Consider the following 72,089-nt stretch of genomic DNA (forward strand, 5'->3'; position numbering starts at 1 on the left):
CAAGAATTTAAGCCTCCTTAAACCTGGGCCTATCCTAGCAACTTGGGAGGAAAGAGGTGTCTGGAAGTTCTCATGTCCAGACTTTTCCAAAAGTTAAAATACCAGACCTTTTTGCTTTTCCAACACTCTTCAAAGAAGAGTACTCCCTAACAGTTCTACACAATTACCTTAGCCAACTGGTAGGGACACATCTTTAGTGGAAGCATGACTGATAGAGGAATGTCTCCCACTTTTGTTAGGTGGGATCTGATGGGTATGAAGAAAGTCTCCCCAGGGGAGATGGTATCTATGCTCTAATTCTTTAAAAATGCATGGGTGTTAGCTCAGTGAGATGCAGGAAAAATAGTGAAAGGAACTGCCTCACTGAGGCCCAGAGCATGAGACAGGACCGTGTGTTTGGAGTTCTACGAGACATCACTGAAGGCTGGCTGGTTTAAGACTTTTCTGTATTAGGCCAAAGACCTAGGATGCTATTCTCTAGGATAATGGCAGTCAAAATCTTAGCATTAAAACAAACTTCTAAGATTAGGAGTAATTTTTGAAGATATCCATAGAAGAGTAGTGGTAATGTTATTATCTGTTAATTTAAAATATTTGAAATGAGAAACTAATAGAAAGTCAGGAATCTTTTAAAGTAAAATTTGTATTTTGCTTTTCAGACTTGACCACTGGAATTAATACACGGAAATTTGAGGTGTTAATCAATGGATAGTGAAGGGACAATTTAGTCTTTACAAACTTTCTTCCTTCTGGAGCCTCTGGAAGGCTGAAGAGCATGAAAAGCCACTGAAAGAAAGATTTTGAGCAGGAATCACATGATCAGATAAATCGGAAGAGGAGTGATATGATCAGATAAGCTGTGTTCTCCCAGGTCATTAATGCTGTTAAAGATTTTCTGTGTTATTCCTCTTAGGAAAATTTGCATTTGAGGGAGAACACTTAAATGCAGACAATGCTTAACAAAATGGGATAAATAGCAAATAGTAGTTGAGAAATTTAGCATGATGACATTGCTAGTTCTTCGAATCCCAGTAAAGAGTAAAACAATGCATAACAGTTGCCAGAATATCATAGTCTAAGACCATTCTGTGTCCATCAATCTTTACTTATTACCTGGTGTGTCAGGGAATGGGGCCATGCAGACCATAGAGGAATGACCAGATTTCAGAAAATAAGATTATAAAAGATGGACCTCTCTTCCTCAACCAAAACTGTCTTCCCCTCAATCAAAATACCCTTTCCCTCCGGCTGTCTTCAGGAAGGTTTTGAGAAATAAGGGATGTGTATCATCCTATTGGATTTACTCACATTAGCATAGGGTAACTGATAACTTTCTAACAGGATATTTTACTTTTAAAGGAGCGCTTTGTTAGCCCAAAAGGACATTTGATTGAGGAAATTCTTATAGAGATAGAGGAGAGACATATATTTTTGGGAAGCACAGCTTTTCTGGGCCAGAAAAGCCCCACCATTTCTCTGGCATCTTACAGTTCGTTGATATCAGCTTTGAGAACACTCAGGGTTGTAGATCTGTGAGAAAGGCATACCATGACCTTTGTTCCATAGGAAAAATACCCCAGATTGGAAATCAGTTCATCAGTGAGTCATGCTATTTATCCAGATGTGTAGTTTCGGAAAAACCATTTCACATCTATGGGTCGCAGTTTCCTCATCTTTAAAATGAAGATTGGGAAGAATAATTTCTTAGGATGGCAGGGTGGTTTTTTGTGTGTGACAGCTGGACTGATGCCCCAGGGCAACCTGGTTCACCTCCCCGGCCGGACAAGAGTGCCCCCTCTGCTTTTAAGGGTTGACCCCAATTGCTGGCATCTCTGCTGAAGAAAATTTTCATGGACAGAGGAAGACCGCACTCTCATCCTGCGTGCGGGACATTTGTCATGTCTGTTCCAGAGCTGACATTTTCTGAATCTGGATTCTTCCTGTATCACTTCTCTGCTCCTTGTCAGTACAATTGTTGGAGAAACTCAAGAAGACATAAAAGTTATGTTTTTAGGGGCACCTGGGTGGGTCAGTTGGTTAAGCGTTTGCCTTCGGCTCGGGTCATGATCCCAGGGTCCTGGGATTGAGTACCCTGTCATTGAGCTCCCTGCTCAGTGGGGAGCCTGCTTCTCCCTCTCCCTTAACCCCTCCCCCACTGCTTGTGCACTCTCTCTCGCAGATAAATAAAATATTTAGAAAAATGAAAGTTATGGCTTTAATTACTAAACGAAAAACAGTGAAAATATTAAAAAAATAAAAAGCAGCCAAAATAAATATTCAGTTAAAGGAAATAAAGGGACATCAAGGTCCATTTACCCTTATTCACTAAAGCCTCTGGGCTCCAAGTCTTCCTTAAGTCTTCTGTTTCCCAAGAACTCTGCTTGGAAGCACAGAGGTCTTGGGCATTTGGCAGGACAGTGCAAGGCAGGGATCTCCAGGCCACATGTCCCAGACAGTTTCTTCTAGTGGTGGTTACAAGGCACCAGATCTTCAAGACGTAGCTAAGACTTCCAAATTCCCCTGTAGGAAGGCATGCCCATCCTCGTCTGCCTGCCTCAAGCTCAGTCTTCTTCCATGTGAAAGTCATTTGGAAATAGAAAGAGACCTGGCAGTCTGGCCGTGAACCCTTTGCTGCCAAAGACTGAGCAATGATTGCTTCCTCATAGGCTTTGCTTTCTAATCAAATTTTCATTCACTTTAACAAGTGAAAACATGGAGAGGGTAGAATTTGACCCAAAAGTAGAAAAGCATGGAAACTGGACCAGGAATTTTCCAGATGAGACTAATTCAAATGAAAAATGCACCGAGGCACTGGGAAGCCATCTGAAAAGTTAAGGTATGTGGAAAGTGTTTTATGAGCAAATTAATTTTTCCAGATACTGTTGATTTAGAAAATGCAAAATTAGCAAAATGTGCCTTGGAGATCATATGGCTTGGAACTTGGCTTACATCATTGACAGATGATAGCATGGACCCCCGCTTGGGCGGTGTTGGTGTAGCCTGTTTTACTCAAGTTAGAAGGAGTAATCTTAATGCTTTGAGGAATCACGTGTGGCTCCTTTGGTCTAGTGGAACAAACATGTGTCTGAGAGGGCACTCTGTTCTGCCACCAATTTGTAGTGATCTTGAGAACATCAATTCTCCATGGGGAAGACAAAAGTACCAATGATCTTCGATCTAGTAATACTTCTGATAAGGAAAATCTGTGTTCTGAGGTGGCCAGCCAATCTAGCTGGGGAATCCCAGTCCTGGTCCTAGGGCCATTCCAGGTTTTCTCCTAGCCCCACCCGCCACAGCTTCAAGAGTGACACAGATACAGACGTAAAAGTGTATAAACTACCCCCTTTGTTTGCGTTCAGAGCTCAGACCTTGAGAGATCACTCTCCTCTGAGCCTGTCAGTGTAAAATAAATCTCCAATCCTGCAAGGTCTCCAGGTGCCACTTGGCTCTTTGGCCAGGATCCAGTGCGTTCCATGTACTTCTTGAATGGAAACTCTCAGAAACTCATCCAAGATATAGATATAGATATAGATATAGATATAGATATAGATATAGATATAGATATATAGGGTTTTTGTTTTGTTTTGTTTTTCAGTAGGCATGGAGCCCGTCGTGGACCTTGAACTCTTAACCTTGATATCAAGACCTGAGCTGAGATCAAGAGTTGGATGCTCAACCGACTGAGCCACTAGGCACCCCTCATCCAAGATATGGAGGAGAATAGAGGTGAATAGGTAGCAATGAAATGATTTAGGACGACTGTATCTACATCAAATATAGTTAGGCTTCATAGTGACTTGGAATGAGATCTAATGAACTGTCAGAGACCAGGACAGACATTATCTTCAATTTCTCTCTTCCACGCGTTTCTCGTTATTGTTTCTCCCTGCAAATCTGCTCCCATTTAGGCTCCTTTTTGTACACAAAGTTTCCCTAACCCCCAGTCCCAGCCCTAGTTAGATAATTTCAGCCCATCACCTAAACTCTCTGAGCATCAAATCTAAGGTCATAGACGTGAGCTGCTTGAAAAAGCACCAGGATTTCAGCTCTTTCACCAGTGCAAGGGGAGAAAGGAATGACTATACTCACTATTGCAGGATCCAAATGATACAATGTGTTTAGCTCTAACAGCAAACAGTGAGGTCAGTAAGTTGCCATTCGAATCCAAGAGGAAGTAGTCAACAGAGTGTGAGAGTCTGGGGCACTCTGTGTCTCCCTTTCTGAGTTTTGCTGTCGGGGGATATTGTAATTGATGCTTATTAGGATAAGGATCATCCCAATTGATCCAGGGCTCATGTGGTGTAAGGAGCACAGTGAGCAAAAAAGCCTATCTTAGGCATAGTTTCATATCAAGCACGTTCAGGAGTGAAGAAGGACTCACAGAGATTGTTAGACAGATATATATTTAATACAATATATGTGATCATGGTTACAGATACATGTTTGGTGCTTTATTTACCAAGAAGTATGAGTCACACAGTACACAACATATTGACTACAAAATCAGAAGATAAATACAATTGTTTGTAAATGAAAAACTTACAGGATAAATGCTGATAGATGGATTTTCAACCTTTCATTACTACTCCTGTCTCTGGTATGTGTCTCCTGAAGATGTGGGTTCCAGCATTTAGAAAAAAAGAAATTAGTTTTCCCAAATCCTGATACTATATAACACAAAAAGAACTTTTAGCAAAAAATGATCCAGATTACTTCTCTCCGTTGGAAAATTTCTCAGCATTTCCCGCTGTTTTGCCTATGCCTTAGCCTATACATTTTCCTAGACAGGAAGTTAAATGCTTTTAATATCTCCATTATGACGTGACTATGCGTAGACTCTGCTATTTTAAATGTTTCCTCTTGCAGGGGGAAGAGAGAAAGGGGAGTATAGGGGTGAGGTGGGGAGGGAAAATACCTCAAGTGAGAAAACAAGTAACTTGCAAGAGGCTTCTTAAACTGGATTTGAATAAGCTTGATGTGTAGCTTCTCTACTAGAAAAATAAGATAAGAAAACTATTATTAAACTGTGAGGTGAGGATAATATTCCCAAGACATTTTTTTTCCCCTTCACTCTCTGCTCTGAGTTTCCAAAGCTGCAAATTTCTCCTCAGTTGGAAGAGCTGATCTTTTCAGTTGTACCATCGTTCACTGATACTGAGGGAGGACTGTCCTTGGCTATCAATTGCTCTGGACTGCCACATGCCCTGTTTGGGGAAAAGTATGTTGAACCAAGCAACAGCTGCAAATTGCTACCTGAAGAGGCTCCTCCCAAGTGTCATGTACATGTTTATCCAATAGAATGGAGACCGGAAACCAGAGAGGTCTAATGACAAGTCAGTCAGGATATACTGAGATGCATGAGGACCTCACGTCCAGAACCTACACAGAGTTCCCTGGCTCTTGGGTTTAGACGGTTGGAAACTCAGTTCTCCACTCTCTGTTCCCCCGGCTCAGGTGACCTAAGTGGGGAAAGCCGATCCTCTACGTCTATTTTTCCTTCTAATCAAGACTCTCTAGGATTTGAAAATGAAATTTCCTCATCTAGCTGCATTGTGACTCAAGAATGCCTTGTTTGTAAATCCTAGTGATGACAGCAAAAAGTGGTTTGATTTTCAGTCAAAGGGAGCTATTCTTAAATGTTTCCTAGTAAATGGATTAACTTCTTAGGTGTGGGCACTCCCCTCTTCACCACTATCCTTCTGTCCTCTCTTCCCTTTCTTCCCCGGAGCCTTTACCTCCCAAAGTTGCTAAGTCCCAGCAAACAGGGAGAATGGGCTGCTAAAATACAGATAGTCTTTTAAATAATTTTCATGATCAAACCTGTGATGGGACAGATAAATTCGACAAAGCCCTGGCAGGGGATGCTTCTGAGGGTATCCGTTGATTTGGTGATGGTCGAGTTTTTACTGAAACTTCCAAACAGCTATTACTCTTTGGGAGAGAACTAATAACCCCATCCTGCTGAAACAGAGTCTAGAGAGAGAACCCATCAACCAAGAAAATCCACAGATTTATAGAGTGTAAAAATAAAAGCAATTTCTTTCACCAAGTTTTTCTCATTATGCACGAAACATTGAACTAACTCTACTGATAGTATAATTTATACGATAATTAGAGTTTGCAGGGCATGGGGAGCAAAATGTTTCCATCTATTTGATGTTACTGATGTGAAAGCAAAGGAACTGAAAGGCCTCAGTTCTCCATCTCAGAAGGTCTGTCTGGGAGAACGTGTGTGTGTGTGTGTGTGTGTGTGTGTGTGTGTATGTTGTTCACGTGAGCCAGCCCTGCTTTAGTAGATAAACACAGCCTCTTAATTTCCATTAGAATCAATAGTCTAACTCTTTCCTCCGGTCCGATTTGGACCCTAAACTGACGTCAACCCCAAACTGTATCAAACCCAGGCGGAAAACCTTAGGTTGTGGGCCACTCCCCGGCCTCATCTTGGGTTTCCTTCAAGAGTGAGAAGCGTGTACTCCTCTTCCCATTGACCACAGTTTGGCTCCACTACCTCTCTACACCCCAGATCACTTACGACTGTAGTTCCATTTCCACGAGGGAGGAAAACAAGGGCACCAAGCACAACAGGACTCTTGCATACAGTTTCTTGCTTTCCCAGCAATTTACTCAAGAGAAAGTGGGGAGGGAAGTGGGGAGGGAGAGGGAGTGATACAGAGATGTTACACATTTCTTTTTCTTCCTGGAAAGACCATCCCAGTTTCTCTAATTTCCCAGAACTAAAAGAATGTTATTTTCTTTGTGTTACCACGGAAACTTCCAGTAAGACAGTTTCCTCCACCCCCCATCTTTTTCCTAAGTTTAACAGCACCTTAAAAAGATTAGAAAGAACTTTTTTGGGGCAATTTTGATATGATTGCTGTCTTGTTTTAGGCTGTCATACTTGTATTTCTTTCAATTTTATCACTTCATGTGTTAGAATAGTTTCTAATGTGTGTGTAAACTATAAATGTAAAATCACATATACCAATACATATATTACATGCCATCGTTTGACTGGAAAGCATTCATTCTTCTTTTTCCTTCCCTGTCTGTCCTTGTGGTGGTGCTTTTCCTGCCCTTTGCCTCCTGAGTTCAGCCTATGAAAAGGGGAAGGCCCTCCTTACCCTCCACTCACAAGTCCTACCCACTGACATAGGGTGTGTAGTCAGTTGGTGAATACAGTTGATCTGGGTCTGTGTAACGTCAACCAGCTGGGTGAGTTTTGTAATATCTAGTACATTTTCTGGGTATTTTCAAACATGTGCCTCTTTGAAATCATGTGAATAAAAAGTTTTTGAATTTTCAATTCAATTAACATTCTGCTTAAAAATGCTTTGGCATCCAAGAACAATAATTCACCTAGATCCTTGGGTTCTTAACATTTCTAGCTGCATGAGAAAATAAAGGGCTGGAGATTTGATACCAATTTGGACAGTGTAGACAGATGCTGAGCAAGGTGGTGCCAGGAAGTTCTGCCCTGAGTTGTGTGTCACTTCTACTCAAACGTAGGCAGGGATGCTCACAGTGTTGATCTGGACTAGCTGTTGACTGCTTGGTGACAAGTATCTCTGAAGTGAGCAATGTTTCCAACTATGAATGGACTCTTACCACACTGGCAACTGTTGGCAGTGGACCCACTCACTCCAACCCACTCTCAGAATGTGAAATGGCAAATACTGAGAAGGGCATGCTATCCTTCCAAAGAGCAAACACAGAGAAGAGCCAGCCAACACAACCATAGTTCACCTGGAGACTACAGTAACATGATTGCTTCGCTTTCAGTATTCTTAGGAAACAATTGAATAAATGGGCCATAAACATGGAAAATCATGAGTGTGTGGAGAAGAAAAGAATGTGAAAGGAGGAAATACAAGACTAAACAATGTGATCTTCTCCTTCAAAATTTCAGAACTTTATTCATCCTTTCACGGCTACTTTCTTTCAAAATTAACTCAACGTCCTCATCTTGGTTAGCCTCGTACACGGTTAGCTTGCTTCTCTTTATTACTAAATGATGCAAATCACTACTTAATCAAATCTACTAAAGATAATAAAAAAGATCTAGCAAGCCTTAACAATAATGAAAGACAGAATTAAAAGGTAAAAACTACTAAAAAAATACCACGGCCTATCAGTCAGCTGCGTGCAAGGTACATTGGGGCATAACTGTGCACTTTCAGGATAAATACGATCTGCTAATGGAGGGAACAGAGTAGGGAGGCAAGATGGGATGCTAAAAAAAAAAAAAAGTTACATTATTTCACAAAATGCAGGGTCCTTTGAAACTCTGTCTTACTTAGAAAGCCTTCATATATAGTCAAATTATAAAGATAATTTGGTATTTTGAAGAAAATCATCATTTTCTAAACAAACAGATGGCATCATAGGGTAATAACCATTTTAGGCTTGACAGAATTTTTCCATCTTAGCGTATAGCTCTCCTGATATTGAGGTAAGGGACACTGTGCTGGACAGCATCTGTTTTATTTGACATGACTGGAGTTGAAAATTTTGGAATTTTATACTCACATGGATTTAAAATAATTTGAAAGTTGAAACACTGGTCCTAAATACTAAAGGCATATATACATTTATTAAATATTCTGCTGCCAGGTCATTGATTTAATACAGAATATGGTAACCGGGTGGCGGGGGAGTATGAGAGAGATATAAGGAAAGAATCAATATGGATTGTGTTCAGATTGATTTTGAATCATTCATGGTTATATCTCTTGTTAGTGACCTCCAGCCAACACAAAGACCCTCTAAAGGGAAAATTGATATTTTACATAATGTATTTGCTTAAAAAAATCAAATAATGGCTGCTTCATAAAATTCATTTCACCTTTTACTAACTGAAATCAGAAATACAGGAGTGGTTGCCCCTGGGTCAGAATTAAAACAACAAATGAGATCAATTAATCTCACTTGAAATTGGTCCTTCTACATCCACATTCTTCTCAGACCAGTTTAGATGGAGAATTCGTTACCCAAAACAAATGGACCTACATTCAACGATATCATATTCTTGTCTTATATTTGCATGCCTTTAGCAAAACGTTTCTGCAATTCTGATTAGCTTTGACAAGAACACACTGAGTAGAACTTAATTAAGAACGAGACAGGAAGAAGACCCCAAGAAAGGAAGGCATTCAGAGGACAGATAAACATCCAAAGCAAAGTGCACAGAAAGAGTAGGCAGCGCTCCCTGGGGTTTTCCCTGTTTGGGTATCTTTGAATGAAGCCGCTGTGGGAAGGTATGCAGGCCGCCGAAAACGCAGGGTATTAAGGAGGAAGTAACTCACGGGGTGAGTCTCACAGCCCGACTGAATTACTACTTGATTAATTCCTGGTAAAACTCAGAGCGCACAAAGCGAGGCAGTGAATCCTTTTCCATCAGGGCATAGATTCTCTTCTGGGCCACATCAAAGCTGCTCAGGGAAGGTTCCACCAGGTTCTTCATGGTGATGTCCTTTGTGAAGTGATCAATATTCACCTGTGGGCCAGGAAACAGGGTCACGAGTCCACTCAGGTTGCAGGATTCGATGACAGGTGGGGAGGGAAGTGGAATTTGTCACCCGTAAAACCCATGAAGGGCAGAGGGTCACAAAAAGTGAGAAAGGTCATTTCTGTTTTAGAGGCAATGGGGTAAGGAAAGTGATGCTCCCATACATGCAGGAATCAGATGGAGACCCAAGCAGTGTTAGACACCCGCCGGGTGTCAGACCCTCCACCAGCAGCGAGTATGTGCACACTGCATCGAATCCTCATGAGAATCCTACAAATGGAGATATATATATATACACACAAATACATATATACATATATATGTACACACACACACACACACACACACACACACGGCTTCAGTGACTTTCTCAAGGTCACCGAGCTAAGAGGTGTAAATTGCATCCAAGACTCAGAATTCAAATCCAGATGTCCTAACGCCTAGTCCCCCAACCTTCCTTCCTTCCCACCAGGTTTCACGCCTGGTGGAGAGAGCGAAGAGGAGAAAAGAGTGCTGGCCAGGACCTGGGACCTTGGCACGGCTCTGGAGGAGCAAGGATTGGTCTTTCCTGAAACAAACCAGGAAACGCTGCTTTTGACAGAATAACAGCAAGAATAGCAGCTAATGTTTATTGAGCGCTTCGTCGGTGCAGGCTCCTTGCTGGGAACGTTATTTTAACAGGCTCTGTGCCCGTGAACCCATTTAACCTCTCAGCTCGGAGGCGGATCCTGACATTTCCATCTTACAAGTGAGGAGCAGAATGTTAAGCTATTTTCTCAAGGTCGGCAGTGGTAGAGAGAGGACTCAAAAGCTTAGCAATGTGGCTTTTAACCAGTAGACTGCAGTGTTGGAAGGCGCTGTGGCTTCTATGTCCTGAGTGCAGTGTCAACACATCACACAAGTCCTGGGGACACCGTTCATATTAGGGTCCCTGTAAATGGTCCCCTGGAGTTGTGCAGTGTACAGCCTGCATGGGTGTGCCTGACTGTGATTTGAGAGAATCACTGTTTATCATTTCATGTACTTTAAGGACCCTTAAGCTATCTGGCTGTAGAAGACAAAGCCACCGACCAAGCCGGCCCGTGGTTCTGAATCGGAACACTGGAGAACATTCTGGGTCTCTCCTGGGCTGCTAGAGGTCCTTCATGCTGAGAAAAACCATCTGGACTCAGAGGATGTTGGTGAGGCAGAGTCAGGGACAGAAGCCCGATGGGGGAGTGCCAGGCCAGAATGGGCATGAGCCGTGCTCCAAGGTCTAGGATGGAGGAGTTGCGAGTGTGGTGAGACTCTCCATGGTGAGAGGGACTGGAGTGCTCCCTGTAGGGACGGAGCAAGATGATACAGAGCAGCCTCAGGGCTGACATCTGGGGCCTGCCTCTGCACGTGAAGACTCCAAGCCCCATGAGGTCAAGCTGCACGCTCACTCATGCTCAGGAAGGACAGGCCGTGATGTACATCTCTCTGTTCCCACTCTGTTATTCTTCCTGCCACACTAAAGCAATGCTTCTTCCTTCTCTTACACCGAGTATAGACTGAGCTAGGTAGGCAATACAACTCAGAATGATTGAATATCAAAGAAGTATAAAGCTCTTTCCTAATCTTAATGTTTAAAAGAAGGGATGTCTTGGGGCACTTGGGTGGCTCAGCTGGTTCATCAACCAACTCTTGGTTTTGGCTCAGGTCGTGATGTCAGGGTCATGAGGTGGAGCCCAAGGTCAGGCTCCACACTCAGTGGGGAGTCTGCTTAAGGTCCTCTCTCCCTCTCCCTCTGCCTCTCTCTCTCTCTATGTCTCTCAAATAAATAAATAAGTCTTAAAGAAAAAAAGAAGGGATGTTTTTAAAACTCCAACACATTGTATCCAGCAGCTAATAACTGCGATTTATCTGTTGCTTTTACGCACAGAGGCCTCCTCTAATGAATCATTCCGATAAACATGTCTCTGTTCACTGAGCCAGGAACATATTCTTGCATTACTTTTAGATATGATCAAGTGACAATTTGCAACGTACGAATCATCTGCATATTGAACCATGTGTGGCCGTTTCTCTTTTCAAAATCTTAGTTCTGGTTCTTGCCACTGTGCTTCTCCACCAGTTCCTGCTGTGAAAAGCCCGAGGTGAATATTCAGAGAGAGGAAATCAAGATTGCTACTTGCCTGTGCCTGTGTATTATATGGGTCCATCTGTGACTCATCAACATGAACTGGTAAATCTTTCAGTCAAAATACAAGACTTGGAGAATTTTTAAAGTCATGACAGCTCCATTTTAAACATGCTCTAGGTACACAAACATGCATGTATGTGAGATGTTTCCAGCAAAGGAGACTGAGGATGGGAGGACTTTAATTAGGGACCCGTCTGAAGTCACACATGGAGGGAGACCTGGGATCGGGGTCCATTCCCCTCACAGGTGTTTACTGACTGCTCACGACGCGCCAGAAGCATGGTTTCCGTCCTCTCTGCTGCCCAGCTCAGAGAACAGTGGCTGCACTCGCCCACCTACCCATCAAGACCTACCTCTTTAGGAGCCTCAGTTTGGATGAATTCTTCATAAATTTTCTTTGCCTTCTCAGCCATCTTGGCAGGGGACTTGATCTTCTTGTAGTCCTCGCAGGCAAGCCAGAACTCAAGGTTCTCCTCACTGAATTCAGACTTCAGGAAACTTTTGAAGCTGGCAAGTCCATCTAGCGAGGGGAAAGGTTGGTTGGACGGATAAATGCATACGTACTACATATATAATACATGTATTATAAATTTATCTAAAACACATTATACATTTATTACACATTTGTTGCTTGTTTATGAACACTGTATGCTGCTGTAGAGACTTGGCTCATTTATCATGTATTTCCATCACTTACATAAGAACAAGTGTTAGCTCATTTAGTCTCATAAACGTAAGAGACAGGTGTTATTAATGTCCTATTTCACAAATGAGATAAGAGAAGTCAAGTGACTCGCTCATAGTTAACCAGCTGGTAAGTGGCAGCGCCAGAATTCAAATCCAGGCAGTCTGTATTTGGTGATGAAGGCTTACCCGTACACAGCATCAAGGAATACTATGAATGTCTATACCATCCAGATACTTATCAATTAGCACAAAGAAAAAAATGCATTTGAAACTTGGTCTGGCAGTGTAACACCGATGTTGATTATCACATGCAAATGACTTACAATCTTTTTTTTTTTTTTCTACAGATGATATTTGAGCAGATATTATGTTCCAGGCACTATGATAAATCAGCATGGTAAGTAAAGTCATCATGGTTCCCACCCTAATGAAGCTTACAGATGCTGGGGAAAATAGAAAGAAAATGAAGAAACACATAAAACATTGACACGACAAAGTAAAAGCTGTATTAAAGAGTCACAGAGTAACAGAAGGCTCTTAAGCTCGGTTTGATTTTAGGGAAGGCCCCATGAGAAAGAGCTATTTAGTTTGAGATGTGAGGATGGGTGGGAAGGGACCCAATGAAGTTACCATGAGACAAACAGTTTAGTCTGCCCATCGATCATAGGTCAGTATTTAAAATATACTAAATTTAATACAATTACTGTGATTGTGTTTTCAGTGTGCTGTGGTTCATGTAGACTTCAGCTTACTTTAAAATATGTTTACATACATGTGATACATACATACATATACAAGTATGTATATTAGGGGTTCTTGGGTCCAATCCTTGCATTTCTTTTTCTTTTTTAACCTCCACAGTGAGAGATGAGTAGAAGGCATGGTAAAGGTCTAGGAAGGTACTGGAGAAGAATGAAGGAAAAATCACTCTGTAGGTTCAATATTTTCCTTGTTTTTAAATCTAGGTATATATATATACGTATGATTTTATTTATTTATTTGACAGAGAGGGAACACAAGCAGGGTGAGTGGGAGAGGGAGAAGCAGGCTTCTTGCTGAACAGGGAGCCCCATGCTGGACTCGATTCCAGGACCCCGGGATCATGACCTGAACAGAAGATAGACGCTTAATGACTGAGCCACCCAGGAGCTCCTAGGTATATATATTTTTTAAACTCAAAGTCCAACAAACACCTAGCTGTAGAGACAACCCATGTCCCTATCTAGGAAAAGTAGAATTCTGAAGGGAGAGGAGAAGAATTCCAGTTTTGCAAAGAATGTCACAACCACTGGCCAGCTCTCCAGGTCACTTTGTCTCCCGGGGTAGAAGCAGGACGACCGCCCTCAGTAAGGACATATCAGGGTCCAGTGTCGCTCTAACTCGCTCACCATCAGGAGAGACTTGTTCGCCATTCATTCTCGTTGGGGAACACATGCATGAACCGAATTCACTTCCTTTGGTCTCGTTTCAGTCAACCGACCTCTCCCTTGACCACTTCTCGCTCGTACTGCTTCTTACAGACTCTGAGCTTCCACTCCTTCATCTTCGCCAGATGCATGGATTTCATCTGGCGTCCTACGGCACGTGTAATGATTAAACCAGCATCTCTGGCTGTCTTCTTTTTTTTTTTTTTCCAATTTACCTCGGTATAGTTTTACTGTCTGCATGCCCCTCACAGTCCCCTGCAACCACACTAAATTCTAAAGAAACAGAATGGTAGGTGATAATTAACTTGGATTAGAGTTGCCCGCAATTTCTGGCTCTAAACAAAACACTTGCATTTTAATCCCTTCTTTTTGTACTTTACCTTAAAAAAAAAAACTTTTTTTTTTTTTTCAGTTGATCAACATCTAAAAATACATCTGGGGGCAATGGTAGACATGATAAACAATTTTCTCTAGAAACCTAGCTAGCAGAATTACTATGAAACGGTTCGATTACATGTGCCTGGATAAAATCAGGTGTGTTTTCCCTTTTTCCCTGCTAGTTTAAATTTAATATATAAATTTAAGCTAAGGATTTTACTATATTTTTAGCAGCATTTGTTATAATTTAGTGACATGGGAATAAACATAGATGCTGAAAGAAGGCCTAGATTTCTGTCATGGTTAAAGTTTTCATTGTTTCTTAAACAAAAGGTGTTGGATAGTCTCTGTTGAAATGCAAAGATTCCCATGCACATTTTGCTGCCTGGAAATGACAGCAGGAATGAAGTCTTATGAGCACCCAGGCAAGACCACGGAGGAAACTGTAACTTTGCAGAGTAAGTCTGTGGGCAATTTATTCTCATCTGGCCCATGGCCCCACAACCCATCAGGCATTCTGAATCACCCATTCCACAGCGAAAGGTATAGATAAAATCCCAGTCCTCCCAAACATTGTTATTTATGACCTGAGAACACATGCCAGGACTCCAGAACAATGTTAACATTTACCAGGCATCTGGGGTGGGGGCAGCTTGGAAAATAACTTTCCAGTGAAGTTAGTCCATTTCCTGGGTACTGGCTCTATCACTCATTGAATTCCGCAGTATTATTTCAAGGCTTTTTATCAATGCACTCACTTTGAACAGAGACTCATAAAATGGCTTTCTGCTCTATTGGTTTAGGAGATCCTTAAAGCTATTCTTTCTCTCAACTGGCTTTTGAGAGTTCTCTGAATGGCCCCTTAATAGGACCCACAAGTCCCTCTCCAGATACCTTCTCCTCCTTAGCCTCTGAGTTTCTATTGGTCCATTCCCCAATACTCTCTGGTCAATTCCCATAACCCCTGAGGAAGTGCTCTTGGGTCAGAGCCAAACTGACCGTAGGAGGAATGTCTTGATCCTGCAAAGAACACACACATCTTCTCTGGGCCACACCACTGCCAGTCCACCTCACACCCCAGTCGATCCCCCAGCACGCATTCCTCCAAATCCCTGCGCTGCTCCTTGATGAGCCTACACACAGCCTCGGGATACTTGTCAACACACCTCTCCAGGTTATCTACCGCTGAGGCAGCAGAGGAAACCCACCTGACCTTGGGTCTTGTGGGAGTAGTCTGGGTTGTGACCCACATTACAGTCCCAGACCCGTCCCTCATAAATGGTGTCCCTTTGGACATCCAAGCAAAATATTGCAGCAACCCTCTGGAAGAACAGCATGAAGCCAGCTATATTTTCCTATGAAAATAAAATAAAAGGAGTGTTAGACAAAGCCAAGTCGGTTTGGTATAATAAAAATATTGAAAATGAGATTAGAATAAATCTCTTCTCCTAGAGGAAAGATGGTGAAATTTAATGTGTGGCTAGCTGATAGGTGCCACTGCATAGCTTATTGGTTCAGAACACGGGCTCTGGAGTCAAGGCTGCCTCGGGTGGATCCTGGCACACCACATAACCACAGTAATTCGGGCAAGTTTCCTGCCCTTTCTGAGCCTCTGCTGCCTCGTCTGTTGAACGGATATAATCATGGAACCCACCTGAGAAGGTGGGATGTAAGGATTTGGTAGTTCACGTAAAGCTCTTAAATGGTGTTGAACATGTAGCATGATAGCTGGCTCAGTAAGGACTGGCTTTCATCATTGTTATTCATGCCCAATTTAAAATTCATCTTTATCACCATTTAAAACCCAGCTCAAATGTTACCTCATATGGGAGGACACTACCCTCCCACTTGCTCTTGAAGATTTTTTATTATGATGAGGGAAAAGTTCACTTTGTTCTTTTGTTGGGACTGTCGCTTACATGCTGGTCTTCTCCAAGAGGCTGTCAATTCTTTGAGTTCAAGGTTTGAGTTTCATTTACTTTTGCTTCTCTTTCATATTCCACTTCCTAGTCTAAACCTGTCCTAACTTTTTTTTTTTTTTTTTTTGAGACAGAGAGAGAGAGTGTGAGTGGGTTGAGGAGGGCAACGAGAGAGGGAGAGGGAGCAAGAGAGACAGAATCTCAAATAGGCTCCACACTCAGCATGGAGCTCAACATGGTGTTCGTGACCCTGAGATCATGACCTGAACTGAAATCAAAAGTCAGATGCTTAACCAACCAAACCACCTGGCGCCCTTATGCTTAACATTGAATAGATCTGTGCTGAACTAAATAAAGGCCATTAAGGGAGGCATTTGTTTCCAAATCACAGAACTGAAGAACACAAACTTAGAAGAAAAGTTAAGTTTTCTGCTAACACTCTAATGTTTTGTTTCCTAAGCAAGTTACCTAACCTCAGTTTGCTTTTCTGAAAAGTAGAAATTGTTATTGTACCTAAGTCCTAAAATTATTACACTCATGAAATAAACCAATATAGGGGCACCTGGGTGGCTCAGTGGGTTAAGCCTCTGCCTTCAGCTCAGGTCATGATCTCAGGGTCCTGGGATCGAGCCCCACATCAGGCTTTCTGCTCGGCGGGGAGCCTGCTTTCCCCTCTCCCTCTGCCTTCTCTGCCCACTTGTGATCTCTGTCTGTCAAATAAATAAATAAAATCTTTAAAAAAATGAATAAATAAACCAATATATGCAAAGTGCTTTGGACAGTGCCTGGTACACAGTGAATAATATAAGGAAGCTCTTGCTTATATTATTATCATTATTGCTTTAAAGAAATTTGCCACTGCCAGTAAGCCAAGGACATAGATGAGCCAGAAAAGAGAAGGGAGAATATTGGAAACCAAAGGGAGAGAAGCAGGAGGTGAATGGGAAGATAGGAAAAGGCGGGGGGATGGGGGGGGGCTGTGGAGAGAAGGCTAGATCCAGGCAATTCCATTCCCCATGGAAGAGTTCATATCTCAAGGGTATCTCAGGAAATATTCTGACCTTTTGGAGCTCCTGGGAAAAAAAAGAATTCACATAAAATCTTTCTGCTATTAGATTGTGTTTCTTTCCTCCTCTGCTCTTAAAGACAGTCACATGGAGAAATTTAATGTCACTGTCTTATTTAAGCTCCCATGTACAATCTGTTTTTGTGTTTAATGAACGACACACTGGTTATTTGTCCCATGGACCTAATGAAAACAGATGGCGTCAACTACAGAACTGAATACAAAACGTGTAAGAAACTGACGTACTTTCAAAACAGAGTCAGATACACTGGAGGATTAAAAATGATTTTTTAAGTGAGGAAAAGTAAGAGAAATTTTGTTAGCTGGAAAAGAAAAGATTGAGTAGCACCTTAATTGTCTTATTTTTAAGAGGTTAGGTACCAATTGATTTCATTTCCACTCAAGAAAAATGTGGATTTAAGGAATACTTGGGGACTATATCAATTGTGAGTGAATATCCTACATTAGCGGAACAGAATGCCAAATGTTCTGTATAAATCAACGGAGGTGCCACTCTTCAAGTTTAAATGGTTTCGTTTATCCAGTCAAACATGCAAGAAGAGACTGTGGCATTTCAAATGCATGGATTTCTCAAATGTATATTTCTTTGTTAGGTATTTTGCATCAATCACAGCTAATGTTAGAGATTTCTCACTATAGACTATTAGCTGAGTCAAACAAAAACATCTCATGAGAACCGAGTTGCTCAAGTGTGGCTTAAATAATATTCACAAGGCATGATAGCTGGTTTTGGGGAGAATAGGTCAAATGTTGCTTCTGAAGTTTGATGGTGCCGGGGTAGAATTATTTGGGTGTGACAATCATTCCATTAGCCCTTCTGTAGGGATAGGTAGACAGTGAGAAGCAGGGAACAAAGACAACGTGGCAATGGAGAGACACAGAGCAAGAAGGGGAGTCAGAGAGAGAAGCGGGGGCAGAAGGGGAAATGGAAAAATGAAGAGGAAGAGAGAGACAGAGAGATAGTAAGAGCAGAGGACTATACTTGGAGAGGGAGAGGTTGTCTTGCTTACTAATGATGTCCCCTTTCTGAGGACATGGCTCTCCTGTGTTTCCATGAGATCTCTCTATTCATATCAGAAACCCTCTTTTACACTTGAGCTAGTTTGAATATACAGATATCCTTTCAAAGGAAGAATTTTGACCTGAATGACCACCAAATACCTTTCCACTTATCCCTTGGGGAAATCAACTGCCCAAGTCTTAAAAATGTTAATTACTTAGGGGGATAATTATGTGGAACTTAAAATTATATGGGATTATATGGACTTTCTTTCTCTCTCTATTTCTGAAACAAACAAATCTTTAAAGAAAAGATTATATGGACATTGTATTAAAGATTATATGGACATTATATGGACACACACACATACAGAGATATATACTGTATCACATACATATATATGCATATGTAACTTTTAAATATATATGATTAAGTCAAATGTGAATATTATATGTAGATAGCTACACAAGCACACACGTGAATATATATTTTCCATACAGAGAAGTAGAAAATATTACTGTGAGAATCTCAGGGCTCAAGGTCACACTATGGTCATTGTCTATGTGCAACCTGAAAGACTTCAGTCCCTCAACAAATGCTAAGGTGTTAACACCAACTGTCTCTGGCTTAACTTCAACCCCTGTCTTTCTTCTATCAATAGCTCCCTATCTCCTACAAGCCTGAAACACATAAACATATAAACATGTGGCCTGAAAAGGATTGTATATAGGGACACAAATATATATCCTTCTCCTTAGTGGTTTTGCAAACATGAGAATAGTTCTGTTACTTCTCAGGGTTTCTTGACTACAGCAAGAAACAGCTGCACCCAGGATACTTGGGATTTGTGATGTATCAATACATCATCTGTCAGATTGCGATTGGCCCTAAAACCATTAAGTAAGACAAGAAATAAGTCAATTGATAGACATATATATTTTTCTCTTGGTTGATCACATGGGATTTCTGGATCTGGGAAGCAAATTGAATTAATTCACCCACACATTAAGCCAATAAACATTTACTGAACACTTTACATGTGTTGGGGCACAGTATTCCATTTAGCACAAGCAATAAAAAGAGAATCATAAGCGGTTAAGATTAAGAAAGTTACAAAGTTGAGGTTTGGCTGTTCTGCCTCGGAAGATAATGATTCTATCTCAGGTAAACAGAAGCTTCGCTACCAAAACCAAGACATTAAAAAAAAAAAAATCATATATAATTCTACTCTGGGCCTATTGATCATGATGCTCCTGTGAGAAATATTTTTAAAATCTTTATTTTTGCAAAGCATCTAACAAAGTATCATATGCCATTCTTGGGGTAAAGATGTAGAAATATGGGTTCTTAAAATTAACTATTCAACAAATTATTCTCCCCATATTGTGCACTTCTTATTGGGAGATTATTCAGATCAAAAGATTGAATCCTGGGGGTGCCTGGGTGGCTCAGGAGGTTAGGCACCTGTATTTGGCTCAGGTCAGGATCTAAGGGTCCTGGGATCAAGTCCCATGTAAGACTCCTTGCTCAGCGGAGAACCCAAGTCTCCCTCTCCTTCTCCTTCTGTCCCTCCCCCATCCCTGCTTGTGCTCTCTCTCTCTCTCTCTCAAATAAATAAATAAAATCTTAAAAAAAAATAAAAGATTGAGTCCTGGCTGTCACTGAGTTTATAATCTATCATAGGAGGAAGATGCCTATGAAAAAGTACACCATAGCATGTATTAAGCAGGAGAAAAGTTGTGCAGGCAGAAGCTCTGGAGCTCAGAGGGAGATCATTCTGGATGGCCAAAGAAGGCATTTTGTGTTTAGATTTTCTTTTATAGGAGAGGAAGAATTTCTGCAGATGGAGATATGAATACAAAGTATTCCAACCAGAGGGACTGCATGCAGAAATTCCCGAGGGAGAACACTTCAGTGTGACTGCAGACCAGCCATCTAGGGATCGTGGAGCAGCTTAAACATTGGAAACTTGAAAATGACACTGCAGGCCTTGGGAATGGGTAAGGATTTGCATTAGGGGAAAGGCAAGTAGTGCTCGGTGTATTGGTATTAGCTTGGAAATGGGTTCTTAATAGCACTGTCTCTATGTCTTGAATAAAGATCCAGCTGGCAAGCACCAGAAGAGGAAACCAAGGTCTGGGGAGAGAACAACCCACATTGGGCCACAAAAACAGTTAACAGCAGCTTGCATGGAGACATACTATCCAACCTGTGCTTCCTAATCCAGCGGCCTGCACACTGCTGTAGCCAATCCTTGTCAAGCCATTATGACACTAAGCTGGAAAAGGCGGTATCTCCCTTTTCCTGATGAAAGCATTAAGCAGCACATGTGCCAAGCCACGTGGGTAAGCAGGACAGATGGGAAAACAACGTACAATCCTGAGTCCTCAGGACATTTTATTTTCACTTTCTCTTCCCATGCTGAAGACCTTCCTCTTCTTAGGAGAGCTAGATAACCACCCTCCCTTGGCATCCTTACCTTGCTGAGACCACTTTGAAAAACGGAAGAAATGTCAGAATTGGAGAAGGACACAGACAGTACAAAGGCAACGTTTTGCCTTTGTCCCTGCCCTGAGATTTTATAAAAGACGATTCCAACTCACAGTTGTTCTGCAGGACCTTGTCCAGGCAGTCACGCCACTGCAGGGCCTCATCCGAGGAAGGTCTAAATCAAGAATTAGGGAAAAGAAAAAGGCAACAGCCATGAGAAGGGAATCAACCATTCATGGACGATGTCTTGGACCTGCTTTTCTTAGAAATGATACATCCAATGACCCATCCTCAGGACAAGGGAGTTTGAGCTATTTTCTTTCTAATAAATCAAGTTTGGTGGGCGAGGTTTGCTTTCACACATGGATATTGTGTATTTTCTTTCTTCCTTCCTTCCTTTCTTTCTTCCTTTCTTGTTTAAGATTTTTATTTATTTGGGAGAGAGAGCAAGAGAGCAAGAGCGTGAGTGGAGAGGAAAGGCAAAGGGAGTGGGAGAAGCAGGCTTCCCACTGAGCAGGGACCCTGATCCCAAGGTTCCTGGGATTGTGACCTGAGCCAAAGGCAGACACTTAAGCACCCAGGCACCCTAAGAGTGTGTATTTTCATCTCCTTTTGCACAATCTGTTTAGGTCTCTCTCTTTTTAGAAGCAAAGTCTATTTGTCATGAAGCTATGTCTTGGCATTCTTGTATATTCCATGACAGTATCTCCAATTATGAACTTTTTTCCCCAAATGTAACTGAATGAAATCCAGTTGCCCCATTATAGGGTTTGAACTCACATTCTGTGCCTCACCAGTGCTCCCCTTTAGCTGCCCAATTTAATCAGCAAAGGGCATTTGATTCCACATCTGTATCCCACTGCCATTGTTAAGGCTGGTGGAAGATGGAATGTGGGATGCTGCCTCATGGTGGAAATATGATCGTGGTATGTCTACATTTTTAAAAAATCAGGGTGCATTTTCCCTGCACAGTTAGGATAGGATAATAATTTTTAAAATATTTTCTCTGAGAAGAGAAGTGGTTATACATCATGAATGAGAGTGTTGTACATAAATGCTTTAGATGCTGACTCAAAAGGAGAAGGTAATAGCCAACACATAATTCCCCTTAGGCTGTTTTTATTTTAACATTTATCTATGCAGAAACCCCGCAGTTATCTCGTTAAAACCACCAGCTCTTCTCTCACAGCAGGATTGTGTCAAGGCAGACTGCTGTTGTCTGGGAAAAATGGCTGACTCTGCCCTCCTGGGGCTCCCCTCCTCCAACTCTTGCATTGTCATGTGAGTTCTTCCTTATCAAATCAAGAGAGACTAACAAGGCATGCATTGGAATATTAGGGCCGGGGTGCGTGGGTGGCTCAGTCATTAAGCGTCTGCCTTCGGCTCAGGTCATGATCCCAGGGTCCTGGGATCGAGCCCTACACTGGGCTCTCTGCTCAGCAGGAAACCTGCTTCTCCCTCTCCCACTCCCCCTGCTTGTGTTCCCTCTCTCGCTGTGTCTCTCTCTGTCAAATAACAAATTAAAAAAAAAAAAACGGAATATTTAGGCCAACGAAGGTGTTCTTCCTAAGCTGGAACTTCCTTAGCTCTTCATTTTTTTTTTTTTTTTTTTATTCTACTCTTCGGACAACACAGGAACATTCCTGCTTCTGTCATTAAAAAAAAAAAAAAAAATCTTGGGGTTTTAAGCATTCAGATTAGCAGCTGAGGTTGACAAGACAATTGCTAATTCTACTTTTTATTGTGCTGTCCTGGCTTAGATACTGCATCACTTTATTTATGTAAGGAGTCCAAGATGCAGTAGCTTTTTTTTTTTGCCTAAAGTGCTGTGAATATAGCCTTCACTTCTGTGAGAATTCTTCATTGCAGAATATGTACAGATTTGGAGTCTTTATTATTTGACTTTCCATAAAGCTTTATGTTTTTACTATTTGAAGATTAAACACGGTGAAAAAAAAAAATCTCACATGGTTTCTGTTTTCCTGGCTAGAAACACAGGTGTCATTAAGAGCGCCACACCAATTCCTCGGAAATTTATTTTTAATAAGTGAACGACCTTCCCTCCCCACCCCATTTTCTTCTGGTTAGTACAAAGGAGCACAGGAAAGAGAAATGACATGAGGAAAGGACTGCAGGAATTCTTCTGCCTCATTTTATTTCTAACCAGAAAAGGACTTGTTTTCTAGAGGTCATACCTCCTTTTGGTCTTTATAACTCTTCCTATGTGTATATTATGTCATCCCTACATTTTTAGCATTAGAGCTCACACATCCTAATTTCTTCACTACAGCGGGTTCAACACCCTGCTAGACATGCGCCACGGCTCTATTGATTGTTGACAGAAACAGCAGGACAGTAAATACTTGGACAAAAGAAGCAGAGAAAGGGGGAAGGCCTGGCTCACTCACTGCATCTTTCTGATTTTATAAATATTCTCATAAAATGAGTTCACCTTCCTTCCCCCTCTTTTCCTCTGGCTAATACAGAGGAACACAGGAAGGAGAAATGACATAAGCAGGTGCACCACACTTAAGCATGCTACCAGACCCAATTTGTCCCAAACAGTCTTGTTAGAACCAGACTAATGATCAATAGCAGCCGTACATCACAGCCGAGATTAAATTCCTGAAAAGGACATGTGCTGAGCCCGCCTGGGGGTTAAATTAGTCCCAATTGATTCAAGGACACGGTGGAGCAGGACGCATGCCCCACTGCATAAAGCCCAGTGTTCTGATCACCAGCCTCGGAGGGAGCAGAGGTTCATCCTGTCCTGATTCTCAGAATTTGCCAGCCCTCATTAAGTCTGACTTCTTTGGAAACAAGATAGATGCAGATCTAAATGGCCAATAAGTGCCCTGGTTTGCAAGGTCATTGGTGACCACAGAGAGCGGGCACGGAGTCTGTATGTGTGTGTGTGTGGGGGGGGGGGAGGCGGAGGAAGCCAGTTCGCATGAAAGGCAAAATAAACATTTATAGAGATGATTAACTGTGTGTTTTATAATGCCCGGTGTAAATGCCAGCTGGTCCAGGAAGTGGCCATCTCGATGGAAGTGTTCTCTCTCTTTACTATACTCTTACCCGTGCACTTGTTGAATCTCTTACGTGGCCACAACGTACTCACTGCCTCAAGGTAGAGTTTGGGGGTCATGGAGAATGCCTCCCGTTCCACCTGGCCCTCGGCGTACCTGCAGCACTAATCTGTACCACAGTAAGCATGCGTGGAATGCAAACATTCACGATGGTTCCATGGCCCCATAGTTAGTCTGGTTGATGAAAGCCATAAATGACCCGAAACTTTCATTTCGAAAATGTCAGCCCCACGACCCATTACTCCAACTGCGGGCAACTCTCGATGCTTCGTAAGCTGTAACCACGGGAAAGTATTTTAACCTCTTGAAACACCAGTGGTTTCCTTTCCTTGTTCTTTTTTAAATCTACACGGTCCCTGGGACACGTTTAAGCACTTCTGGTAATGTTCTCACGTGCTCTTCTTCTTGACAAGGGAAATGAAATCCCAGTTATTTATTGGCCCTTAATGCCTGCTCTGCTCGCCCTTCCTTCCCCGCAGGGAAATATGGTCATGACTCCACTCAAGTCCATTCATGGAAATTTGTTAAGCCAGTGCCCCCCCGGCCAACAGTGACCTGGCGCTGAGGATGGGGATGCAGATTAAAAAACACCTGCCTCTTTTCGTGGTCTCTCTGTGGCCAGACATTGTACATCCAGCTGTACTCCTGGCAGTGATGCTCAGTCAGCAGTCCACCCAGTGAGAGTAAGAGTACGGGAACAATTGGGAACTGTTCTCCTCTATGTGGCCGGGTCCTGCTTAAGTGTGGAGGTCATCCTAGAGTTTAAAGTGGTAAAATGCCACCAACAAAATGTGGTTAAAAATTAGTGGCAGGGTGCCTGGGTGGTTCAATCAGTTAAGCATCTGCCTTTGGCTCAGGTTATGGTCCCAGGGTCCTGGGATCGAGCCCTGCGTCTGGCTCCCTGCTCTGTTCGGAAGTCTGCTTCTCCCCCTCCGAATCCCCCTGCTTGTGTTCTCTCTCTCCCTGTGTCTCTGTCAAATAAATAAATTAAATTAAAAAAAATTAGTGGCAGGGGCGCCTGGCTGGCTCAGTTGGTTAGATATCTGCCTTTGGCTCAGACCATGATCCCAGGGTCCTGGGATTGAGCCCCCGTCGGGCTCCCTGCTCAGTGGGGAGCCTGCTTCTCCCTCTCCTGCTCCCCCTGCTTGTGCTTCTCTCTCTCTCTCTTAAATAAGTAAAATCTTTTAAAAAATTGGTGGCATAATGGGCCAGAGGGAAAAAGAAACATCTAGAATATAAAATAAACTATAGGGATATCTATATCAGCTCCTGGGCATTTCCCAATTGGTTCTATGACAAGCCATGATAACAGTTATTGCAAACCAAATTTATGTGGTGTACTGATTTGTTTATTACTCATGATGAAGACCTAGAGCATAGCCTTGGGGAATGCTTACGTATGGAGAGGGTGGGTAAAAGTGGGAGTCCTTAGAGAGGAGAAGGCAGGGTTAGACGTGAAGGAAGAGAGTTTTCAGGAGGCCAACCGTTGAGCAAACTCTGGCAAGGGGGAAAAGGCAAGCCTTTAGAGAGGGTTCCTGTGGGTGATAAGGTTTAAATCGGATAAGCAAGAGTGAATAGAAGATCCTGGAAGCGGTGGCTTTTGTGAAAGGAGGTTCAAAACCAAGCAAGCATGGCTGAGAGTAGAGTCAAGAATAGAGTCAAGCGGACGTTGAGGAAGCGGGGCCCGTCTCCAAACTCATGTTGTTGGTCGCACCTGGACCACTTCCTGGAGCACATCCTACTGCTCCGGACTGAGACAGAGATCATGTAACACCTGTTGGCTGAGCAGCCCATCCTGCATTAGATAGTTAGAAGTCTGCCGGGGTCAATCACAGGTCCTCCAAAGCAAGTTACATAACCTTGTGGTTTGCCTTTATAAGCCTGCACTTCATGCTGGCTCTTGGGAACACATCTTCGATTGCATTCAACTTCGTGTCTCCTGGACTGCCATCCCTAAGACCCCAAATAGATGCTTTGGTTGTCTTACAGCTTCTTCTGGATGGACACATCCCGTTTCTAGAACTACCTGATGAACATAAGAGAAAGGGAAAGGAGTAGGAAGAAGGGACTGAGAGAGGTTTTTTCCAGAGTGGAACATGGTCCCAGAGGGAGGAGAGCAATTAAGAACACAGACACTGGCTATGGGTGGTAGGAATATAGGCAACTCTTTCCTGTTTTTTTCAGATTTGTTTTTCTAATGAGAAAAATAAAAACATATAAAAAAACAGAAAATGCCTTTTTTGAGAGGAGGGCTAGAGGGGTAGAGGGGGAGGGAGGGAGAGAATCTTAGGCAAGCTCCATGCCCTGCACAGAGCCTGACACAGAGCCTGACACAGGGCTTGATCTCACCACCCTGAGATCATGACCTGAGCCAAAAATATGAGTCAGACGTTTCAGCGAATGAGCCACCCAAGTGCCCCAGAAAATGCTTTTTTAAAAAGGGATTGCTTTTTTTAAAAGATGAGAGGGTTAAAAATACCTTCAGTCTGGAGAAGGTTTATTTTCTTCTCTGAGAGAAGAACACGGGTACAAAAATACAGAGAAGTTTTAAGTGGGGGAGAAGAGAGATTGATTGAGCTCATGCAGAAAACAGTTTTTTTCCTGTTAGTTAAAAGGCATGGATACTTGCCAAACCCGAGGAGGTGGAATGGGTTTAGGGGCTTGGAAGAGGGTGGGAAAGGCTTGTAGTAGTCACTGACAAGTGCAGTAGAGACGCGCAGGCTCTCCCCCCACCTCCCCAAATAATTCAAACTCCTGGAAGAAGAAAGGAAATAGAAGACAAGAGAAAAAAATTATCCAATAAATATCAACCCCAGCTTTCCTTCCAAACTGCTCCTGTCCGAATCCCTGTTAAGCCAAATAGCTCAAGTGTCTGTGTGGAACATTAAGGCAGAGAATCAAAGCAGGAAAGGTAGAGCCATATTTTTTAAAGTGAATTCCTACAGATCCATAACCACCACATTGTTTATTTCAAAATAGATTTTTTTGATCTGTTGCTACATCGAAACGTGGTTCTTACGCCCCACCAGTGCCTGGTGCCTGACACTCCCCCCCGAATTAGCTTCCCCTTTCTAAATGCACCAAACTCAATTATGCCTCACTTCCGGTTGGGGATCACTTTGAAGTAATACGAGGGGAATGGAACTATCCACTTAGGTTGATGGAACAAGATTTAAAAAGAGGAACCTGTCTTTTTATCTCCCAACCAATCCAGCTATATTAAGTTGAAGGTCATCTGGACCAAGAGAAGATTGACCAGTTTATACAGATGTCAGATGTAAAAAGATACGGAGGTTAAAAGGAATTCCTGTGCTTTTACCACCCTTCTGTCATCTCCTCGAAGCTTTCCGATAGCACAATGGAGGAATCTGGCTTTCCTCCTTCCTGCTCTCCTTTCTTGGTTTTCAGGCCCATGGATCTGTTTGAAGGGGAAGATGGAGGATGTCTGGGGGGAAGGAGCGGCTGCACAGCTGGTGGGATGATGGGGAGTCATGTGCGCGCTCAGGGTAGAGTTACCAAGTCATGGCAGAGTCCATGCACATGGGGAGCTGCACCCCATGCCATACAGCTTAACTCTATATAGTCTCATTCCTTGCCTAAGTTGGTGGAAGTATGTGTGGGAAGGTGAGGGAGAAGGGAGAGAGGGCTAGGGAAGTCCAGTCAGGAATACTAACTTATGGATTGGGGTTAAAAATGATTCATATACATTAAATAGAATTGGCCAGGCAAGAATTAATTCCTCTGTCAAGGAACAGTCTTCTGTTCCTCTGAAGGAATCATATTTTGGAGAAGAAGCTATTCGGCTTATATTGTCTGCCTTGGTCTTAGCATCTTCTGAAGGAATCATATTTTGGAGAAGAAGCTATTCAGCTTATATTGTCTGCCTTGGTCTTAGCATCTTCCTGAGGGAAATGTTTCTATTTCTATCCTCCCACCGAGGAAGCAGCCTTGGGTCCTTCCTCAGCAGATGAGCATCCAGTGATTTTTTTTTTTTAAGCTTTTTATTTATTTTTTTGACAGAGAGAGGTAGCGAGAGCAGGAACACAAGCAGGGGGAGTGGGAGAGGAAGAAGCAGGCTTCCTGCCAAGAAGGGAGCCTGATGTGGGTCTCGATCCCAGGACCCTGGGATCATGACCTAAGTGTGAGCCGAAGGCAGATGCTTAACGATTGAGCCACCCAGGCGCCTCAAGCATCCAGTGATCTTAAGTAATTGGGTCTGGAGCGGTTACCTGACCCCCAGGCAGCGGGTGATCAGGTATTTTTTCTGTCATGCTTCTGTGTGGTGAATAGCTAAGGACTTATTTAAATGCTGTTGCCATTTTATAAGGTATGTTCTCTCTCAAACGCGGTCCCAAGGCAGGGCCTTCTCTTTATTTTTAAGTAACCTGATGGTATCCCATATTATGGTCCTGACATAGGAGAGTAGAAAAATGCTTATTTACAGACCAGTTATCTGAGGGATCTTACGATCGTCAATGAGTAATAGCGAGTGGAGAGCTCTCCAGATGAGGGATGGTGCTATACATTTGAGAAACAGCCATCCTCTGGGCGAAAAGGAGTGGAATCCATGCTCATGACTCACTTCTGGGTCTTGGCTGGTTTCTCCGGCTTCTCATTGTATGGAATGACAAGGTCAACAGCGGAGTCTGGCTTCTGGAGGAGGATTCCCAACTTGATCTTGATCTCCTTGGCCCTGAAAAAAAAGACATGAGGAGGAATAGGAACACCGTCCAAGCATACAGATCTGAAACACAGATTTCTTTCTGTGTCAAAGGAACAAAATGAACAAAACCCCATTTTCACTGTGGTGGCAGGAAGGATACTAATGTAGAAATGGGACACATGAATCCTAATAATGAACAGTTATCAAGCTGTTCTTAAGGCCCTGATTAATATGCATTATTAATTATTATGTATTGATATTAATATGCATTATTTAATCTTAACTCCTGTTTTGCAAGTATTCTTTCACTTTATATATGACGAATACTACAGTATTATTCCCATTTTACAGATGAAGACATTGAAAGTCAGAGTGTTTGAATAACTTACCTAAGATAACCCAGTGAGTCTGTGGTGGAGATGGGACTGGAGCCCACAGCATCTGACTCCAGAGTTCACAGGTGAGCTACTCACTCCCCTGCCTACCTGTCTTCTGAGGGCTCTGGTCCCAGATCTGCCATTAATTAGATGTAGACTATTTGAAAAAAATCATATATATATATAGATATATATATATATATATATTTATTTATTTTACCACTAGGCCTCAGTTCCCTCATCTATAAAGTGACAGAGCTAATTGAGATGTTTTCTTCAGCTGTCTCCAGCCATAAAATTAAATTATTCTGCCTGAAGATGTCTTCCCTAAAAGTGTTCTTTATTTAGATGGATTTGATTTTTTTTTCCCCAACCTCTTGCCCCTTGTTCCGTAATGGCTACTGGCCTATGTTCTTTGCAGTAAGCCTTCAGGAGATGAGCATTCATTGCCAAAGGACCGATGATAGCAGCATTTTATCACTGCTTTCTACCCTCAACATTTTGGTGAGTAGAGGGAGTCAGAATTCTGTTCTTCCCTCTACCAAAGGACACCGCCATTTTCATGCCTCGTTTCAAAATTAACCTTCTAAGTCTTCCATTATTTCACGGTGAGTCTGAACTCAAAAGAGCACCAACCAAGTTGTGAACATTAACCTGTAAGGCAAGCCGTTGTAGATGGAGACCCCAAAAGCTGCTTTTTCACTGTTGCCTTAGCACTTTATACAAGGTCTTAAGACAGGATTTATCACGTTGCACCATGGTAGCTGATTCATGTGTGTTTTCCAAGCTGGGTGTGAGAGCCCCATGAAGGCGGCCATCGATTCCTAAATACCTTCACCTCCTGGGACATCACAACGCATGGTGACACCATCAACACTCAAAAGCATTCACCAAAGTCAACTAAAAATATCTTGAATTTGTTCTTCACAAGTTTGCTCACATGTGTCTCCAAGTCCATGCTCATCTGAGCCCAAATCTTCAAGAGTTATGATGGGATTCATCCTGTGGCCCGATAGGACTTTGCTGCTGTAAATAGACTTTCCCCATCCATTCCCATGGAGACAGGGATGAGACCATTTAAGTACATAAAACGTGTGAGATTAACAATCATGGATATCAGAGAGGAAAATTTAAGTAAATGGACTGTATACCTTACCAAAAAACCCTATAAATACTGAATCAGTATCATAGTTTTCTTTAGTATCATAAATACAAATTCCGAAGTTGATCTTGGTTTGGTCATGTCTACAATGTCTTTCTCTTTCCATTTCTTTCTGCGTCCATTCTTTCCCTAGGTCCCCCTCTCTGGCTGAAGCCAAGTCGGATCCCACACCCCAGCAGATCAAGCTCACCCAAGCCCGGCACTTTGCTTGAAACCGGGCAAGTTCCGCGGGGGAGCTTACATAACACAGGAGAATAAGAATAAGTGTCATTTTGCTTCCAAGCTCAGCAGGTTGCTTAAATTAACTAATGTTTTGGACTTTTTTTGCCTAGAAAACGGGACTGATAAAATAGTACATCCTCTTTTTCGTGATGATTAAATATGCTAATGCATGTGAATCACTTAGCAGAGCATTTGGCATATAATACTGCTTCTTCAAAGTTAGTTCTAACTGCATAATCATTTTTCCAACTGAGCTCAACCCCCATTCCCTAGCTTCAAGTACCAGATTAAAACATCCAAAAAGATTCCCACAAGTTACTAAGAATTACTACACCCACCACCTGCCATATTCTAGCTCTGGAGACAAGAACCACCAATTTCATATTTATCTGGAATAGAAAGAAAACATTACTAGGGCAGGGAAAGGGGGTGGGGGGGAAGGCATGCAATATTTGTGGCTACCCTCTGCTGGCTGGCGTCCATCTCTGCCATCCAGTCATACTATCCCACCCAGCTCTTGAAGACCATCCATTACACTCTCCTTCTGGTCCCAGCTGCCCTCAGTCCCTGCCCTTCAGGGGAGGGCTGCATGCAGGGACCGTGTTTAGCCTCGACCTTGACTCAGTAGTTCACTCACCAATGTTTAGGGAAGGATTATCTACTGAATGTGTCCCAGATGCTTGGTTTTTTGTTTGGTTGATTCTTAAAGTTTGGGTGGGTTTTTTTTTTTTTTCCCCTTTCAACTTCTGTTTATTTTTTTTTTTTCCCCTCCTTATGTCTTTTGCTCCATTTGAGCTATTTGCTTTTGTAAAAGGCAGAGGGATATTTGTATGTGATTCCCTGGTGAAAGACTAGGATGGACCTGAAGGGGTAATTAGAAGGAAGGAGTGGAGTATCTTTATTAAATTTCATTTATCCATTACTGCTTGAGCATGCTGACTGTGTCAGCAGTAGGCAGTAAACACACAAACACAATGTTTGGTCCTTGCCTTCAAGGTCCTGATAGCTGTTTGTGGCCTCAAACTTGTAAGAGAGCCCAAGCACTGATTCAAGGAGAGGATGTCCGGAGAGCAGCAGAGCTCCGGCACCCAAGGGCAAGTCAGAGAGCTTCTCAGAGGAGGTAGAATGGGAGCAGCAGTTGGTTGGGTGGACAAGAAAAGGACAGACCTTCCAGGCAAAAAGAGGGGAATGTGCCTATTGCTTGAAGATACACAGGACTGGTTCTTCTGTATTTCTTCAGTGTAATGTGTGACTAGGGAGAGCAGAAAGTCTTGTGAGAAGACGCGGGCTTGCTCTGCCTACCCTCCCTGATGAACAGAAGGACGACAGAAGAACTTCTGTACAGCACTCAGCCTAGGGCAATTGTGGTAGGAAAACAAGAAGAAGGGGGCAAAATGACTGAAAGGTGGCTTCAAAGATGGTCTGTGAGTAAACGGGTGTCATCCTCTCTTACAAACGCAATCTGTCAAGTTTTTCTTTTGTTAACTCTTTCAAGATGTGTTTTCCCACAAAAACACTGTCAATCAATGGTGGTTAAATTGCTAAGACATCCCACAAAAAAAAAAAAAACCTTTTAAAACCAGAACGAATCCGAACCCTAGTAAGGTTTCATCGGTATCACTGATTAAATTAGTTTTTCATGGGATGATCTAGAAATCCATGGCCATTTTTAACACTGCCTATAGAAAATTATATTCCATTTCCCCAGGGTAGACAAACATACCAGTGTATCAGATTGCTCTTTTCCTCACACTTGCCCTGGGGATATAAAGGAGAAAGGACGTTCAGGGCTTTGCTTAAACTTCTTTTGATGGCTTCAAACTCCTAACTTCCTGTATGTTCAAATATCAGACATTAAAGAGAGTCTGTAAGGCAGGCAGGCAGTCCATTTGGTTTAATTTTGAGTTTGCAGGAATACAGAGAATAAGTAATATGATCGCATCTCTTCTTCTAAAACACTACAAGTTTACAGGATGAAGAGTTGTCAGATGCTAGAGTTGAAACCACTTGAAACCTTTTATTCTTTTTGCAAGGATAAACAGTGTCACTACATTTGTTTTTCTCCTCAGGAGTTCCTGGAACAAGTGGGGAAACATCCCCCCTTGCCTTTCCTCCCAGCCCCTCCCTCCGCACACATAAGGGAACAAAATAAACCAAGTGGAAAATCAAACAAAACGAAAACTCAAACCTATCATTTTATCTCCCCCCCTTAAAAATCAACTTGGGTGTATCTGACATGAATTTAATGTCAAAAACAACCCCGTCCGGAGAAGAAAACTTTCTGACACGTTGATGATTTCAACTCAGTCTTGGGCTCTGTTTGACCGTACACCCGGCATTTTTCCTGGCTGAGTTACATTAACGCTGGTGAACAAGAAACAATTTGCGTCTCCTCCCATCTCCTCCCCATCTTGGTATCCTTTGGTTTTACAAAGAAAACACTGTTTTGAAATAAAATCAATTGAAATACCTGGGTGAAAGTTTAATTAGAGGCTCGGAGGAAGATAATTCCTTCTGTAGATGACTCACATTAGCGGTTTCAAACTGGAAAGGCTTTAAGTAATTGTAGGGTTTGCAGTTTTAAATCTGTGCCTTCTGTGGGTATAGTGGCCAGAAAATCAAATTTCAAAAGGCTCTGGGCCACCTGGGTCTTTCCTTCTAATGGGTGAATTGAGTCCAAGTTATTACCTTAAGGTGCACAGGCATGAAAAACAGTACAAGCAATCAATCGAATCAGAAATAAATATAACTGAATTTTTAAAAATACAGTTCTGTTCAAGTAGAATATAGGAGAGCCAACTGTGTACTTAAAGTCAAAGTCCTATGCTAGGTGTTTCAAGGGTTACAGTGAATCATGATTCCTTGCCTCCTCATGTACATGCCAACTGTATGCTAGATATTTTTCTAGGCACTGACCACGGTGGATGGAATAGAACCACCGAAGTCCCTAAGTTCAATGAGCTCAAATGTGTGTCACTGTGAAAACGTGCAGGCAGTGCAATGGTAGACATAGGTCCCACAGTTGTCCCTACAATGTTCACAGAGCCATCTGTATTTTTCCTTCATGGCCCTTATCAATTTGCACATATATCTCTGTCTGTTTATTTGGGTCTTGTCTCTCTCTCCCATTAGAGTGACAGGACTCCAGCAATATCAGTTCCAGTCTGAGCACATTTCTCAGGGCCTGGCACTTATGAGGTGCTCAAAAAAGACCTGCTATGTACATCGACGAATCAAAAAACGAACGAGTGAATTGAATTTCTACCTAAGAGTAAAACTACATTTCGGGTTAAGTGATATACTGGGGTGTGGCGCAGAAGAGGTCACTGAAAACTGGGCTGTTTTTCATTAGAATCGCTGGGTGGGAGAGGTTAAAAGCCACTGAGTGAGTACCATGACTCTCAAGTAACTGAATTCAATCGCAGAGTCAACTGAATTCAATTGCTCTCTGTTAAAGAGGTCGAGAGGCAGGTAAGGTTCAAACTCAGCATGCACATTCCGTCCCTCCTGACCGACTCGGCACTACTCCAATGAGAAGGGTATGGGGAGGGCAATGACCACCACTGACAGTCTGATCAGAATCTACTGTGAGACCATAATGTATCAGGACCTAAAAGAAACAGAAATAGCCAAGAAGCTAGACCTGTCCTGTGGCTGGAAGACTGTCAGTCATCACAGGCAGTTTTCGTGCTAGACTGCAGATGTATCTCGGGAAGAGTCAGGAGGAAAGACAAGATGGTTGACCTCTGGGACGTACAGAACAGGGATTTTACATTTCCCAAAGAGGTGTCCCAACCAGTCCCGTCTCAAGGACAATCCAGTTTAAAGTCAATTCTGCTTAAATCTGTGTCGCAGATGCCCCCTGCTGGTCATGGGAAGGTGTGCGCCTCGGCGGAGAATTAACCTTGAAAGCAGACCTCTGTGCCCCAGGCTGCTGCCTTCTGAATAAACACCACAAGACTTAAAAAGGACATGCCCTTTCTTGGCTCCTAAAGTGTAATGAGTACCCAGAAAAGATAAACAACAGTTTCTGAAACACTTGCTGGCAACCAGTCCCCATGGCTGGAGAGTACTACATCCGCCAGAGTCAGCTGATCTGAGACACAAAGGAAAAAAATTAGCTCCTCTGAGTGCCTGTGGTCCAGGTGTGAATCCTGCAGACAGAAGCCAAGCAGAGGTTGACAGAGAAAAGGGAGCCCAGAGGGTGTGTGCGCACTGGGCAGGACCCATCTGGAAAGACTGATTTGGAGGAAAACTAAAAAAGCCTTCTTGTTGGTGGCTTTTTTTTAAAGCTAGGGATGAATGGAGTTTGTTATTCATTGAGGGCTCATGAGAAGTAGGGGCTAGTGACCTTGAAGACCCTTAGCAAAATATAAAGGAGTATCAGCAGACAATCATGTCAGTTCAGGAACTAAAACTCTCAACTCCCCAGGATCCTCGGAACATGGTCTTTTAAAATCAAGACCAGTTTTCAAGTGCAGGGAGAAAGCTGTGCCGGGTCATTATGGTAGAGAGAGACTGTATCAGTTTCGCATCCACCATTTCCCTGAATTAACCTACTTCAATATGAACTACAGACAAGTCACTCATTGCTTACATTCGCGCTCCTTCCTTGATGGCCCCTGATTAACTTGTTATCTGCAGGTCCCTCAAGGCAAACCACAGTGAAGACTAGGGAGTCAACCAGGGTACTTATTTAAATAAACTGACTGTATTTCATAGGATCATAAGAGAAACAGAAAAAACTGGCCTCCGCAGAGTTCTCCTTTTGCTCACTTATTTATCCAACAAATTATTAAACACTTGTCATGTGCCATACTCTATTATAAGTTTTGAAATCCCCAGTGGAACAAAAAAAATAAGATTCTCTCATGGAGTTTATATTGTAGTTGAATTAAGTTAAACACAAAACAAGGAACCAAAACAATGAAATGAAAAATGTCAGCTTGTTGTAATCACCACAGTGTGACCTTATGTATGTAGGAATTAGCTTCAGTCACATGCCCTTATAAGGAATTCACATTGTACTGGTGGTCAGCAAACTTTCTAGAGAGATCATGCTCCAGGGGTGATTGCTGTAGGTGTCTTGGCTATCCTTACCGATCGAGATCAACGTCAGATGCTTTGCCAGTTAGCAGAATATGCTAGAAATCAGTTTTTACATGGAGGTTTGTTCCTTACGTAATGGGCTCTCTCCAGTCACAGTATTGGCATTCAAGTCATGTGGACTTGTGGCCTGTTGTGGAAACCCCCACCTATTTTACAGAAAGGTTATACAAATGGAATTATCTCTTCATCCTTAGAGATGGCACCTGTAGCTTGATCCCTAAAAGAGTCTACATTCAAGCCTTGATTCTGAGATTCCCTGTTACCTGATACTACCTACAAGGGATTCAGAATCCTACCTCAGAGTGTTATTGTCTGACTGAATCTTTCCTACAAGTTGTGGCTAGAGCACAAAGAATGAGGACTTTACTGGCTTTACTGAGATTAGAGGACAAGTTGTATAAACATTGTGCACCAGCTTCTTGATATTTATTTGCCTAAATAAGTTTGGCCCAACTGGGTTTCCCTATATGTATGGTGGTCTTGCTTTCATAAGCCAGTAGTGTAATTGTGGAGAAAGAAGCAACCATCATCTATACCTAGCCATCAATAGCTACATTTATCTACTAAGAAGAACTGGATAGTTGGATATGAATAAATTGATTCAGGTTAGTTTTCAACAGCCACTTACTATCTGTGTGACCTTATACCAGTTATATAATATCTCTTGGTTCCATCAGCTGTTAAAAAAGGATAACATTAGTGCCTTTGGCAAAAAAGTTTCTATGAGGGGTGCATGAGATAAAGTACGTAAAAATTAGCACAGTGCCTGGAACATAAATGGCATGCAGTATATGGTGGTGGTGGTCAACATCATCATCATCGTTATTACCATAATCACCATCACCATCATCACCATCATCACCATCACCACCATTATTACCATCACCACCACCATTACCATAATCATCATCATCACCACCACCATTACCAAAATCATCATCATCACCATCACCATTGTCATCACCATCATCACCATGGTCTTCATTACCTGCTTATGAAACTTCATCTTATACCACCTAGGATTACAGTTTGTAGCAATTTCCTTTAACCTTGGGGTTATTAGTATTTGATCACTTTAAGCTCATTTTCTCTTGGTTGGATGAAAGAACTCCTCGTTGTGAAAGGTGAAATGAAAAGGAGTTACTTATGTCCACAGACTTTAAAATGGTGCCAGGAGGCCATTAAAGAATTGGGCCTTATACATGTTCTCATAGGATGCAGTCATGAACCTTCAACTGGGCCAAACTGCAAATATTCCAAGGACTCAGCTTGAAAACCTGTGACTTGCTATAGTAAGAGCTTTTGCTTAGTGATATCTTTAGCAACCAATTATGTTCAGCAAGATTTGTTTCCTACCACCAACACCAACAGAAATCCTTTGTAAACACCATATATAAGCATTCCCTTTTGTCTTTATATTTCCCTGACTTTTGTTCCCTGGATGAGAGGGGATGGGTTGGAAACAGTGCAGTTTGCTTTGCTACCCGAACTTGTATTTTCTGAGTGGCAATTCTGAGACCCCAAATAAAAGCTTTTGTTTTAGTGTAGCTCTGCCTCTTTTCTCGGTTGACAATGCCTTCAACATGACTTTGTTGGTGAAATGGCAAAGATACCAAAGTGAGAGAATGAGGAACAATCAGAAATAATTTCTGGTGGCCCTACTCTGGGGAAGACAGAAGGAAAGCTAGGTGTAAAAAGCCAGGAGGGTCTTAGCAGTGACCAAAAAAAGAAGTGAGGGCTTGGCTCGCCTATAGGTGGTGTGGAAAGGTTTATCTTTGTGGCACCGTGTTTGCTCCCTATTCGTCAAAAGCAGGTTGATAGAGCCCAGTCCTATTTGATGATGCACCCTCTTCCTCAGTCATCTAGGGGAGAAACACTCGGTCTCCCCATATCCCTGACATATCCAAGTGTGGAAGGTGATGTGGTCACTGGCCTTTCATTTCAATGACATAATCCCCGCATCTAGGTGCATGCTCTCTGCCTGGTCAAGGGATCATGATGTAGGAAACAAAGGCAGAAGAAAAATTATGAAATTTCCTTACTACCTACAGCTCCTTGACAGGTCCTTGAAACAGGCAGAGTGACATTTCTCTAGGAACACAGCTGCCTTGATGCTAAGGGCAAAGGGCAATTGTAGGCCTCAACCCAGGATCCTGTGGATCTACCTTAACATAAGAAAATTCCTTTGGAAACTTCATCTCTACCTCCCAAGATACCTGTCGGCAATCATTACCTAAAACATGGCCCACTGACACACATCTGAGAATCTCATGACCGAGTTTTTACTAAACAGTAACACATGGCCTTTTCCTAACAATAGCTAGCCTCCTCGGGATCCTGGAAACCTTGCTTCCAAAATACCTGGGAGGCCTTCACTACCCCTAACTCCGTCTTAACTTGAAAGTATATAATGGTCCACTCCTCATGACCCCAGTGCAGTTCTTTCCGCCCAGGGGTCTTGTCTCTGTGCTCCAATAATATCACCTTTTTGCACCAAGGACATCTCAAGAATTCTTTCTTGGCCGTCAGCTTTGAACCCTAATGTCTTTCCTACATCAGTCACTCCTCACAGCAAATAGGCAGAAGCAGGTGATCAGCAGTAATTCTTAAAGGTAACAATATGTTTATGGAAACAATACTCTGCATACCATATTAATTTACTGAAGCATTAATTCATGTTTTCTTCTTCATAGAGTTTTTCCTCTTACTTTCAAGAATCTAATTTCCCTGAATTGCGATTCTGAGACAATGCCTGAGGTAACTAGGGCTTTGTGCTTTCTTACCTCAGAGGGAGACCTCTGAGGGAGGGCGAAAGCCGGTGTTAATGGAAGGTAGTGTTCCATGTCAGGCCTTTGTTTTCCAAGACCCTAAACTCACTGGGGAGATATGCTGGCTTGTTCCCAAAAAAGAGGACCACTTTTAATGAGTGGTAAAGGAAGAAGCAGGAAAAGAGAGAGGGGCAAGAGAACATTCATGAGACAAGGTCAGAGGACTACAGTTCAGTGTTTTACAACTCATCAAATCCCTACCCTCATCCACCACACGCCTTTGCAGGACTCCAGGGAGGTGGTAGGACCACAGAGGGAGAGAGAGAGAGAAGGTGTCTATAAGAACTGACCTTTAGCACCAGAGCTCCTGATTTCATCTAAAATGATCTCCAGACCCAAGCAAGGGGCTGAAGAGTGGCTTCAAGGCATGGTGAAGCTTCAAGCAAAGAACATAAATAATGATGTATCCATTTTAAACTATCCAAAAGCGGTCACCTGTATGTGTGAAAAAGCAGCCCCCACACAAACACAAGATTGCTTAAATTAAAACAGTAAGTGTTCAGGGAACTCAGTCACCATGTGGTAATGAAACCATGGGGATAGTGAACTATATGTGGCAAAATTTCCATTGCTGAAAAAAGTCATCAAGAAAAGACAAGCAACTAGCTGTTTTGGAAAATTTAAGTCATATGGAACCACCTGGATCTGACCAGATGATCTCATACGACACTTTCCAGATCTCAGTTCCATTATTACAGGGACAAATAACACTTGAGTTGTGTTCAATCTCTTCCCCGTACTTGGCAAAGAAAATGTCCGCCTCCCAACTGTGGCAAAATCCTCTCCCAGGTTGCGTAACTGCAAGAGTTCGTAAAGCAACTAGGCTGTTCCTAGAGGGACAACAAAGTGAAGTACTGGGCTCTTATCCATAACCAAATTGATACCAAAACTAAAAAGCAAGAGATAGAATAGCATAGTGGTTAAGGGCACAGAGCCAAACTATCCAGATTTATCTTACTACATATTTGACTTTTGGCAAGTTTTTAAACCTTACCTTAAAAGGTTTTGGTAAGGTTTAAAAACTTAAACTTCTCCTCAGTTTTCTAATCAGTAAGATGGAGACAATAATGATACCTACTTCATAAGGTTCTTATGATGATAAGAGGAGTTACTATATATGAAGCACTTACATTAATGCCTGGTGTATTTACCATGTCCCCATAGCAGGGATGACGATGATGATGATGATGTACTAAAAATCCTGTGCCAATGAAGGAAAACGTCTATCTTATTCCTGCTGGTCTCTCCATTATCTCCCAAGCACATCATTACCTCCCAAGCACATTACCTTCCTCTCCCACCATCTGTATGGCAATTTAAAGCTGTTCTAATACTCTGGGCCCCAAACACATTTCTCTCTTTTCCTAAAACCTGGTAACTACCCCAGCCTAGACTGCTTTCTGTCTTCTTTAGTATAAAATCACAAAGTAGAGTCATGCTCAGGGGATCTTAGAGGGCTTTTAATTTGCCCTTCTCTTACTTTAAAAGAGGAAAAACTGAGGTTCATAGAAATTAAAAGGTTTTTACAAGATCTCACAAGATCTCCTCCCAAGATTTCTAAGAAGTTACAGAGCAAGGGATAGAACACATTTTTCCTGCATAGTCATGGACAGCACATTTTCACACAATGGCTCTCAGCCCCCATGAGTGTACAACTAAGAGCTCCAGATGTATGTACTTCTGGTGAGATAGCAATCTTCTTGGGGGTGAGTACCATTATCTTACTTTCTTGGTCTCCCAGAGCATCTTGAAATTAACTCAGTGCACTCAAGTTGCTATAACTCCAAAGGGCACAGGTCTGCACTCCTTGAGCTTATATTCCAACTCTTACTTACCAGCAGGGTAACTTTGGGCAAGTTACTTAAATTCTGAGCCTCCATTTTTCTATGTAAAATGGTGATAACACAGTTTCTGCCTCATACATATGTTCTGAGGCTAAATAAATTAATGTTCAGAATAGCACTTAGAGCAGAGTAAATATTCTGTAAGAGTTACCTCTTCTTATTTTTTAAAATAATTTTTATTTTGTTATGTTAATCACCATACAACACATCATTAATTTTTGATGCAGTGTTCCATGATTCAGTGTTTGCGTATAATACCCAGTGCTCTATGCAGTATGTGCCCTCCTTAATACCCATTGCTGGGCTCACCCATCCTCCCACCCTCCTCCCCTCTAAAACCCTGGTTTTTTTCATATTTAATTTATTTATCTGGCAGAAAGAGAGAGAGAGTGCACAAGCAGGGGGAGCGGCAGGCAGAGGGAGAATCAGGACTGAGCAAGAAGCCGGATGCGGTACTTGATCCCAGAACCTTGGGATCATGACCTGAGCTGAAGGCAGACACTTAAACAACTGAGCCACCCAGGCAACCCTAAAATCCTGTTTGATTCCTGGAGTCCCTGGTCTCTCATGGTTCATCTCCTTCTCTGATTCCCCCTTCATTTTTCCCTTCCTTCTCCTCATGTCCTCCATGCTATTCCTTATGTTCCATAAATAAGTGAAACCATATGATAATTATCTTTCTCTGTTTGACTTATTTCATTCAGCATAATCTCCTCCAGTTCCATCCATGTTGATGCAAATGTTGGGTATTCATCCTTTCTGATGGCTCAATAATATTCCATCTTCTTTATCCATTCATCTGTTAAAGGGCATCTTGGGTCCTCCCACAGTTTGGCTATTGTGAACATTGCTGCTATGAACATTGGGGTGCATATGGCCCTTCTTTTCACTACATCTGTATCTTTGGGACAAATACCCAGTAGTGCAAGAGTTACCTGTTCTTATTATCCTTTAATTACATTTGCTCTACTATTTCTAGCACAGCATCTTGCCCACGGATGTTGGTTATTAAATGTTCATTGGGTGAATGGAATGGAATGGAATGGAATAGGATGGAATGAAATGGAACAGAACAGAACAGAATATGTTCAACAGAGATCTGTTTGATTAACATACAAGATCAGCTCCTTCCAGAAGGCCTCCACCATGGAATATTACAACTAATTCTGAGGGCACAGAGAAGGTACATTTCTGGAAAACACTCCTATGGAGAGACAAAGAAAGCCAATCTGGAGATGCCTGTTGCTTCCTGGCATGGCTCGGAGTTACACTGTAGTATCACCACTTTTGTGCTGCTATTTAAAAATGAAAAAAAAAAAAAAAAGAGCATTGTTTTTCCCAGGCATTGGCTACTCCCTACCCATGGGTTCCTGTGGAAGTGAAAATATTTCCCATGCTTTCAAGGCCTGTCTCTGAAACATTCATCACTCAAGAGTAGGTTATTGGGGGTGATGAAAGAGGCCATGGTGGGGGGGGAAGCAGACAGGATAGAAGCAGATTACTTCCCTTTGACCTTCAATTCCCTGTTTTATTCAAAATATTGTTGGCAAGATTTCTGGACTTTTGGTAATTCAGTTTGGAAGCCAGATAATGAACAGTGGGAACATCATCCTCGAGTTGAGGAAGACAGAAATTTATGGTTTATTTTGAGCTCCCAAAGTGGAGGGGTCAGCGGCATTCCCACGACAGCTTCTCTTACACTGGTGTGACTCATCGCCTTTGAACATCTCCATGTCATTCTGCTCGAAATTATAAAGAAGAATTCATAGACCAAAAGTTTCTAGCAGTACACGGCCCCTACCTTATGTAAACCTATTTTATATATTATAAAAGAAGGACATAAAGTAGGCAATAAAGAGTATTGAAGAAGCAAGAAAGGAAAGAGAGGCAAAATAAAATCTGCAAGGACCTTACTCAACAGTAACATGTGCCCCATCACTTAGTAAAAACTATGGCTCCCAGAATGCAGTTTGTCCTCTCACTGTCACTTTATGTAACAGATCCAAACTCATTATCTCAAATAATCAGAAATACTGGATTAATGTTTCTCTTTGCCAAATGATTAAAAGGGTTTTTTTTCCTATATTTCTTTTTTTCTTTTTTTTAATTTTAATAAACATATAATATATTTTTATCCCCAGGTGTACAGGTCTGTGAATCGCCAGGTTTACACATTTCACAGCACTCATCATAGCACATACCCTCCCCAATGTTTAAAAGGGTTTGTTGAGCAAAATAATGACCTCAGTGTGAGGAAAAAGAGGACTATTTCTTGTCAGAAGCAACGGATTTGATTTCATACCATTTCTTCTCTCCCTCCACCAAAATATTGTAACAACCCCTTATCATCCTCAAGATTTCTATTTTCGAGAACTATCCACTTACTGATTCATATGCTCATTTCCATGTTCATTCACTTATCAGACTTGAATAGAGGACCCCCCATCTTTCAGGCACTGTACCAGAATGTAGGGGAGTGTTTTACAAAATTAAGAAGAAACTATTCCCACCTCAAGTAGCTTTCATTTTACAAAGAAGGTATGTCTGCATAGTTTTATTGGGATACAGCTATGGTACAGTGGACTACCCCCTAGATTTGAAACTAGCACACTGGAACTCATGTACACCAAGTGAACCTCCTGACCGTGGGCCAGACATTTAAATTATCTGTGTTTCTGGGTCACCTCAGTGGCTCAACTGGTTAAGCGTCCGACTCTTCATTTCGGCTTGGGTCATGATCTCAAGGTCCTCGGATCGAGCCCCCATCAGGCTGTGCTCAGTGAGGAGTCGGCTTAGGATTCTCTGTTTCTCCTTCTCCCTCTGCCCCATGCCCTTCTTGCACACATAAATAAATAAAATATTAAAAAAATTATCCGTGCTTTTTCTTTTTTTTTTTTTTAAAGATTTTATTTGACAGAGAGAGATCAGAAGTAGGCAGAGCAGCAGGGAGAGAGAGAAGGGGGGAAGCAGGCTCCCCGCGGAGCAGAGAGCCCAATGCAGGACTCGATCTCAGGACTCTGAGATCATGACCTGAGCCGAAGGCAGAGGCTTTAACCCACTGAGCCACCCAGGTGCCCCTATCCGTGCTTTTTCATTGGTGAAACAGGGATGTTAGTAACATCTACCTTGCAGGATTAGGATAAGAATTAAATCAGGTACTGTCAAATACCCAACCCAAGTTGAATCTGAGGAAAGTGGGGGGAAAAGTGGTATGAACTAGAAGGAAGATGAAAAAAGTGCTGTGAGTGAGAGCTCCGAGGACGGAGGGCTAGCTTCTCCCCAAGGGAGAAGCAGAGAAACTCTCCCCAAGGGGTAGATGTTTAAGGATGGGTGATTTGACTGGAAAATTGTGTGACCGCAGAGGACAGGGAATTAGTCTGCACCCCGACATAGGTGTTTGCTCCCTGCATCTCTTCCAGCTCCCCAAAGATCCTTCCCAACATTTAATACAGAAGTCCACATTTTCCTAAGACAATTTTCTAAAACTTCCAAAGAAGCTTTCAAAGTCTGTGAGTATGATGCAGGGTCATAATCCTGGACACTTCTCTCCAGCATGCTATAGCGTTCCCTCACTTTCCTCCCAGGGAGCAATGCCGTCCGCCCTGAGGACCTCACACAGCAGGAACTGAAGAGTGGGGGCACCCTAAATTGTGTGGTTGCTGGGATAGGATGGGAGCTGCTAAGTTAGAGATCTGGGTTCAGGATAGACACAAAGACCAGGAACCAAGCAGACGGTCACCCAAGGTGCTACCAGAAAGATGCAAAAGTGGGAGTCACTGGGCTGAGCACCCTCCTCTAGACTGAAGGCAAGAGGGATTGGAGACAAATGCATGTATAACTGCATGTCTTTCAAATCCAAGTCACAGCTCTTAGGAGACCATCAGATGTAACATACAACAAGGGAAAAAAAACCTGAGGACCAGGGAGGTGCTAGGGACATGCCACAGAACACAGATGGGAAGAACAATGTCTTCTAAATGGTATAAATGATCTAGTTAAAGCCTTGAGACATGGTCTGCCCCTGAGAAATATTTACTCAGGATGTCAGAGAAACAACTGACAAGGCATTGAAACGGGCCCGGATGAGGAAGGGGAGCTGGGAGGGGACTTGTCTCATGTGGTTTTGGGTGCTTTACAGTTCCCTGTTCTTGCCCCATTCCGAGATTTGGCTGCAAAGTTTTCCCCAGTTGAAGACGGTTAAAAAAATCACGCACTAAGAAAAACCACGCATATCCAGCCAACTTACTGGTTTACACACTACATCTAGTGTATAACCTTATTTAGTGCACATAACAATCCCATGAAGGAAGTAAAAATATTACCCCCACCTTGCAAACGAGAAAACTGAGTTACAGAGAAGTTTGGGGATTTGCCCAAAATAATCTGATAAATGACAATGGTAGGAGTCAAATTCAATCTCATTTCAGGCCCTGCACTCTTAACTGCTATGTAATGAGCCTGTCTTACACTGTTCAGTTATTCTAATTGGCAGCTCTGTACAGCTGGTATGTAGTAATGGGGAAATTTTTTTTTCCCCCTAAAGACTACAGTTTGTTTGGTAACCAAGACCTTTTGAAAGATGGTGTCTATGGAAGAATAAGTATTTTAAAAGTGAAGACACGCAAAATTCATAAATTAAAGTCCATCAGATAAAATAAAATAAAGGTGGAAAGTCAATCTGTAGACCTTGAATTAGTTCCAACTCTAACCAGCGAGGTGATCCTGGACAAGTCACCCAAACAGGTCTGGACCTGTTTTCTCACCTGTGAGAGAAAGAATTTGTCTGGGGCCCCGATCTTATTCTCAGTCTGTGATTCTGAGTTGGTGGTGTGAGAGAGGAGAGAAAAAGAAAAAAAATCACATCTCCTCTCAAGGAGCAAAACTCATCTATTCCAGGCATTCGACTTTACTGCGTGCATCTGGGCGGTCAAAATTGTGCAAGACACTCATTTCTAGACTGTCATAATCATTCGTTGTCTTAGTTCTTCTTGCCCTTTTCTTGCTCGTAAGCCAGGACGCATTTAGTAAAATGTGTTCCATGAGAAGCCGATGAAAGTTCCATATTCCCGCCCTCACTGCAGGCTGGCCTCTGCCACTCATTTTGGCCTGATTACAAACCTCAGGGTGCTGTGCGGACCAGGAAGGGAGACAAAGGTTAAGCTATTCTTACTGAATCTGGAATATAAAAGTTAGAGGGCAATTAAAAAAAAAATCTAAAAGGCTTTTGAAACTTCAGCTGAGAATTTTGAGAAAATCCCAACTTACAGACGGTTTTTCCCTTGATGTTGCCAGCTGAAGGAGAAAGTGTAAATGTTAACCATGAGGGTAAGAGACGTATTTGTCAGAGAAGGAAAAAATCCCCATCGATCTACATTCATCTCTGTGAACAGCTTCACTTTCAGTTTATGTACAGGGATCTCTGATTTCAACAGATCTTTTCTTTCCATGTTATAAAAATATCCAGGGTGTGTGTGCAGTGTATAGACATGCACGCAGGTTCAAGGAACATACATGTTTTTAGATTTGGGGACTCAGAAACAGATTCTGGTAGCTTGTCATTCAGAAAGCACCAGCACCAGACCTTAGACAATGGGCGCTTCCGAGAAAGTCTTGAGAATAACGTGCGCTGTTGACCTTGTCCTGAAGTGCATGGGTCATCCCGTCCTGTGGCCTTGAACTCAGGTATTTCTTGTAAACTATGACTTCAAATATGCTGCCAAACACAAGAAACTACTTTGTCAGTGGAACATCTTGGTTCTTTCTAAATTTCCCGAATCCCCTCAGACAAGTGCCTCATCCAGAAACAGATGTTCCGCACAAGAAAATGTCAAAAAGTAGTAGCTTGACCAAAACAGCTCCACACACTTCACTACTGATAATAAGCACTTACAGAGCAGAGCACTTTACATTTTTCAACTACTTTACTGCATGCTGATTCTCCTCTGACTTTAAGAGGGTAGTTCCAACACCGTTCTAGAATGTAGAGTTGTGAGGAGCTGAGTGAGATTTTTCCAGATGGGCTAGGTGTTGCTTGAGAAGTATCTGGGGAAGCAGTCAGATAGGAGAAGGAAGAGCGTGTAAACTATAGACACGTGACCTTAGCCTCGTTTGCTCTTCGTGGAGCCATTGTGATGATCGAACACCTACTGCCCAAAGTATTCAAAGATTGCCTGGGTGAACCCTTTCAACCCTGGAACATTTCCTCTTTGAAGGAGAAACAAGGACAGGCCAAGTTATTGTTATCTCCACAGGGCAACGGAATAGAATGCTTTGCGAAGAAATGCCCTGTCTGGACTTTCCAGGAGCGCTCTGGTCAGAGTGAATCAACCCAGTAACATGCACATGAGCTGGGTTGATGACACATGCGTCCTGTGAGTAGGTTGGCTACACCTTCAGATTTTCCAGGAAAGACACAGTTTCTAATGCCTGCAGTGGAGGCAAGCTCCGTGTCCTCATGTAGGTGGAAATCACAGTCTCGGTGCGCTATGTGCCTGGTATGGATCCATGCAGTCCCCAAAGCAGTCCCCACATTGCTTTGAGAATTGCTGGAACTCCAGGATCTACTCAGGTGGTAGATGAAGACTGTTTAAATACATAAAGGACTAGAAATCCTGATTCACCCTTCTCATTCCAGCCTCAAGGATGGAAACTCTTTCACTGCTACAGCGAAGGGTGAGTCTCACTCTGGGCAGCATTGGGAAGGAAGGGCATGAGTCGGCCACTCTTCCCATTGGAGAAAAAAGTGACCTAGTGTGAAAGCAGTCAGAGGAACCCCCTCCCCAAGGCCAGGCATGTCTGTGTCCGTACATCCCATTTCCCTGCCTGCCCTCCAGGAGCTTACACTCTTGAGATTAACTGTAAACAAAGTACAAAAATCACAGGCTGTTAGAATCCATGATCTTTGAACCTAAATTACCCTCGAATTTATAAGAAACTGCAACTATCTTTTCCTTTCATGGAATTCACCAAAATTAGAGTCACATTCCACTGCCCATAAATATGCATTTTTGACAAACTGAAAGTTTGTTCTGAATGTATCACAAGTATTTTTTTTTTTTTTTAAGAAATATGGGGTTCTTAATTTAGTCCTTTGAGATCCAAAGTGGCTGGAAGAAAATTGCCCATTTTTAAGTGATTGCTGCTTTCAAGCTACATCCAGAAGTTAGTTCCCTGGCCTTCCTGTGGGATTGGGATGAGATGAAAAATTCAAATAGAAGTACAATCTTTCCTCAAAATGCATGGCATCCAAATTAAGGGCAATAAAGTAGTGCGGCTGGAAGCAGGGGAGAGGATCACAGAACTTACTCATCACCATTACAAGTCTGGTTGATGAGGCCAGGAGAGGCACCTGACGGAGGACTCACCCTCTGCTACTTAGCACAGGCCAAGGTTATAGCTCAGGACACCTGCACTCCCCACCCAGGACCCTTCCCATGTGTTATAGCCTTTTACACTTGCATCTAAAAATTCTGTGTTCTACAGGGCACCTGGGTGGCTCAGTCGGTTAAGCACCTGACTCTTGATTTCGGCTCAGGTCATGATCTCAGGGTCCTGAGATCAAGTCTTGTGTTGGGTTCCTAAGATTCTCTCTCTCTCTCCCTCTGCTTCTCCCCGACCCCATGCGCATGTGTGCTTTCTCTTTCTCTTAAAAAAACAAAAAAGTAAAAATTCTGTGTTCTACAAATAATGGCAAGGAAAAGAGAAATAAAAGACAGGAGTCCTATTGACTAAGGAGAGATTTAAGTGTGAGCCTGGGTTTTATGTGTTATCTGCACTGGGGTGGAGATTTGGGGCTGTCCTTCAGTCCTGGGGTAGGGGGGGAGGCGGGATGTGGTGGGCAGGGTGACTGGACGTGAGCTAGCTCAGCAGGGGCTCCCCCCCCCCACCAGAAGTAAAGTAGCAGAGTAAGGATCTGCACCCCAGCAGGCTTCCAGCCCCTGGCATGGTGCACAACCTTCAGTAGAGTAGAGAAGACCGGCAGGCTCTTTGAGAGGCTGTTCCCGGCAGTGAAGGGACATGAAGAGTCTGGGAGAAAGGGCACTGGAGACAAACCCCTCAGGTCAGCACTGTTTGTGAACAGTGCGCCCTGCCTCGCCACACCTGCTGTCAAATCACTTCATAGTAAGATTGCTACGGACTCCCTACGAGGTAAAAGCAGTCTCTAGGTGTCCTTAAGGACATTTATAAGAAGTGCTTTTACATAACGGAGCCCAGTTAATTGTAGAAAGAGCGCTAGATTGATGGGTAGTGCTTATCTCTTTAATAATAATAAAATTCAGTAATAACAATAAAAAAGCGTGACCTTGGTTTGATCCTGTTCAAACAATCCAACTGCAAAAAGGCCGTTGAGGATATTGGGATGCTCACCGGATGTTTACTAATACTAAAGAATTATTCATTTTTAAGTCTGATTTTGGTTTTTAATGTCTCTTAATGTTTAGTAAAAATTAACATCTATTAATGTTTTGGAAAAAGTTGGTATATTTTTAGAGGAGATACCTACTGAAAGAATGATGGCTGAAACCGTAAAAACACTGTACTCTCTGACACATCCATCTTTATTATTTAAAAAGACAAGGTTATGATGAGGAAGGATGAAAATACGTAAGTTTTATCGAAGACCTTGGCACGTACTTGAGATTTAAATGATTTCCTGACTACCCATGAAGAGGGAAAGAAGGATGGAAGGAAATTAATTCTTTAATAGGGGATACAGCATCCGGGTTTTCTTAAGTATTCCTAAAACGTGTCATCTTAAGAGTTACTTCCTCAGGTAGTGGAAAACAGGCTTTCATTGTCTTTCTCCTCTGGGTGACTCAGCCTTTAAAATACAGTGCAGGCTCAATGTTATCTGGAACCTGATTGGGGGCTTTAAAGGAAGAAAGAGATAGGAACCTGCTATCTTCTGGCCTCCAGCCATAGTCTGGTTCCTGTTACTAAGGATTGATCTGGACTGAACTAATTAAAGTTTAGTTCCTTTGCTTTCTGGCCAGCAGGACAAAAGCCGTAACCATGAGCCACAGAAACATTAACCCTTTCCCTAGATATCAGCTATTCCCGAATAGTGGCTTATCTTTGCTAAAGAAGGAAAAAATTAGATAACCTTTCAGGGATCCTCCCAAACTTAAGATTCTGGGATCGAAAAGTACTGTGAATTGAGATCTGGTGTTTCAACACGGCCCAGACTGAACGGAAGATGAGGAAGAGACGCCTCTTCAGAACAAGGGATGAAATCCACCGGAGAAGCGTGGACAGTAACTACAGGAGACGGAGCCGAAGTGATGGTTTCAGGAGCTTCACCAAGAGATCCAGGCCCACCTCCACCAGAAACAAAAGGACTCACCTGTTTAACAAAATTTTTCCTAAGGAAGTTGCAGAAATGCTGGAGGCTCCTCTCCACCTTTCCCCTCCTCCCAGCCGGACTCTCGCTCCCTCTGGCGGGAATCCCTCTGTTTTGGAACAGACACTCTCTCCCCATCGTAGCCTCTAATAGCCCTGCTGATGTCCTTCCCTGACCCTTTGCAAGCAGAAGAAACACCAGGCCAAACTGGGAGCAACCCTGCCTTCTTCACTTGTTATAAATTTATTTGTGCATTCTCCTGACCAAATGTTTATTAAGTGCCCACTATGTGCCAAGTACAGACTGTCTATTTAGTAAATACATTCTTTAGGTGAAGAGGTGGGGGGTGGGGGGAATATCTCTCCGCTGAGCAAATCTCTTCCATCTTCACAAACAGGAGTGGAGGGAATTGACACATCCCAAGGAAACAAGGTACAGGACGTGCCGCACGGAAGTTAACTGACTAGAAATTCAAAGTTCCCTCCTTGCTTGTCTCAGACGGATAATGCAGAGCGGACGAAGAGGCGCTAACAGCAGCCAAGCTCGCTGGGCCCTTTCCCTTCCTTGGCTCTGCACAGGCTCCTTGGGGAGCCTTGACCCCTTGGAATGCCTTCTCCCTCTCGGCTCTTCTCCCATAGACCCAGCAAACTTTCCTTCCTGAGGCTTCATTCATGAGTCTGGGTTCAGTACTCTTTATTGTAATTGCTTGCAGTTTCCCTGACCACCAAAAGTTCTCTGGGCCCCCACCCCAACTCCTCCCACTCTTCTGCTTCTCTACACTCCATGCTTTTCCTCCTTCACAGTGGATCTTAACACTGTGCACTCATTTCTTGTTAGCGATCTCCCCAACAGGGCTTCCTGCAATTTCCTTGAGAGCAGGGTCAGGGTCTTTCGTCTTTATGCCTAAGGCAGGTATGGAGCTTTGAAAGGCAACCCAGAGAAATGATCGATATTGCCTCATCAATAAGAATCCAAGTCTTTCTGAGTGACTCACCACCCTTCAATTTTACTGAACAGTTCCTTTCCTTTCTTAACATAATAAAGTTTCATTGGAATATAGGTGATTATATCAGAAGACTATGAGCTACAGCAAGCTTTAAATTCATACTTATGCCCAGAAAGCGTGATCCTAAAGTTAGCTAGAGTCACTGCCACTCTCTCTGTAGGCTTCTTGACCATCTTTTACCTATTTTCACTGAGCTGTGCCTTGTTTAAGTTCATTGCCACCTTCTTCTCCACAGTTGGCCCAAGGTTGTGTTCATACCTTTGAAAAAGCAGTATTCACTTAACCCTGCAGACCCAGGAACCTAGCCCACTTAGCAAGGTGCTTCCGTGTGGCTTAACGACCTTAAACAATTCGTTGGTCAGCGGCCCTACTTATTAGGTGACTTTCTACTCTAGATTACCCCCACGTAGACCCATATATAAATTGGAAGAGGAGAAAAAAATGGAATGTCCAGTAAAAATAATAATAAATTTAAAAAACCAGAATGTCACCTTCCTCATGAACTTTCCACAGTTCTTGAAACTCCCAGCTTTGCCACAAACTTGAGATGACCAGATGCTCCCATGTGAACTGTGGACTGAAAACATTTCACCACCAGCAGCTTTATAACCTTCAACAGAAATCAGAGCTACAGCAGACACCAACAGAGGTACAGGGCTTGTGACACTTGATTACTATCCCAGGGGAAACTCTCTGTCAGTTAACTAAGTTTTCATTACTCTCTTATTCTCCTTTTTAGGTTAGCAGAGACTGTGAACTTGGTGACAGGACTTGTCAGCACTGAAAAAGAACAATTATATTAATCATCCTGACTGCCTTATATTATACTAACAACTTTTTGGGGGAATCGTCATAATAATACTTTTTATGTTGGAATATTTTTGTCTTTTTTGGAAGAGCCATGTTTACTTTAAACTTAAACTTGTTCAGAGAAGTTTATTTCAGAGAACCTAGAAATAAAATGCATCTTCAGAAGAAGCCTAACATTCAAAGTTGAAGACTGTGGGTGTAAAATACGAACTTGAATTGACTCAGCTTTTTAATTTTTCCATTGACTGTCACATTGCCACCAACACAGCACTGGTTTCAACATGCCAGGAGGCAGAAGTCTGGGGTGGTGGCCATTTGTTGCTCGTATGTTTGGATTACTGGTTTCTCTGAATATATAAAAATGTGTGAGGTCCACTTTGGGTTTTCATAAGCAATAGTCTTAAGATCTAAAGAAAGAAAGAACAGTTCCTATGATTATGTCAAAGTTGACTCTGGCTTAATGCTTCTCCACACATGGAACAAGGACTATTTTCTAGGATTGACTCTCCTGGAACATGGAGTAAATTTTGTTTTCTTGTAAATCATAATTAGGATTCTAGAGTAGGTTGCTTCTGCCACCGCCATGATTTCAGCACAGGGCTGGGTTCTGGACGAGTTTTCATTAACTGACTCTTTTCTGCTCCTAAACTTTTAGGGAGAAATTCATTAGGATAAATTTCCCTTTAATTGCATCTCTTGCTAGCCACTGATTTAAACTGTGTCTTAAACATATTTAAGCTATGGCAGCGTGGGGAAGAAGGTGAGAAGACAGTCAGTCCAACTCTCATTGATTAAATGAGAACATAGAATCCTGGGGAAGTGAAAGAACTTGCTCATGGGTCCAAATTTAGATAATGACAAAACTGAATCTGCTTCTTACTCCTTTTCCAGTCCTCTTTCCACTACAATCAATCACAGCATGTTAATCTGGTTTTTGTAAACTGAATTTAATGTCCAATGCAACTTTTTGGTAGAGCTTTCCATTATAAACAGATTCGTTTTGTAAGCATATACGTTATCCTAGTTTACGCTATACGACTCTTCAAACATCTTCATCTAAGTAAGCACTGAGGTCCACCTCCGTTCCTCCTGTAGCATAGAGAGGAGTGGAGAGAGGGCCACTGGTGAGGTGGGAAATGAGAGACAGAGAGGAGAGCAGGGTTGGTAGGTTTGGATGCATTCGTTCAAGCACCCTGCTTGAACAAATAGGGTAGATAGACAGTCTAGATTTTTCTCTAGAAAAATCAGGATAGATAGTCTCAGATTTTTCCACGAGTGTGTGCTAACAGTTCCACAGTTCCACAATCCCATTTCTCCAAAACACTCCTCTCAGGCAGCATTTTAATTGGAACGAAGATTCTATTTGCAGTGGAAATAGAACATGAAAAAAATTAGTAAGAAACCAAAATTGCAAGATTCTACCACCAGCCCGTAAATTAAAAGCTTCAGGCAATCGAGGCAAAAAACACTTGCTCCTTGGCACCCTAAAGAACTTCACATGAACACTAGTTGTATCGTGGCGCGGAAGGTTTCACTGTGCACTGAAAGGTAACAAAAAGCGATTCAGTGTTATGGCTGATTGTGAATCAGGTATAAAACGGTAAGAGGAGTCAGACCTGAGCTTCTGAGAGGCAGGAGAGATCACGAACAGCCCACTGAACACAACCTTCTTAGGCAAACACTGCCAATGGCTTTAGGGACGGAGTTGGGTTGCACAAGGGTCACTTTATTTCCTTTAAATGGTGAAAACTCAAACCAAGTGTAATCAACTCCATTCTTAGGAAATAAGATTCCCACTCCCCTGCATCAGGTAGGGTTGTTGGGTTGTTAGCCTGGATACTTAGGATTCCCTCCAGAATATCTTCCAGCTTAACGGATAACCGGAGAATCTCAAAGGTGTTTTCCCATGTAGTTAAAAGGAGAGTACGAGCCAGTAAATAACCTCTGTGTCCCAGGGGCTTTCTTCCCTCCAGGGATCCAGCTACTACGATCTTAGGGATCAAGACACGAAGAACAATGAGAAACCCCCTCTCCTTACTGCACACCGGCCTCCCTCTCTCAGTCCACGTGCATCAAGTGATAAAGGCCTACATTTACACGGTTCTCGGCTGCGCCAGACTGTGCGCCGGGAGTTTAAGATCCGGTAATTCATTCAGTCCTAATAACCAGCCCCCGAGGTAGATGCTCCCGGCATCTCTGTTTCACAGAGAAGGAAACTGAAAGACAGAGAGTAAATAAATCGCCCAACCCCACAAAATAGTAAGTAGCAGAGTCAGGATTCAAAGGCAGGCAGTGTGATGTCGGAATCCGTTCTCTTTAATCATGCACTCTTTGACCCTGACCAGGCACCCATGGCCCCGGTATCTCCCCGGAGGAAATGAGATCTGGATACGAAATGGTGCATGAGACGGCCCCTGTGGGATCTGCCTCGCACAGCTCAGGCCCTACAGGTGTCAGTGCTGTCGGCAGAGAGGAGACAAGCCCCACTCTACAATCACACACCTGTTTCAGAACAAACAGCACCGGCTCTCTATCACCCCTGGATATCCACCCCCCTGCCCCTCAGCAAAGATTCTGGTTATCTCTATCTCTTAAGCCAAAACAACTTGGTTCTCACCTTTCCAGGCACGAGTGGGGCAAAGCCGCAAGTCCTTTGCACATTTTGGCAAGTGGCTTAGCTCCTCAGTTTTGAGCACAAATTCTGAACAGCAGAGCGAGACTCTGAAAACTTCCCAAGTGTCTGGGACTGCCTCTCCCTCTGAGGAATATATAGGGGCTCTTTGCCAGCCCTCTGCTGCTCCCTGGACCAATCCAGACCTTAGAGGAAATCGCAGGCTGGGACGCAGCGGCAGCTGTGGGAGCTGCAGGCCGGACTCCTGTCTCTGCAGCCTTAGGCTGCCGTCTGCTCTGGGAGGATGCTCGTTCTGCGGGGGCAGGGCAGGTCCCTCCCGCAGGGGTCATTCATGTTTTAACGTGTAAACGTGAGCCAGCCACAGAGCAGCATGCCTTGGGCTGCCCCAGATCTGTCAAAACCATAGCCTGCTTGGACAGCAAGAACCCCAGAGATCAGTTAGCCCAACTGGGTGTCACAGTGCTGGAGGTGAGATTCAGAAAAGGCCGGGGGATGTGTGCTGAGTCCCGCTGCCAGGCTCTCAGCGGGATGCTGGGAATTCAAGGAAAGGTACTGCCTGCTCCCAAGACCCCCAAACATCCTATTAATACTGTGCAAGTGAGTGATGGAGGCAGGCTCAAGATGTGTGAGCGCTTTCAAGGGCCACCAGAGAAGATTTGGGGGAGGAAATAAGCCTTGAGATTAGAGATGTAAGAGACAAAATACCCTGCGGCATTCTATCCACAAGATGCCCCCAAGTTCCCCTAATTCTGTAATTGGTCTTGGGATTATTCCCTACTTTGATAATGACGTCAGATAATTCCTTGGACCTCGCCCCCGTCACCCATCCTTGGCCAGGTTTATCTTGCCTGCCTCTCCACCTTCCCTTGTCTTATATTACTCTAGGATTATTTCTACCAAAAATGACCTCATTTGCAGTTCATCCTATCAGGACCCAAGGGGTTAATAAATTAATATGTAAATGCGGATGCCTAAGGGGTAGGCATGAGTCCAAGCTAAAAATAAACAGCAACCACATCATCTGTAAGAAAAGCTCTAAATTTAGAACTAAAGATGATTCTCGTAATGTTCCCCATTGTCTGAAATTATTTGTTTTAAATTGTTGATTGGGGCCCGTCCCTGGTTTGTAAAGTCAATACAGTGTATTATGATCTGATGTTTTAAATTAAATAGAGTATAATAGACATACATGCAGGTGCATCACATGAAGAAAGTTAAATATTATTTTCTGAAACTTTTGTTTTCATTATCAATATGGGTGTGTGAACAAGGTCATTAGATTAACTGTATTTCTTACTATGATTTATAATCAAAACGGTTTGAAGACCACAGCTCTCTACCATATATTTTATTTACAAGGAACCCTGTCATAGTCACCTTTGCAACCCCAGCACCGAGCACAAAGTCAGCACGTCGACACTTACAAACAGTGCTTGAGCTAAGAGCAATTGTCCAAGTTTCTGCCGTTCGCCAGCTGCGTAAATACCAGCAAACCAGCTCAACTGAGTGACGGACACTCAGTGTTCATAGAATATGAACACTGGTGTTGACCACTGAGTCTCAAGTTAGGAAAGTAAAACTAGCCGAGGAGACTCCTTGGGCAAGAACCTAAATTACAGTTCGATATTTAAGGATCCTTGAGGAGAGAATGAAGTGAAAAAAAATTAATGTAAGGCAATGGCGGGTGATGTCTTGGCCAGGGCTGAAGGTTGAAGCATCAAAGCAGGTTTCTGACCAATCTAGAAGTTTGTGTGATGCGTGAATGGATTATTAAAGAACCGAAACTATCTCAGCCTAACTAAAAGGTGGCTAGAAGCCAACATGCAAAAGATGCGAAATGCAATAGAAATAAATATGAATCCGGCATCTGTTTTGTTTTTAAAATCTTCATAAGGATGGAATAGCCTAAAAGCATGTAAAAGAGCCTGCTCATTGTCTGAGGCAGGGTTCTGCAGAGAAACATAGCCCATATCTGCACATATGTAAGGAGAAATTTATAGTAAAGAATCGGCTCACAGAGTCGTGGAAGCTGAGCCATCCCGAGATCTGTGGTCGGCAAGTGGCGGGCCCAGGAGAGCCAACGGCTCTCGGTCCTACCGAGAAGCAGAACTGTGGTGCTGGCTCCGGTCTGAGTCCAAGGCTGAGGGCGAGAGAGGATCCCAGGGCCCGGGGGAGACAGTCAGGCAGGAAGAGAGAGTGAGCCCTCCCTTCCTCAGCCTTTTTGTCCTTGTCCTGCCTTTACTAAATTGGATGACCCACACACACCCTGGGGAGGAAGGGGTTGATGCCTCTATGGGTTCAAAGGTTAATCTCATCCAAAACCACCCTCACAGACACACCCAGAATCCTGGTTCACCAAATACCTGGGCACAGAATTAACCATCACACTCAAGGAAAATAAACTTGATGTTCTTTCTAAAATAAATGGAACTATTTTATTTTTTTTTCTCCTTGCCCTCCCAAACATCCCTCAAAATGATGGTAAATGTATGAAAAGTGTAGAAAGCTATAATAGCACACAGAAAGGAAACACAGGCCGTCACGTTTGGAGTGGTTTCCATCTCTTTATAGAAGGTGGGAAGGCGTGGTTGGGAGTGGTCACTCAAGAAGCAGTGGCTAGACTTCAGAGAAGAACCCAGACAGGTGCCCACGTGTTTGCAGGAAGCTCGGGGCGCAGACTCCAAGATGCTCGATAGCACAGAGGCAGGCAATTAGCTACGGAGCTGGCAGTAGTGGGGATTACTGAGGTTTTTGTCCAATGGAACAGTCTCCTGCCTACCCCGCAGGGCTGCTGTGATATATTTCTAATTCATTTTCTTAACTAAATCATGCATCAGTCTACTTCACCATGGTTAACAACACATTTATCGAGATGCCTTTTATAGCCAATGATGGCACATCGTGGGGAGAACCTCCCATCCTGGGACCATCTGTGGTTGATGGTGAAGAGGCATCCACCCACTCTTGAATCTCTCCTAACGCTTCGGAGTGCAACTTAAGGCCCACCAAGAGCACAGGCAATAAATAAGGTGGAGTCTTCACCTTACACGGCACTAGATTTCTTTCTTTCTGATATATTTTTTAAAATTATGTACTAGTTCCATTTATAATTCTGTCATGCAGAAGTATATACTGTCAACAAGTTGTTATATCTGCTTCTACATTTTTTTAAAATAAAAAGGCAATGCATAGAACTAAAATCCCTTTAAATGCCCATTCCTATTTCCATCCTTCTCCCATCTTCAGCACACACAATCCCTATTCAGATTTTGGTATGTGGTTTTCATCCAGATTTTTAAAAAATCCTTCACCTGCACTGGGTTTGTAAATACTATATGGTAATCATGTATATATGTTTTACTTGTGTATATAGCAATATAATCTCCATCCTACTTCTTTATTCAGAATCATGAATTTTTTGCTTTTATTTATTTATTTTTATTGTGTTATGTTCATCACCATGCAATACATCCTTAGTTTTTGATGTAGTGTTCCAAGATTCATTGCACAGGAAAGGGAACAGTCAACAAAACAAAGGCAGCCCACGGAATGGGGGAAGATGTTTGCAAATGACACTACAGACAAAGGGCTGATACCCAAGATCTATAAAGAATTTCTCAAACTCAACACCTGAAAAAAGGATAATCATGTCAAAAAATGGGCTGAAGAAATGAAGACACTTCTCCAATGAAGACACGCAAATGGCTAGCAGACACTTGAAAAAATGTTCATCATCATTAGCCATCAGGGAAATTCAAATCAAAATCACATTGAGATACCACCTTACAACAGTTAGAATGGCCAAAATTAACAAGGCAAGAATCAACAAATGTTGGAGAGGATGTGGAGAAAAGGAGGAATGTGAGTTGGTGCAGCCACTTTGGAAAATAGTGTGGAGATTCCTCAAAAAATTAAAAACAGAATTTTTTGCTTTTGGATTACCTTGACACTTATAGAACATCTATGTTCCAGGGATTTAAAAAACATTTTTCATTCATTTCCATATTTATTTGTCACAATAAAACCATGAGATAAGTGCTTTAATATCATTTTTTAAAAAATATTTCATTCATTCATTCATTCAGTCACTCGCTCATTCATTCATAGAGCCTGAGAGGCGGTTGGGGCAGAGGGAGAGGGAGAAAAATAATCTCCGGCAGACTCTGCCAGGAGCCCAAAGTGGGGCTCAATCTCATGACTCTGAGATCATGACCTGAGTTGAAACAAGAGTTGGACACTTAGCCAATCGAGCCACCCAAGTGCTCCTAATGTCATTTTTTAAATGAGGGAACACTCTGATCTTTTAAATGAAGATGAAGTTGAGGCGCCTGAGTGGCTCAGTCGGTTAAGTGTCTGCATTTGGTTCAGGTCATGATCCTGGGGTCCTGGGATAGAGTCCCACATCCCTGGGATTGAGTCCCACGTCGCACTCCCTGCTCAGTGAGGCGTCTCCTTCTCCCTTTCCCCCGGCTTGTGCTCTCTTTCTCTCTGACAATAAATAAACAAAATCTTTAAAAAAAAAAAAGTGTTCATCTCGGGGGCACCTGGGTGGCTCAGTCGGTTACGTGCCTGCTTCTTGGTTTTGGCTCAGGTCATGATCTGAGGATTATGAGATCAAACCTCAGGTCAGGCTCTGCACTCAGTGGGCCTTCTGCTTGAGACTCTCTCTCCCTCTGCCCCTCCCCCAGCTCACATGCTTTCTTTCTCTCCTCTCTATAAAATAAATAAATAAATCTTAAAAATAAAATAAAATGAAATAAAACTTTGCTCCTCTTGATCAGTCTTTTCAGAAGTTTATTCTATCTGTTAGCCTTTTCAAACAACTAATTTTTGTTAGTGGTGAGCTTATCTTTTGTTCTGTTTCTTACGTTACTGCTTTGTGTTTGTATCTTTACTATTTTCTATCTTCTATTATTTTAATGTTTTTTTCTAAATTTAAATTTAATTTAGTTAACATATAGTATATTATTAATTTCAATGGTAGAATTCAGTGTTTTGTCAGTTGCATATAATACCCAGTGCTCATTACATCACAGGCCCTCCTTAATCTCCATCACCCAGTTACCCCATCCCCTCACTTGCTCCCCTCCAGCCACCCTTAGTTTGTTTCTTAGAGTTCAGGGTCTCTTATGGTTTGTCTCCCTCTGTGTTTTCAACTTACTTTTTCTTACCTTCCCCTATATTCATCTGTTTTGTTTCTTAAATTCCACATATGAGTGAAATCATATGATATTTTTCTTTTTATGATTGACTTATTTTGCTTAGCATTATACCCTCTAGTTCCATCCACATTTTTGCAAAAGGCAAGACTTCATTCTTTTTGATGGGTGAGTAATATTCCATCATTCATATATTATATATATATATATATCACACACACACACAGACACACATACATATACATATATATGTATACACACACACACATACACACACCCCCCACATCTTCTTTATCCATTCATTTGTTAATGGACATCTGTGCTCTTTCCATAGTTTGGCTCTTGTGGACAATGCTGCTACAGACTGTAGTGTTTATTCTATCATGTGAATTTTAAATATCGGTTTATAATTTAAACACTTGGCCAATGCATATTCAGTTTTTCTTCTACTTAAAGGCATAAACAGTCTTATTTTTAATACTATTTCATCTGCACTGTATGTGTTGACATATTTTTTAGTCCAAGTATTTCATAATTTTTATTATAATGTCATTTTAACCTAGGATTACTAACAAAAGTGTGGGTTCTTAGTTTTTATATTTTACTTTCTAAAAGTATAATTTCTAAGGTAAATGTTTTTATTATGGATTTTAATTGCATTGAAGTTGAGAAAACGTGGTCTTTGGTTTTACATTCTGTTGAAATTTGTTGTATATTAGTTAATTTTTGGTAAATGTTCCTCATACACTTGAAAAAATGTATGTTCTTTTTGTTGGGTATATGCAAATTTCTACACATCTTTATCTATCATAATTAAGCATTTTATTCACACCTTCTCCATGCTTACTCATTATGCCTGTTTATCAGTTGCTGTTGGAGATCTTTTAGTACTTCCCAATTTAACACAGATTTTTCAGTTTCTTCTAGTAATTGAGACATTCTTTTCTTTGTATATTTTGAAACAATATTGTTAAATGCCTACAAGGCCATGATTACTCTACTTTTTTATTAAAAAACCTGTTTATAATATCTGTCATTGTCTCTTTCATTCTTTTGCTCTACAATCTGTATTATTTGGTATTAACATTTCTACATCACCTTTGTTTAGGTTAGTACTTAACTATGTTCACCATTTCTGGGTCTTTCTTACCTTTAAAAAATTAAAAAGCATATTTCTGTGTGTTTCAAATCTGATAATCTACGTCCCTTAATGATTTGTAAGTATAGGGTTTTTTTTTTTTCCCATTTCCTGTGATCTGTAATATATTTGGATGGGTTTTTGCAATCTTACTTTAATCCTGTGTAAACACTTTTTTTTTTCTAACCTTCTGTTTGAGACAGTTTATTTATTCATTTTTATTATGCTTTACTCATTTGGTAGTTGTATGTTCTTTTAATTTCCACCCATAGATTTTTAATATAAATGTAAATTAATTTTAACAGTCTAAACATTACTTAGTATCTCTCTCCTCCCTCCAAATAAAAACCTTAGCTTGAGTATGATGCCTCCTTCTCTCCTGTTATTATATTATTTTCTAGATAAAGAAAAAAAAAAGAAGTACCAAGTTACTGTTTTTCTTTTTTGTGTTTTTTTTTTCTTCTAATTCCTTATAGTTACTGGAAGTTTATCCTCATGTTTTTGTTCTTGTGTTGCTTTTGGGCTTTTTGTCTCCCAGTCTGTCAGTTTATTTTCCTTCTTGTTGTAGTAGTTTTTTCAGCAAAGATCTGTGGGAGCACTCTTTACAAATTTTTGTATTCCTTTTTTTTTAAAAAGTGGCTTGTTGTAGAATTTAGTCCTTTTGTGGAATTATTTCCTTCGGGAGTTTTTAACCAAGGGTCCTGGGTTTTAGAGGCTCTAGGATGGACAGTTTCTGCATCATCTGCCTGGCTACACTGGATGCACTGGTTTTAAACCAGGTCTTGTGTTGATGGAACATAGAGAATGGGATGGGATGCACAGTTTAAATATGGATCATGCATATGGAAGATACACACTAGGATTTCTGGCCTGAGCTGGGAGGACGCACGAGTAAGTGGGGTATCCTTTGTTTCAGGCTTTATCCCAGCTAGTTGATTGAGAGACTATTCTGAAGTCACAGTTTCTGGAGATGTTGTGTGGGCAGAGCTCCGTTTTAAGAAATTTGCTCATGAATGGGAGTCAATGAAGTTGAAGCAAGGAGTAAAGCCTCTTCTTTCAAGAGGTTTGGGAGTGATTGGAAGAAGAGAAATGGTATGTAACTTGAGCAGCACTAAGGATAAGAATCGTCTTCAAAAGGATGAATGCAATATGAGCATGTCTATGGGGTGAATAGGGTGGACAGCTGACGTTTGGAAAGGAGGTAGATCTATCTGAGATGGAGTGGAAGGAAAATGAAAGTATGATTAATCTAGGAAAGCATATGGTGAAGGGGACAGAAGATGAGTAAATCTTTGGTAGCCCCAATCTTCTCAATGAAGGAGGAGGTGAGGGTATAGGTACTTTGGAAAGGTTCTCATTCACTCTTTCCATTTGGTTCATGGAAGAATTGCAACTGGAAACCCCATGTTTTGTTAAATTATTAAATACTTTGATGGATGGAATTATCTCTTAGGGATGGCCTCACTGTATCCGAACACCACTCAGCAGCAGAACAAGATGATTCCCATGGAAATTCCAGGAGTCTCTTACTACATATGTTAAATCAGAAGGAGAATGAAGTTGGGTCCAGACTCCATACTTTTTTTTTCTTTTCCTTTTCTTTTCTTTTCTTTTCTTTTTTTTTTTTTTTTGCCTCTGGAAGATGTTGAAAACAAGGAGTCCTACTCCGTCTCTAAAGGGCACAGACAGCCAACATAATTCTGTGAGAGCTGCTTTTCTGGTATAATTACTCTAATGTAGTATTTATCTTCAAGGTCAGTAGTGGCTGTTAAAAAGGCTGTCCTTTCCCTGGAGAACAGCATCCTCCCCAGACAAATAATTTCTGTTGGAAGAACATTCTGTAAGTCCATGTTCTCACTGCAAATATTATCCAACTTCGCACTGGAGGACATTTTAAAAACAAAGGGCTTTCTTGAACTTCCTGAGTCAAAAATGTCTTGGTCTTCATTCCCTTTCCATGAAATAAGCAGGATCTTTTGGATGAAGGATAAGTCTTCCAATCTTTCATCTCCATCTTCCTCCAAGTGTTTTTTTTTTTCAATTTTTATTTTTGTTTTGTTTTGTTTTAGTTTTGGTTCCCACATCTGAAAAAGGGATTTCGATAGATGACCTCCAAGTTCTCTTCTGTTCTAACATGCTGGGACTCGGAATCTGGGAATTTACAGCCATTTGTGCCTTAGATCTGCAGCAGGGGGTCAGTGCCTTGAGGCTAAATGGGAAACATGTATGTCTTTGGCTTCCCCAAAGCATGAAGGATCAAGGTACAAAGGGCTAGATTGTTTGTATCAGTAAGTACCTGTGACTGAAAATATAAAATGAGTTATTTAAATAAATGGCAATATCTCCAAATATTACAGCATTGCCTGGGGCTAGCACCTTCATGAGGATTAGAAAAGAGAGGCCATTCCAGATGGCAGAAATACCTAACTGCATGGCTTCATTAGTGTGGCCCTCGCTGAGTTTCACCCCCAGCCTCCTTTCTTGGTTGTGTTCTCTTGTGCAGTGTGCAACACAAACAGCTGTACTAGGCGACCCTTCTGCTGCTGTACATCACTTGACCTCCCGTGAAGCCTGAGCAGCAAGTCCTTATAGCTCATCCAAAGGTCTGCATGTAACCTGAGGGGACAGCTGTCCTGGAAACCAGTACTCTACCAAAATAAGCACCCAGAACACAGCCACAAAATCCACATCTCCTCATCTTAGATCCTATTAGGGATCAACATTGTGATGTTTCACAACCTTATTGACCTCAGGCACCTCCAGAAGTAAAGCCTCCCCTGTTCACCAACTATTAACCTCCTATCACTTGGATCCTTTCTTGCTCACATTCATATTGCTGGCCCTTCAGTCACACTTCTTAAATTAACTTACTTTCTTTATCTTTAGCTTCCTCTCTTATCATTCTCACCACTTCCTGGACTTAACTGAAACTGAACTGCTCCTCAGATTAGAGAGTTTTTTTTGTTCCTTCACATCCTGTGGATTTCAGGATTAGGAGGTAATTTAGTTTTTCCCTTGCTATACATCATCACTTCACAGACCTCCTGGTCCTCACGAGATGTACTTATCCTCTAAGATTGGTGCCCCTTAAATAGAACACACAGGAGACCCATGAGCAGACCCATGCGTTTATTTGGAACAGCAATATGCACAGCTTTTTAAAAAATTAAAATTAAAGTCCCCTTGCAGTTAAGATTAGCCAAGTCACAGGGTTTTATCTAATGGGGGTGGAAGCAGAAATCACTGGATAGAATTTGCAGGAACTCACCGGAAAACGATGCCCACTGAGCTAGCTGGCTTTCTTCTTCCTGACTCTAACGACAACTTGCTGCTATATGTAGCACTAAGTTGGTATGACATCTTAGCAATCATGAGGCAGCAAGCCTGAGGGCAGAAGCCAGGAACTAAAGATGGTTTAGAGGAAAGAAAGAAGAAGCCTCTCGGTATTAGCTTAGAGAGCCTACATCCCAACTTCTTGTTATGCGAGAAAAATATAATTCATTTATTTAACCCATGCTTGAAGCTAAATAAGACAATTAACTCCTCTCTCCTGGTTTGTCCTGCTTATTCTCCAAAGACTGTGACTGTGGGGACACAATCTTCTTCTAGCCCTTTGTACCTTGATTCTTGTCATCCTTCACTGTGATATCGGTATCCAGGTGGGGACCAGTCAACATTTACACATAAAGATTTTTAAAAAATCATTTCTAATTAGCTTTGTCTCACTCCACCAAGGACTCACTTAAGATTTTGTCATAATTAGAAACTGTACTTCCAAAATCTCAAATCCAAACCTTCCATCTTCTGACACCCCCTCCTGTTCTACAAAATTAATTAATGGGGCAACCCCATTAAAACAGTCTTTTGACCTCTTCTGATTACCATCTAATGGAGATGCTACTTCATCACTAACCTTGAAATTCCTCCTCTACTTCCCTCCCCTCCCAGGTAAGACCTCATGAAACTAAAGTATGACCACTCTTTGGCAAACACTGTCCACACCTTTGACACCTGCTCCCTCCAATTTATTCATATGGAAAAAAACAAGTCCAGTTTCAAGAAGCATTCAAACATTGTATGATGATTAAAGGCAGGGGCTCTGGAGCTAGGCTGCTTGGGTTTAATCCAAGCACCTGTCACTTACTGGCCGCGTGACTTTAGGCAAGTTATTTAAACTCTCTGATGTCAGTTACTTCATCTATGAGATGTAGTTAATAAATGTAGCTAGTTGTTGGATTAAGTGGGGATTAAACAAGTTTACCTATGTAAAGCCTCTAAGAGCTTCCTGGCCTAGAGTAAGCACGAAATACTAGTGTGTCAGTAGGAAAGCAGATGGCACATTCAAATTAGGATAATTGGAAGAGGGTTTACTTATAAAAGGACCAGCTACAAAAGAGTAGGCAGAGTACAGGTAAACCATGAGGAACAGGACAGTTACCCATGCAGCAGGGGATAGAGGAAGCTGTTACTACTCCTAGACCAGAACAAAAATAGATGTGTCATTAGGAAACAAATAATTGAAAATGCAACTGATCCTTGAACTATGTGGCGATTGGGACATTGACACCCCATGCAGTCGAAAACTCATGTATAACTTTTGATTCCCTCCAAACCTAAATACTAATAGCCTGCTGTAGACTGGAGGCCTTACTGATAACATAAATCATCAGTTAACACATATTTGGTGTGTTATATGTATTATACACTGTACTCTTACAACAAAGTAAACTAGAGAAAAGAAAATGTTATTAAGAAAATCATAAGGGGGTGGGTATCACCTGGGTAGCTCAGTCGGTTAAGTGGCTGACTCTTCATTTCAGTTCAGGTCTTAATCTCAGGGTCGTGAGATGGGACCCCGTGTTGGGCTCCATGCTGGGCATGGAGCTTGGTTAAGACTCTCTCTCTTCCTTTCCCTCCACCCTTCTACACTCTCACATACATGCTCTATGTCAAAAGAAAAAAAGAGGGGCACCTGGATGGCTCAGTGGGTTAAAGCCTCTGCTTTTGGCTCGGGTCATGATCCCAGGGTCCTGGGATCGAGCTCCGCATCGGGATCTCTGCTCTGCAGGGAGCCTGCTTCCCCTGCTCTGTCTGCCTCTCTGCCTACTTGTGATCTCTGACTGTCGAATAAATAAATAAAATCTTAAAAAAAAAAGAAAGAAAGAAAGCAAGAGAGAGAGAGAGAGAGAGAGGTGCCATCTCACCTCCTATATTCATTTGAACTGTAAACTCTTCCTAGACAAATTTTCAAAAAGAAACAATTGATGGATTATACCGTTTGCATCATCTGACCAAAAGAAGTATAAATAACCTTTACAAATGCATAAAGTAAGGTTCCTTCTCTCTGTACTTAGGCCCAACTTTTCCCTTTTCCTTCCTGTAGGTTATCTCTCAGTAGAGGAGAACATTTTCATTTGACTGGCTAGGCTCTGAGGGGTGGATCAGTATGAGAGCCAGTGGTCAGGGGACCTTATGTGTGGTCTGCCTTCCTGTGGTAAGCTGACTCAAGCAAGACATGGTCTTTTAGTGTGTGCTTATCTTCATCTCTCTTCTCTCCTTGACCTCAGGCCTGTGTGGAAGGTGTATGGAATCAGTGCCCCTCATAAGACTGAGGCCCTTCTCTTCTCTTCTCTCTCTCTTTTTTTTTTAAATTTATTTTTATTTATTTGTCAGAGAGAGAGAAAGAACACAGGCAGACAGAGTGGCCGCAGAGTCAGAGGGAGAAGCAGGCTCCCTGCTGAGCAAGGAGCCCGATGTGGGACTCGATCCCAGGACGTCAGGATCATGACCTGAGCCGAAGGCAGCTGCTTAACCAACTGAGCCACCCAGGCGTCCCTTCTCTTCTCTTTCTTGTCTTCTTTCTGGTCTTCCTCTCTCCTCCTCTCTTCTTGTTCCCACTCATATCCCCCCTTCCTGGTGGGATTCAGGACACACTAACTGAATATCTTATGATGAAAGATTGGAGAAAATGGCAGAAGCAGGAAGGTCTCTCTGACTTCCCCCCTGCCTATTCCCCTAAAGCAGGTTATAAGACCCTCACATGAGAGGTGCCATCCCTAAACCTGGAGGAAAGGAGCATCTTTCTCTCCAAGACTGAGGAACCCAAAAAGAATTAGAAGGAATTGGTTTTGCCAGGTTAACTTTTCACTCTTCAGCAAACCTGGCATCAAAACACTCAGGTCGTACTGTTTCTTTTGGCCTTCATTTCCTTGGGAAAGCCCCTGTGTCACATAGAATGTTTATGAAATAAACATGCATGGTTTTCTCCTTTTAATTTGTTTTTGTCAGTTAAATTCTCAGACCCAGCCAGGGGCCTTAAGAAGGTGGAGGAAATTTTTTTTCTCCCCTACAGTCTTCCCTCATATCCTCCTCTTCCTTTCCTTCCCTTTCTGACCTCATGGTAGAGGGATTCCTCAAGACTCCCTGCTGGCTGCTTCTCTTCTCTTCTTTCCTGTCATAGCAGTCCAGATATAATAGTGGTTCAGGAATGCAGACTCTCCTGCCAGCTCCAAAACTATAAAGTTAGGATAATAATAGTTCCCAATTCACAGGGCTCTTGTGTGGCTTAAATGCAATAATTCATGTTAAATATAATATAATACAAAGGATTGTAAGAGAACACTGTGAAAAAATTATATGCTAACAAACTGAATAACCTAGAAGAAATGGCTAACTTCCTAGAAACATACAATCTTAATGGAACCAGGAAGAAATAGAAAAATCTGACTAGACCAATTTAAAGTAAAGAAATTGAATTTGTAATTTAAAAAAAAAACAAACAAACTACCACAAAATGAAAGTCCGGGACCAGATGGATTTGCAAGTGATTTCTAACAGACATTTAAAGAAGAGTTAATACCTATTTTCCTCAAACTATTCAAAACATAGAAGAGGAGGGAAACTTCCAAATTCATTTTACGAGGCCGGCATTACCTTGATACCAAAGTCAAAGACACCACAAAAAAAGAAAACTACAGGTCAATATCCTTGATGAACATAGAGGGAAAAATCCTTAACAAATATTAGCAAACTGCATACAACAATACATTAAAAAGATGTTCATCACAATCAGGTAGGATTTATTCCTGGGAGGCAAAGATGGTTCAATATGTGCAAACCAATCAATGTGATACAACACATCTACACAATGAAGGGTAAAAATCATGATCATCTCGTAGAAGCAAAAAAAAGCATTTCACAAGATTCAACATCTATTCATGATAAAAATTCTCAACAAAATGGGGGTTGGAGGGCACACACCTCAACATACTTTTTCATATATGAAAAACCCAGAGATAACATAATCCTCAGTGGTGAAAAACTGAGAACTTTCCCTGTAAGGTCAGGAATGAGAAAAGCATGTTCACTCTCATCACTCTTATCCAACATAGTACTGGAAGTACTAACCATAGCAATCAGATAAGAAAAAGAAATAATCAGCACTCATATTGGTAAAGAAGTTAAATGATCTCTATTTGCAGATGACATTCTATACATAGAAAATTATAAAGAGTCCACCAAAAATTTATAAGAAATGATAAATGAATTCAGTAAAGTAGCAAGACACAAAATAAAAACCCAGAAATCAGTAACATTTCTATACACTAACAATGAGGTCACAGAAAGAGAAATTAAAATAACAACACCATTACAATTGCACCAAAAATAATAAAATACCCAGGAATAAATTTAACCGGGGAGGTAAAATACTAGTACTCTGAAAACTATTAAACATTGATGAAAGAAACTGAAGATGGCACAAACACGAATTTGCATGTCATCCTTGCGCAGGGGCCATGCTAATCTTCTCTGTATCATTCCAATTTTAGTATATGTGCTGCCGAAGCAAGCACAAGACGGCACAAACAAATGGGAGGGTATTTCATGCTTTTGGATTGGAAGAATTAATATTGTCAAAATGTTCATATTATCTAAAGCAATGTGTAGATTCAATACAATCCCTATCAAAATAGCAACAGCATTTTTCACAAGACTAGAACACATAATACTAAATTCGTGTGGAACCACAGAAGACCCTAAATAGTCCAAACAGTTTTAAGAAAGAACAAAATAAGCGGTATTATAATTCCAGATTTCAAGGCATGCCACAAAGCCATAATAATCAAAACAGTATGACGCTGGCACAAAGATAGACACAGATCAATAGAACAGGATAGGGACTCCAGAAATAAACAAATGTTTATATGGACAATTACTATGACAAAGGAGGCAAGAATATACAATGAGGGAAAAGATGGTCTTCTCAATAAGTGGTGTTAGGAAAACTGGACAGCTACATCATGTAAAAGAATGAAACTGGACTATTTCGAACACCGTACACAAAGGTCAACTCAAATTGGATTAAGGAGGTTGGGGGAACCAGGTGGTGGGTATTAGGGAGGGCACAGATTGCATGGAGCACTGGGTGTGGTGAAAAAACAATGAATACTGTTATGCTGAAAATTAAAAAAATTTAAAAAAATTAATAAAAAAAAAAAAGGACTCAAACATGAGACCTGAAACCATAAAAATCCTAGAAGAGAACACAGGCAATAATTTCTCTGACATCAGCTATATCAACATTTTTCTAGATATGTCTCCTAAGGCAAGGGGAAAAAAATGCAAGCAAACAAACAAACAACCACCACGTCCTATTGGGACTACATGAAATACAAATAAAAACCTTTACATAACAAAGGAAATCATCAACAGAACAAAAGGACAACCTATTGAATGGGAGAAAATATTTGCAAATGATATGCCTGATAAAGGGTTAATATCTAAAATATCTAATGAACACATTCAACTGAAAAAGACAAAAAATTTTATTTAAAAATGGACCGAGGACCTGAACAGACGTTTTTTTTTTCTCCAAAGAAGACATACAGATGGCCAACAGATACATGAAAAGATGTTCAACATCACTAATCATTAGGGAAAGGCAAATCCAATCCTCAATGAGGTATCACCTCACTCCTGTTAAAATGACTAAGATCAAGAAGACAAGAAACAGCAAGTGTTGGCGAGGACATGGAGAAAAAAGAGCCCTCATGCCCTGTTGGTAGGAATGTAACTGGAACAGCCACTGTAGAAAACAACGTGGAGGTTCCTCAAAAAATTGGAAATAGAAATACCAAACGATACAATAATTCCATTATTGATTATTTACCTGGGGAAAATGAAAGCGCTAACTCAAAAAGATATTTGCACCCCTATGTTTATTGAAGCATTGTTTACAGTAGTCAAGACATGGAAGCAAACTAAGTGTCCATCCATAGATCAATAGATAAAGAAGATGTGGTATATATACACAATGGAACATTACACAGCCATAAAAAAGTTGAGACTGTGCCATTTGCAACAACATGGATGGACCTAGAGGTCTTGTGCTGAGTGAAATAAGCCAGAATAAGAAAGACAAATTCCATATGACTCCAATCATAAGTGGAATCTAAAAAGTAAATAAATAAAAAGCAGAATCAGAACTATAAGTACAGAGAACAAACAAAACCAGAGAGGTTGTGGGCTGTTGGGCAAAAGGGAAAAAAGAGGAGAGGGAGATATAGGCTTCCAGTTATGGAATGAGTGAGTCGTGGGAATAAGAAGCAGAGCATAAGGAATATAGTCAATGATATTATAATCATGATGTAATGGGACAGATGGGAGCTATACTTGTGGTAAAACAGCATAATGTATAAACTTGTCAAATCAGTAAGTTGCATCTCTGAAACTAATGTTATACTGTGTGTCAGCTATGCTCAAAAAACAAAACAAAACAAAACAAAACAAAAACCCTGAACATGAATCCTACCATTAAGACTTCTAATATGTGATTAATTAAATCTTATTGTTTTAAAGAATTAGAATCAGGGCTTATGTTATTTGTAATGCAAACCAACAGATATGGAAACTGGTACCCAGAAGGCTAGTGTAACATACAGAATCAAATGCAGAATTAAGTGTAGGAGGTTGGATGTGGGTCAGTGAGGAGCCCGCAATTTGTAATGTTGATTTGTGTTGATCATTCGTTGTGGTCTTATACAAGATAGAGACAAGCATACTCTAAAAGTGGCCATTCTAAAAAGAGAGTTGGGAAGCCAGGCTTAGCTATAGTCTGCAGACCCGGTGGACCAAGATTCTGATCATTTTGAGCCATGCAAGGTCAGAAAAGCTGAATCTGAGCCATGAGTTCTTAATCTGGTCTCCATTTATCTTGGGCACCTTATGGCCCTACTAACAAAATTCAGAGTATGGATATACTTGGATAGGAAAACAAAATTACCTCTTTCTTTTCACTAGCCCATAAGTGAAATTCAGCATTTCCTTTCATCTTAAATGTAGACTAAACAAACCAACCAACCCATAGCCAGATCTGTGTGACTCTATTTGTCAACAATAGAGTACACGGGTATTTTCATATCATGTTACAGTTATTTCAGATGTCTCAAAGTATCATTTTAAATTCATAACTGCTTTGAAATTTCAGAAGATCCCAAAGCTAGATATTGAATTAATTTTGAATATTTTCAACACTAGTTTTCTTTTTTTCCATTTGAAAATTAACACATAATATATTATTTGTTTTGGGGTACACGTCAGTGATTCATCAGTCTTACACAATTCACAGTGCTCACCATAGCACATACCCTCCCCAACGTCCATCATCCAGCCACCCTATCGCTCCCACCCCCCTCCACTCCAGCAACCCTCAGTTTGTTTCCTGAGATTCAGAGTCTCTTATGGTTTGTCTCCCTCTGGCTTCATCTTGTTTAATTTTCCCTTCCCTTCCTCTATGATCTTCTGTCTTGTTTCCAAAATTCCTCATATCAGTGAGATCATATGATAATTGTCTTTCTTTGATGGACTTATTTCGCTTAGCATAATAGCTTCTAGTTCCATCCATGTCATTGCAAATGGCAAGATTTCATTTTTTGGATAGCTGCATAACATTACATTGTCTATATATACCACATTTTCTTTATCCATTCATCTGTTGATGGACATCTAGGCTCTTTCCATAATGTGGCTATTGTGGACATTGCTGCTATTAATATTGGGGTGCATGTGCCCCTTCAGATCACTACATTTGTATCTTTGCGGTAGATACCTAGTAGTGTGATTGCTGGGTTGTAGGTGTAGTTCTATTTTCAACTTTTTGAGGAACCTCCATGCTGTTTTCCAGAGTAGTTGCACCAGCTTGCATTCCCACCAACAGTGTAGGATGGTTTCCCTTTCTCCCCATCCTCGCCAGCATCTGTTGTTTCCTGACTTATTAATTTTAGCCATTCTGACTGGTGTGAAGTGGTATCTCATTGTGGTTTTGATTTGTATTTCCCTGATGCCAAGAGATGCTGAGCACTTTTTCATGTGTCTGTTGGCCATTTGGATGTCTTTGCAGAAATGTCTGTTCATGTCTTCTGTCCATTTCTTGATTGGATTATTTGTTCTTTGGGTGTTGAGTTTGATAAATTCTTTATAGATTTTGGATACTAGCCCTTTATCTGATATGTCATTTGCAAATATCTTCTCCCATTCTGTTGGTTGCCTTCAACATTAGTTTTCAAAAATTAATAAACAACTATGATATCAGAAATGTGTTTTTAGTGATTTCCACAACTGTGTTTCGATCTACATTTTCCTGTAATCTGTGCATTTTATTTTATTTACTTAAAAACATTATTCTGTGTCTATAAGCTTCACCAAAATTCCAAATGGGTTTGTGCCATAAAGAAGGTTAAGAACATTTATTCAACCACAAATTAGTGAAGTAGAGATGGGGAAATGGAAGGTTTAGGAACAGGATTGTGGCAGTAAAAGACAAACTTTGCCTTAGGCTACTCCCTAAATTCTCTGCCCTACAAAAGGGACAAGGATGTTTATTGTGAAGATGCATCTGGGAAACAGATGGGGACCAAGAAGTGGATTATGGTGGAGCTTCCATACCCCAAACTATTGTTTAGAATTGCCTCAAACTGAGATGTTAGTGTGAAGGCCAGATGGATGGGGTGGAGTCAAAATCTTGTTGCTGGGGGCCTGGAATTCTCCGGCTCAAA

The 72,089-nt window shown here is 41.8% G+C and overlaps 1 protein-coding gene across 1 annotated transcript; it reads right to left on the reverse strand.

Annotated features, from left to right (window-relative positions):
- Positions 1-4,391: 4,391 nt before the first annotated feature.
- Positions 4,392-53,849, reverse strand: RGS5 (regulator of G protein signaling 5). Its single transcript, XM_080824699.1, has 5 exons — positions 53,725-53,849; positions 28,329-28,439; positions 20,771-20,832; positions 12,023-12,189; positions 4,392-9,493 (listed from the first exon to the last, which is right to left on the reverse strand). Exons 1-5 carry the CDS (start codon positions 53,766-53,768, stop codon positions 9,332-9,334), a joined length of 546 nt encoding a protein of 181 aa, XP_080680825.1. The 5' UTR covers positions 53,769-53,849; the 3' UTR covers positions 4,392-9,331.
- Between the last annotated feature and the right edge of the window lie 18,240 nt (positions 53,850-72,089).

This window comes from Martes martes, assembly GCF_963455335.1.
Source record: "Martes martes genome assembly, chromosome: 15".
Taxonomy (NCBI): domain Eukaryota; kingdom Metazoa; phylum Chordata; class Mammalia; order Carnivora; family Mustelidae; genus Martes; species Martes martes.

Bases quoted from the DNA above. Each gene is read 5' to 3' on its own strand.
- RGS5 (XM_080824699.1), bottom strand. From the start codon at position 53,768: ATGTGCAAAGGACTTGCGGCTTTGCCCCACTCGTGCCTGGAAAG. The intron at 20,833-28,328 runs GTGAGTCATGAG...TTCTTGATTTAG, and splicing joins AAACCAGCCAAGACCCAGAA to ACCTTCCTCGGATGAGGCCC. The intron at 9,494-12,022 runs GTAGGTCTTGAT...CCTGGCCCACAG, and splicing joins AAACTGAGGCTCCTAAAGAG to GTGAATATTGATCACTTCAC.